General features: G+C 42.4%; 1 protein-coding gene and 1 long non-coding RNA gene across 4 annotated transcripts; one reads left to right on the top strand and one right to left on the bottom strand.

Moving 5' to 3' along the window:
• Positions 1 to 19,157: 19,157 nt before the first annotated feature.
• LOC310711098 (phospholipase A2 inhibitor and Ly6/PLAUR domain-containing protein-like) lies at positions 19,158 to 30,639 on the bottom strand (the record flags this gene model as incomplete). The annotated part of the gene is made up of 4 exons (XM_083512571.1): positions 19,158 to 19,409; positions 19,971 to 20,102; positions 25,890 to 26,036; positions 30,591 to 30,639. 4 exons carry the CDS (start codon positions 30,637 to 30,639, stop codon positions 19,252 to 19,254), a joined length of 486 nt encoding a protein of 161 aa, XP_083368697.1. The 3' UTR covers positions 19,158 to 19,251.
• Positions 30,640 to 63,627: 32,988 nt separating this feature from the next.
• On the top strand, positions 63,628 to 67,223 carry LOC310712547. Of its 3 annotated transcripts, none has more exons than XR_014528923.1 (3): positions 63,628 to 63,673; positions 66,422 to 66,553; positions 66,794 to 67,223. It is a non-coding gene; the product is annotated as an uncharacterized lncRNA (long non-coding RNA). The 3 variants fall into 3 exon arrangements; XR_014528924.1 differs by lacking the exon at positions 63,628 to 63,673 and adding an exon at positions 64,459 to 64,806; XR_014528925.1 differs by lacking the exon at positions 63,628 to 63,673 and adding an exon at positions 65,112 to 65,279.
• The last annotated feature ends 4,866 nt before the right edge of the window (positions 67,224 to 72,089 follow it).

Consider the following 72,089-nt stretch of genomic DNA (forward strand, 5'->3'; position numbering starts at 1 on the left):
TTATTAAACATAAATCAGGACAAAGAAACATGTTGTCTCTCCTTGCCGTCTCTTCCGAGAGAGAAAAGCAAAAGCAATACAACACAGCGGAAGTTCCGCTAACGCCAGCAAACAGTGCTGGAATGTAAACAGGCATGTGACATGTAACAATCCCACGTCTGTAACTAAAGGTGGAAATGGCAAATCCCAACAATTTTAAATAGTGATTGTGATTGATTTATAACCCCAAAGCCTAAAAAACCTAAAAGCAACTGTAGGCCGCAAGACTGCCAAGGGCCCATCACATGGTGCCCAACTAAATCAAATAAATTCCCCAAAGGGAGGTGCTCCAGGCCACTGCCATCAGTATCACCCCCACACCAACCAACTTGAGCTAGTTGTACAAGAATAATTGAGACATAGACTCTTTGAGTTGTAAGAGAAGCAAGGGTCATCCAGTCCAACCCCTTCTTCCATGTGACAGTCCTTAAGATATTTGAAGAAGGCTGTCACTGAGGGTTTTAGTAATAATACTAAGTTGTAGCAAGGACAATATCCCCTCACCTGGGGCCCTGGGTGGGCAGCCATTGCCTTATGGAGTGGCTGGAATGGGATCAGGGAGGCTGCCAACTTCCAGGTGCATCCGGGAGAGGGCATGGCTGGCACTGCCCACCTCCAGCTGCATTGGACCCTCAGGAAAGGGAAGTTAGTGAAAAACAACAAAAACGAAGTTCCAGCTTGTCAACATCCTTCTTAAATTGTGGCACCCAGAATTGGACACAGTATTCCAGGTATGGTCTGACCAAGGCACTATTACTTCCCATGATCTGGACACTATGCTTCTGTTGATGCAGCCTGGAATAGTGTTAGCTTTTTTTCCTACTGCACACAATGTTGACACATTTAAGATTTTGGCCAACCAAGACCCCCAGATCCTTTTCACATGTACTGTTAGTAAACCAGATGTCCCTCATCCTGTAAAAGCACAACGTCAGGGAATACCAATGAGACGGAAACATGGAAGGTGCCTAAAGAAGCCAGGGTGGCTATCTAAAGAACTTTTAACTGAATTAAGATTAAAAAAGGATGTGTACAAAAAATGGAAAAGGGGGGAAACAACCAAAGAGGAATTCAAACAAATAGCCAGTACGTGTAGACACAAAGTCAGAAAAGCTAAAGCACAGAATGAACTGAGGCTTGCTAGAGAGGTTAAAAGCAACAAAAAAGGCTTTTATGGGTATGTTCGTAGCAAAAGGAAGAACAAAGAAACAGTGGGGTCACTCAGAGGAGAAGATGGTGAAATGCAAACAGAGGACACAGAAAGGGCTGAACTCCTCAATGTCTTCTTTGTCTCAGTCTTCTCCGATAAAGAAAACAATGCCCGACCTGAAGAATTTGGAGCAAATGATTCAGCAAAGGAAACACAGCCCAGAATAACTAAGGAGATAGTACAAGAATACTTGGCTAGTTTAGATGTATTCAAGTCTCCAGGGCCAGATGAACTGCATCCAAGAGTATTAAAAGAACTGGCAGATGTGATCTCAGAACCACTGGCAGTCATCTTTGAGAATTCCTGGAGAACAGGCGAAGTCCCGACAGACTGGAGGAGGGCAAATGTTGTCCCTATTTTCAAAAAGGGGAAAAGAGAGGACCCAAATAATTACCGCCCAGTCAGTCTGACATCAATACCAGGGAAGATTCTGGAGCAGATCATTAAGAAAACAGTCTGTGAGCACCTAGAAAGGAATGCTGTGATCACCAATAGTCAGCATGGATTTCTGAAAAATAAGTCATGTCAGACTAACCTGATCTCGTTTTTTTTGACAGAATTACAAGCCTGGTAGATGAAGGGAACTCAGTGGATATAGCCTACCTTGATTTCAGTAAGGCATTTGACAAGGTGCCCCATGATATTCTTGTAAAGAAGCTGGTAAAATGCGGTCTTGACTATGCTACCACTCAGTGGATTTGTAACTGGCTGACTGACCGAACCCAAAGGGTGCTCATCAATGGTTCCTCTTCATCCTGGAGAAGAGTGACTAGTGGGGCGCCACAGGGTTCTGTCTTGGGCCCGGTCTTATTCAACATCTTTATCAACGACTTGGATGATGGACTCAAGGGCATCCTGATCAAATTTGCAGATGACACCAAACTGGGAGGGGTGGCTAACACCCCAGAGGACAGGATCACACTTCAAAATGACCTTGACAGATTAGAGAACTGGGCAAAAACAAACAAGATGAATTTTAACAGGGAGAAATGTAAAGTATTGCACTTGGGCAAAAAAAATGAGAGGCACAAATACAAGATGGGTGACACCTGGCTTGAGAGCAGTACATGTGAAAAGGATCTAGGAGTCTTGGTTGACCACAAACTTGACATGAGCCAACAGTGTGACGCGGCAGCTAAAAAAGCCAATGCAATTCTGGGCTGCATCAATAGGAGTATAGCATCTAGATCAAGGGAAGTAATAGTGCCACTGTATTCTGCTCTGGTCAGACCACACCTGGAGTACTGTGTCCAGTTCTGGGCACCACAATTCAAGAAGGACACTGACAAACTGGAACGTGTCCAGAGGAGGGCAACCAAAATGGTCAAAGGCCTGGAAACGATGCCTTATGAGGAACGGCTAAGGGAGCTGGGCATGTTTAGCCTGGAGAAGAGGAGGTTAAGGGGTGATATGATAGCCATGTTCAAATATATAAAAGGATGTCACATAGAGGAGGGAGAAAGGTTGTTTTCTGCTGCTCCAGAGAAGCGGACATGGAGCAATGGAGCCAAACTACAAGAAAGAAGATTCCACCTAAACATTAGGAAGAACTTCCTGACAGTAAGAGCTGTTTGACGGTGGAATTTGCTGCCAAGGAGTGTGGTGGAGTCTCCTGCTTTGGAGGTCTTTAAGCAGAGGCTTGACAACCATATGTCAGGAGTGCTCTGATGGTGTTTCCTGCTTGGCAGGGGGTTGGACTCGATGGCCCTTGTGGTCTTTTCCAACTCTAGGATTCTATGATTCTATTCTATTCTATTCTATGATTCTATGATTCTGTATTTGTGCATCTGGTTCTTTCTGCCTAAGTGGAGAACCTCACATTTGTCCCTATTGGAATTCATTTTGTTAGCTTGAGCCCACTTCTCCAATCTGTTAAGGTCATTTTGAATTCTGATTCTGTCTTCTGTGGCATTAGCTACCCCTCTCTGCTTGGTGTCATCAGCAAATTCAATGAGTATCCGCTCAGATGGACAGGGTATCAATAATATAATGGAGGAGGAGGAGGAAGAGAATGACATCCCTATTTTTATCGGAGAAATGTTGGAGGGGGTTCACTACAAGCAGTCACATCATGTTGCTTTTCCTTATAAACACAATGAAGAAACCTATTTGCCATAGTTATATTTTGGACGAGGACTGCGTTAGTGGTGCAAAAAGTGGATTGGCCAGAGTGTAGGAGACTGATTGAAATGGATATATAAAATGTGTATGAGACAGGAAAGAATGTGCTGCTTTGAAATTTTGAGAAGCAGTATTGTTTTTCATTGCTTGACATTTTCAGTGGGAGAGCAGTGCCCCAATCGTGAGCTGGACTGCATTGCTCTTTATACTAGTTACTGGAGATCCCAGGTGGGAGAGGGCTATTGTGTACATACCTTTGGTGTGATCCAGCAGGGATTCCCTTATGTTCCTGACTCCTGAATCCCATAGTGGCTCTCCAGAACTCGGTCAAACAGTAATAATCTGTTCTGGCTGCCTAGTGCTGTGTGGCAAATCTCCAGTAAAAACAGCTATAAAAACCCACAGAGGGCTGCATTTTAGAGCTTTTTCAATGTTTTCCTCTTGATAATCTGGGTAGGATGAATGCACTTTTATTTATTTTAATTTTTGTGATGTCCTTATGATATTGTTAGCCACTCAGAGATTACTTCAAAATATGGATTGGCATATACATTTCCTAAATCAATAAAATACTTAATCGCTTTCCATCACCACCACTAAATATTTGTAGTTAGCTAAATACAGCCACAGAACACAGTTTTTTCCGGGTTTTTTTTCTTCATTTTTTTCATTTTTTTTTAAAAATCAATTTCACCCCCGAGACAATTCCATTGTAACTATCCAACCTCCCAAAATTTCAACACCTCTTGCCATGGTTTGACCCCTTTCTGTTTTAACAGTACAAATTCTACAAATAGCTTCCATATCTCCTCATAATCATTTCTCCTGCGTATTCCCCATCTTACCTTGGTATCTCAGTTCGCAGTCAGAGGTAACTGGCCTCCCCGGGGCAAACCGAGTGAGATACTTGTTGACCTTCCCGTCTGTGTCTCCCGGCAGGCAAGGTCGTAAATCAGCGATCCTCCTCACACGTGAGAAGAACACACCCTCCTCCTTCTCTCCCTCCCTGCATTCCCCCAGGGAGGGGAAGAAAGACAGACAGGAGTCCTATTTGCATGTCTTTTATTCCTGTCTTTCAGCAGTACATGGAAACGTGACTGTACCCTCCAGACTCCAGCAGTAGAGTCACAACTCCGCCCCTGTACTTCCAGTACAGGTCAGATGACACTCTGAGCTAACATCCGGTGCTCAGTGCAGAGAAAGGACTGCCCCCTTTCTCCACTAGTACAGTTCCAGACCACAGCATCCTGTTTTGCATTCCAGCCACCTGCAGCTGGCTTTTGCATTGCTGCTTTTTCCTGATAACCTCCCCCAAAAGCATCAATAGGCAAAACACTATCCAGAGAAGAAAACAAACAGTTGTTATACATATAACAATTCCCTGTTGTTTCAGTTCCACCCTTGGAACTCCCCATCACTGGTTTCCCCAGTGTACCTCTCTGGTTGTCTGGCTTCCAAGGAATGAGTGCTTCTGCATTACCTGGGCTAGCAGCTCTCTGTCGTGTCTTTGTCTCTGACTTAGACACTGCTTCAACCTGTTTTGAGTTGTTAACAATAGCAACACATGCAACAGCTAAGTTAGCAAACTCTTTTGAGTACCTCTTTGGTGGTACACCCTTTGTAACTCTCTCAGACCTGTGTATGAGGTTCTGCTCCTCTCTGCTCACTGGTTCAACCTCAGGACTTTGTTGAGAACCAGTACCAATGGCAAACAGTGGTTCTTCCTTCACCTGTGAAGGTCTATCTATTGTGTGAGATTTCCTCTCAATGACTGTTACAACTGAGCTCTCTGAGCTATCACTGTCATCATCAGTACCACTGTAATCTGTGAAATCATCATCATCTGAATTGTCCTCTGTGGGAAATGTGTGTGCTATTACCCGCTCCTGCTCAGGAGCACTCTCTAGAAACTTTGTGAGAATCACCTGACCAGATTCAGACAAAATTACTCTGTAGAGACCCTTTTCATAACCCACAAAAATGCCTCTGGCATTCTTTACTCCACCTGGAGCTTCTGTTCTCACATGAGACCCGAAAACCTTAAAATAGGCAACAGAAGGTTTTCTATGAAACAGCTTCTCAAAAGGAGAACTTCCCAACTCTTTTGAGACATTTTCTCAACCACACGTGAACATAGGACATTAACGACTCCGCCCAATATTCATGTGGCAAACGTGAACTCAGCAATTGCGCATTCATCCCCTTTTGCAATTCTTTGTTCACCCTCACACAGACCCCCCTGTTCCACGCTTCCGCCGAAACAGCAACTTTGTGGTCTATCCCTTTTCCATCCAGGAACTTCTGAAACTTCTGTAACAGAAAAATTGGCTTCTCATCTGTGAAGAGACAGTCAATGTTAGCATCATGCACATTTTTAACCTTGTCACAAAACTCCTGAAACCTTTCTAAGGTTTCTTGTGGTTTCTCCATCATAAAAACCCAAGAATAATTAGTAAAATAATCCACACACACAAGGTAAAATCTTGCACCGCCTCTAGATGGTTCTAGAGGACCAATCACATCAGCATACACCCGCTGAAATGCTCTGTCGACCCTCTTGGTCACCTTTCTGGTGTCCTTGGTCACACCTGCAAGAGAGATTATGTTAGAATCAGAAGAATTACATTTCATGTAATCACTTTGATCAAAAGTCAACAAATACAGTCCATCTTTCTCTCTGGCAGTAAGATACAGTTCTCCATCTTTGAAGATCTTGCAGCTCTTATCATCATAAGACAGTTTCAGTCCTTTCTTTGCAATCTGCGACACACTCAGCAGATTGAACCTCAATTCTGGAACCAGGTACACATTGCTTATAGTCAAGTTCAGACTCTCAAGATACACAGTCCCAATCCCGGTCGCTTCCAGCTCCTGACCGTTGGCCTGTTTCACAGCGAAGCTTTGCTTCTTAAACGTTGAAAACAGTTCTCTGTGTGGGCACATGTGTCTCGTCGCTCTAGTGTCAATTATAAACGCATTCCCAACATCTGGCGTGGTTCCTTTCGACATCAAAGCCTTTGCAGGTTTCACCTGACACTTGGTACGGCTTTTGCCTGACGCCTCAGGCTTTCCAGAGCTGCCCTTAGCTCCTTTTGGCTGGCGTTGCTTCTTACAGTTTCTCTGAAGATGCCCAGCCTGTCCACAATTGTAACATCGGACAGTGCTCAATGCTACAGCATGCTCTCCAGTAACAACATCAGTGGGGGAATTTGAACTCTGTTCTTCCCTCCCCCTGTCCTTCACTTCCAGTGCAGCAAGTCAGTCGTGTTCATTAAGGATGACGGCACACACCCTCTCCACGGTCAGATCTTGAACCGGAAGGGAACCAAGCTGACTGGCAACAACCTTGTATGTCCTACTAAGGCTGTTTATCATCATGAAGCAAAACACTTCCTCCTGTAGACGGAAATTGCGTTCCACCATCTGTTGGCGGAGAAATTTCATCTCTGTCAGGTGCGCTTGAACATCACCATCAGGCGCAAGCCTCAGATTGGTCAACTTCTCAAAATACAGCAATGCTGAAGAACCAGCATCCCTCTGATGTGTTCTACGTAGCGTATCCCAAATCTCTTCCGCATATTCTAAATGCTGAATATGCACCAATTGCTCATCTGAGACACACAGAATTATAGCAGGCCTGGCCTTTACATTCTGTGATTCCCACCTTGGGTTGGTGCTGCAGGGATGGGGTTTTCAATTACCCCAAAGAGCCTCTGATTCTGCAGCAGGGCCTTCATCTTTACAGACCAAGATGAATAATTGTCATTATTCAGGGGTGATGGATAAGGCAGGCCTCCCCCCTTCTTGGCATCCATTTTGAAACCAAGCCTCTTTCTCACTTTCCAGCCTTGTTAAAACTCCAATAGCCTTTGCTGGGTTGTTCACTGCCTTTCCTGGCAGGCAAAACTGCAAGCTGTTTCTCAGACCTTGCACAGCATCGAAGATAGCCTAAACAAACTTCCCAGGCTCTCTCTCAGAGCCATCTGCGCAGCCAGTAACTTTCCATGTCTCTGATGGGCGTCGCTTAGCAATGGTGCATTCCACTCTCTGAACAGGAAAACTTACCAACCACAAGAATTCCTGGAATGCAGGCTGAGCTGCCAAGCTGCAGGCCTCTTCTATCAGAGCTGTTGTTTTTCCCAAACGCTGCTCCCATGAACCAGAGAATAAATCAATCTGCGTTCACACTTTTAGCCCGAAATGCAGCATACCTTGTGGTTCCGTTGCTTGGAAAAACACCTCCTCTTTCCACCAGCCGTCTGTTCAGCTTCTGGCTGCACACAGACGTTTGCTTTCCCTTGGTGCAGAGGATGAACGATCCATCAACCTCTCATGCAGATTTACGATGAATCATAACCACCGGATCTGCTACCAGTTGTCAGTATCTCAGCTCGCAGTCAGAGGTAACTGGCCTCCCCAGGGCAAACCGAGTGAGATACTTGTTGACCTTCCCGTCTGCGTCTCCCGGCAGGCAAGGTCGTAAATCAGCGATCCTCCTCACACGTGAGAAGAACACACCCTCCTCCTTCTCTCCCTCCCTGCATTCCCCCAGGGAGGGGAAGAAAGACAGACAGGAGTCCTATTTACATGTCTTTTATTCCTGTCTTTCAGCAGTACATAGAAACGTGACTGTACCCTCCAGACTCCAGTAGTAGAGTCACAACTCCGCCCCTGTACTTCCAGTACAGGTCAGATGACACTCTGAGCTAACATCCGGTGCTCAGTGCAGAGAAAGGACTGCCCCCTTTCTCCACTAGTACAGTTCCAGACCACAGCATCCTGTTTTGCATTCCAGCCACCTGCAACTGGCTTTTGCATTGCTGCTTTTTCCTGACAAATAGCACACATTCATTTCTCATTAATAACAATATTTTTTATTTTTTTATTATAATATTTATTAAACAATCAAAAACTTCAAAAATTTAAACATAAAATACAAAAACCAAAAAAACTACCAAAATGGGAAAATACAAAACAAAACACGTAGAAGTACACGATAAAAAACAGTTAGCAGAATAGAAAAAAAGCAGAAAAGAGACACCAAAAAAGAAAACAAAAAGAAAAAAAATTAGTGTTTCCATATCTTATATCCATATCTTATATCTCATTCACTAGTTTCTTGACCTCCTCACATCTCCCTTTTTGTATTCCAGTCCAGATATTTAGTTCAGCAAGTCCTTACCCTCTATCATTCATCCTTACTCAACATCTTAACCTATAATAATATATTTTCCACCATTGTCATCCATATTTACATATTCTTATTAATCTTTTTACCAACACCGCTTGTTTTCAATCCAACATCCCTTTAACATTCATTAATTTTACAGTATTTCTGTAGATAGTCTTTAAATTTTTTCCAATCTTCTTCCACCAACTCTTCTCCCTGGTCTCGGATTCTGCCAGTCATTTCCGCCAATTCCATGTACTCTATCACCTTCATCTGCCATTCTTCCAGAGTGGGTAAATCTTGTGTCTTCCAATACTTTGCAATGAGTATTCTTGCTGCTGTTGTAGCGTACATAAAAAAAATTCTATTGAGCTTTTTCAGAGCCTTCGCCTCCATTGGTGACAACCACCTTGGGGTTTTGTTTTCAAGTAAGTCTTTGTATCTTGTCCATACATTAAACAATGCTTTCCTGACAATATGGTTTTTAAACGCTTTATGTGCTTTAACCTTGTCGTACCACAAATATGCATGCCACCCAAAAACATTGTTAAAACCTTCTAAGTTCAGAATGTCTGTGTTCTCAAGAAGCAGCCAGTCTTTCAACCAGCAGCAAGCTGCTGATTCATAATAGAGTTTAAGGTCTGGCAGGGCAAATCCCCCTCTTTCTTTTACATCAGTTAGTATTTTAAATTTTATTCTGGGCTTCTTGCCCTGCCAAATGAATCTGAAATCAAACCTTTATTAGGCATTATACAAATAAAAACCGTAAAAAGGAAATTAACATGTAAAAGCCTTGAAGTATATATAAAAAGGCAGCAGTTGGCTACAAACATATATATATATATATATACATATAGAATCAGTGGTTTTCCTTGTTAACCTGCTCCTTGGAGGACTGCAGCCAAAAACTCGGCTACCCCCGCCATTATCCTTTGGTCAACGTCAGATAGGCAGAATCCCACACATTCACCTTGCTGGGGTTCCAGACCACCCAAAAGGGGGGACAGCATGCGTTGACGGAGCGTACTGTACAATGGGCAATGAAAGAGAATATGCTCTACAGTGTCCGGGACATTCATAGAGCATCTGCAGAATCTCTTGTTTCTAGGGATGTTTTGATATCTTCCCCAGACAAATGCTGAGGGAAAAACATTCAACCGGGCCAGCATAAAAGCCCTGCGTTGGGCTGGGATTATTAATTTAGCAACGTAATTGACTCTGCTATCTAAGATATTTAAATCATAGAATATGGGGGAGCAAATTTTGTTTACAGCTGCCATAATATTTTGTCTCTCGACATCCTTTAGTCTAGCTAGGATATTATGGAAAATGTATTGCTCATTAGAATTGTACAGGGGCTCCAGCTCGATGCCTAAAGATTCAATCTTTTTTTCGAGGTACTGATACCATCTTGATTTATAGGAGTCTTTGAGCAGATCAGCGAGCAGGCTTGATGGAGAGCAGCGAAAGTGGCAGCGTAACCAGTACTTTATTGAGGTGGACCATGCCCAGTATTCCATTGTGTGTATGCCTATTTCTGCACACATTGTTTCATATTTGATCACAGCTGGGAGTCCAAGAATACGTCTCAGAAAGCAGGAGTGAATCTTATTTAAATCACTGTTATATGCTTGGACCCATAGCGGGATTCTATAGAGTATCTGGGCTTGCACTTTTGTTTTTGTTTCAAACAAATGAATCTAGAAATGTCTCTCTGCCACTTCTTGAAACAGTCCATCTTGTCTAAAATTTGTAATGATTGGAACAAAAACAACATTCTTGGCAATACATTCATCTTTATAACAGCAATTCGACCCAACAAGGAAAGCTTCAGATTTGACCATATTTCTAGATCCTTTTTAACCTCCAACCAACATTTTTCATAGTTGTCTTTAAATAAGTTCCCATTTTTAGCTGTCATATTAATCCCCAAATATTTCACCTTCTTAACCACTGTTAAACCTGTCTCATTCTGAAATCTCTCTTTCTCAGTCGTTGTTAAATTTTTCTCAAGGACTTTAGTTTTTAGCTTATTCAACTTAAATCCTGCCATATGACCAACTCTTGAATCAGTTCTAATACTCTTTTAGTACTAGATTCTGGCTCCTGCAATGTCAATACTAAGTCATCTGCAAAGGCTTTCAGTTTATATTGTTTAGGTCCGACCATTATACCTTTAATCAAATGGTCCCTTCTAATCATATTTAGCAGAACCTCCAGGACCGAAATAAAAAGTAATGGGGAAAATGGGCAGCGTTGTCGTGTCCCTTTCTCTATCTTAAATTCCTCTGTCACCACATTGTTAACTATTAGTTTAGCCTTTTGTTCTGAATAAATTGCACTTATACCATTTTCAAACTCCTGACCGACCCCCATCCCCTGAAGATTTTTCTTCATAAAACTCCAAGAAATATTATCAAAGGCTTTCTCTGCGTCCACAAAGATTAAAACTGCTTTAGTGTTGATGTCCTCTTGCAACTTCTCCAAAATGTTGATTAAATTCCTTGTATTATCAGACAAGTGTCTGCCTGGGAGAAAGCCAGCTTGGTCCTTGTGTATCTCTTCCCCTAGTACTTTTTTTACCCTTTTAGCCAAAATGTCAGCAAATATTTTGTAATCCACATTTAGCAGGAATATGGGTCAGTAGTTCTTAAGTTGTGTCTTTTCAGACTCAGTTTTCGGTATAAGTGTAATATATGCTTCTTTCTACGACTCTGGCGCTTTTTTCCCCTCCAAAATTTCATTGCAAACCTCCTTTAGTGGTTGAGTTATCCAGTCCTTCCAAACCCTATAGTATTTTGAGGTTAAGCCATCCAGCCCTGGAGATTTTCCCAATTGCATATTCTGAATGGCACCTTCTACGTCTTGTTCCGTAATTTTATGATTCAACATTATCTTATTTTCTTGAGAGATTTTTTGCAAACCATTTGTTCTCAAAAACTGGTCTATATCAAACTCTTTCTGGGGCCCTTGTGTGTATAATTGTTTAAAGTACCTCTAGAAGCATTTTCTGATTTCCACTGGATTCTGAATGTTTTTCCCTTCCACTTCCAAGTTAGTAATGGTATTAAGTTTTTGTCTATTCTTCATCTGCCAGGCCAACAATTTCCCACATTTATTTGCCGATTCAAAAGTCCTTTGTCTCATTTGTTTAATTTTCCATTCAATTTCCTGGTTTATCATCTTCATATATTGCACTTGATGTAACTTTATTTCTCTCAGAATCTCTTGTGAATTGGGTTTCACTCTCAATTTCTTCTCGCCCTCTTTTATTTTTTCCAAAAAAAATTCCTTCTTCTCATTTTGGGCTCTCTTCTTTAATGAATTCTGTTGAATCAGAAACCCCCTCATAACTGCTTTGCTTGCGTCCCAGATTACTCTTTTTTCCACAGTAGTTTTCAAATTTATCTCAATTTTTGTTGCCTTCTCATCCATGGCACTCTATCTCTAAGTCAAGGTCGCTCCCACAGTCAAACTTGTTTTTCTGTAAAACTTTCACAGGCTGGTTGTAGATGGAAAATTCCCCAGCCAATTGTAACAATTTCAGTAGGGCTCTAGGGGGACACAGTAACAGTCAATGGTAATGCAACAAAATGTCTTGTCAGTTTTCCAAAAGCCCCCCTTCAGGAAAATAAATAGCAGTTTCAACTGTTTCAAAGTATCTCGCTTGCAGAGTTATCTAGCAACAAATTATATAGTCTTTTAAAAAGTGCACATTCTCAATGCCAAAGTTCAATTCAATCTTGACAGTCCGTTCCCAGGAATTGAGTGCTGGTCTTAAATCTCTCCTTCTCCTTTCAGATTTTTAATATAAACAGAAAATACTTTCTCTTCTTCCCTCCCTCTCCTTCAACTCAGGGGGGGGGGAATTCCTCTGGTTTGACGTTTGGAATTTATGTCTTTTTAACACTCCTTTCTCAGTATTTAGCTTAAACGATCTTTGCTTTGATCTTTGTACAAACCAGAAGGTGGACTTCCTCTTTACACCTTCCCGCTTCAGTACCAAATTGTGCCTTATTTTCCTTTTAGTTTTCAGTCTTTAAACTTGACCTACTCACGGGTTGTTGTTTATCAGCCGAATTGTCAGAAGAAAAAAGGTCAGCGCTCTCCGGCAACAGCTGCGCGGCTTCACTCCACGGAAGTAGCGATCGACTCACAGTGCTGCGCCACCCCCGTTCCGCTCCGGAACCCCTTACGGGGTCCCTTTGCAAGTTGGTGGGGCGCTTTTGGCACCCGCCGAGTCCCACGGCCGCATGCTTCACCCGCCTGCGGTTTTTGACAGGGTCCCCGCTTCGCCATAGCGGTAAGACCCAGTTTTCGCGGAGCTTCTCCCTCCGAACTAGAAGGAGACCGCCATTGCCATTGGCGCCGCCTCCGGACGTCCCCTAACTATATCCCACACCTCTTTATACCATTCTTCCATTTTGTATTTGCCTTGCCCCTTCCACTTCCTAGCTATAATAACTCATGCAGCTGTCAATAAATTTGTGAGCAAGTCCTTCACAGCCCGTGAACCATCCACCCCATCGTAAATGGATAACAATGCTACCTCTGGACTTTCGGTCAGCTTTAACCCAGTAATTTCTGTTATCTCTTTAAACACTCTTTTCAAAAAAATAAAAATAAAAATATGAACATATTTACACCCCACCAAATGTGAACATAAGTCCCCATTTCCTAGCATCCCTTCCAACATAACACCAAATGTTCCTTGTTTATTTGATTTAATCTTACTGGTGTTAAAACCATCTCTATACTAACTTATAATAATTTTATTTTATACTTATAAACAATATTTTCCAATATTTCAAATACCCCCCAACTTTGACTAGTTATCTTCCCTGTTGTCTCATTTTCCCTCACCACTTTTAACTGATCTTGTTGATCCTCCATTTGTACTAAAATTTTATACATTTTACAGGTTTCCCCTTTTATAACTATATTTTCTTCTTTATCTCTCCTTTTATAATCATTTGTACTAATATTTTATAAATATCATGAGTTTATTCTTTGTTTATTCTCAAAGACTGATCCGCCAAAGACTGGATGACATCGATTTACAGCGAAATTATACGCTGGGGGGAGGTGTTTGTTCGCCCCAGAACATTGGTATCACTTTAACTTACTGTGTTCCATCATACCTCTCCTCCCTTTCGACTGTTGCCCATAGGCTGGCCTTCACCAAAGCGAGGTTTAACGTTTTTCCCTCCAATGTCCTGAGACATAGATTCTCAAAGGGCCAAGCCTCCGCCATGTGCGAATGTGATAAGGAGACGCCGGAGTCGCTTCAGCACATTATGTTCACTTGCCCCTTATTCAAGGTGCCACGGGCAAATTTGTTGGGATCAATCATACAGAAACTAGAGGGTACCCCACCAAAATTCCACCTTGCCCAAATCTTGCAGGATAAGGATACCCATACGACCCTGAAAGTGGCTAGGTTCCTGGTCGCTGTCCTTACCCAAAAGCGTTGCCAAGGAGCACCACAAGCTAATTAAGGCGTAGTATGCCATTCCATCTTATAGTATTTTATTGTTATAGTAGTGTTTTAGTGGCTGTTTTTTCCCACGTGCACAAGCTGTTATTTATGTCTTGTTTTTATCTGTATGGGCCTACGGCCGTAATAAATTATTATTATTATTATTTGCATTTCTTGTTTTCCTTTAACCACTTCTTTGTCCATTGCTCAAGTTGTATACAGTTAAAGCAAGTTATTTTACTTCCTGTTAGTGCATCTCTTATTTGTTTGCTTCTCATTTTCTGCACCCATTCTTTTATTTTAAGTTTTTTCTTCTCTTTTTCTTCTTTTTCAATTTCCTTTTTAAAATTTACTGGGAAGTCTTCTATCATCACCACTGGAGTTAGTGGGGAATTTACTGGTATCAATTTTCCTTTATATTTCGCTCGTATCTCAATGTTTCTTAATAAGGGATTTTCAATATTCTGCCACCATTGCCTATTGAAAAAAATATTTTCACTAACTTCTCCCTCATTTCCTGTGTACCACTCTCTAAGCATTCTAATGTTCCTTCTTCTGTTATTACATCTACGGTATGTCTTAACAGATTTGCTATATAACATAACCTGATGTTGGGGAGACCCAGTCCACCTATTTTCTGGGGTTTGTACTATCTTCTTTTATTAATTTTAGGTTTCATATCCCCTTACCAAATTTATTAATCATGATTTGCCAACCCTTTATTTCTGTCTCTGATACATTAATTGGTACATTCTAAATAATAAAATTATTCTAGACAAAATTTTCATTTTAATTATTGCTATTCTCCCAAACCATGAGAGCTTTATTTTCCTATATTGAACCAGCTTTTCCTTAATTTCCCTCTTTTATTTGTTAATTTTCACTTATTCTAAATTTATTGTTATATTTATTTCCAAGTACTTTATTGTATTTCTTAATTTTATATCTATTTTTCCCCTTCAAAAATGAACTTCACAGAATCAGAACTGACACCACCCTGTTGAATCAGTCCATCTTCCCAAGTAAACTATGTTCATAGTGACCAGCCAGATGCCTGTGCATAGCCTGAAAGCAGGACCTGGGAGCAACACCACTCTCCCCCCTACTGGATCCCAGCAATAGATATTCAGAGTCAAACTGCCCTCAAGAGCAGAGGTTGAACATTGGACAAATTCATGAAGGAGAAGGCTAATCTGCCATTAAACACATCCAAGTTGTGGACCATCATTACTTCTTGTAAGACCAAATTCCAAAGATTAAACACATGCTGTTTGGAGTAGTTCTTGCTTTCTTCTGTCCTTAATTTTCCACCATTCCATTCCACAGGTTCTAGTATTATGGAAAACAGGTACTAGTCCCTAGTCCTGTATAAGAGACAATAAGCCTCTTAGGAACAGTTTCTGGGGTTCACAGGTGGGAGAGCTACTCTGCTCATTCATTATTTTCTGGGCTTCTCACAGGCATCTGCTTCCTGAGAACACTTATGCAGGACTAAATGAGCCTTTTATGTGATCCAGCAGGGATCCTCTTTTGTCCCTGACTTTTGAATCCCTCAGTGCATCTCCAGAGGTCTGTCAAAGAGAACTTTACCCTGGTGGCCTACTGTTGTATGGCATATTTCCTGGAAAGGGAGCACAATAGCCCCACATCAGCTGCACTTGACTACTTTGTCCAGCACAGTCCTCTTAATAAGTATCTGAAGCCACTTCTCTCTTCTATAGTCCTGCTTTGCATCCCTTTTCACATTAACACCCACTGTCAATGTCCTCATATGAAGGGAAACTCCCCTCAAGAGTAGAAATTGTATATTGGATGGTTTTAAAGCTCTTTAATCTAAGCAGGCTGAAAGCAAAGAGTAAGGTTACTGTAACTTCTGTCATAGAGCTGAAGACAATGTAGTGTGTGCACAGTTCAGAGGATGACCTCCAAACCATCCTAAATATCTTCGCAGAAGCTTACGAAATGGTTGGCCTATCGCTCAGCTTCCCAAAAACCTAAGTGCTGCACCAACAAGCACAAAACAACCTCTCTGTAGTAACACAAATGCAACTCGGTGGTGTAATGTTGGAAGTTATCCTTCCACAAGGGCCGACATTGATTCTGGAATCCGGTATCGCCTGAGCTCTACAAGTGCAGCTTTCTCCCGATTGAAGTGCAGAGTGTTTGAGGGCCGGGACATTTGCAGGGAAACCAAAATGCTTGTTTACAAAGCTATTGTACTACCAACCTTACTGTATGCTTGTGAAACCTGGACCATTTATAAACGCCAAATGAAGTGAAGGACATGAGGCAGGAGTTAATAATGCAGGTGAGCTATGCACAGGTGACCTGCAAGCAAGCTGCTGGCCAGCTCTGTGAAGGCTCCTTTTATTGACACATGGAAACCTAGGCAGATACATTTTAACCTTTACACATCTTCCAGTCCTGAGATTATGGGGTGGTACAAAGTTATTTTGGCACCTGTTTCCACGACATCATTTTCCCCTTGCACAGTGTATGATGAAGGAGACAAAGGTCTCAGACAGGACACCGCAGGCTACTGAGACCACAGAAGAGCGCACAAAGACCATAGATAGAGCGCACAATGTTGAGATAGCTGTGGCTTTGTCTGTGAAGGGGAGTGTGCTTCATACCCCAAGTTCATGTGTGGAGGCGGACTGAGGCTGCCTGCTGGTGGGGAGTGTGCTCCGGACCCAGCAATCATCCCTACAGCCAAAGATCACCAGTGGCAAAGCAATGATTCTTCAACATCAACTTGCCACAACAATTTAATTGATTATGAACAAAGGAAAATTTAACCATATCCCATATTATGATGAGCCATCTCTCTCTCTGAAACTGTTACTGGAATTTCTCTCTCTGAAACTGTTTTTGAGCTATGTACCCAGCCAGGGATCTTCTGGCTGAGGATTTGCAACCACTATGCTTACTAAAATGCCTCAGTAAAGTTCATCTGCTGATGAAATGAGGTATTCATGTGATTCATTGGCTGCCAACCCTGCTGGGTTACTCTACTGAACTCTTTATGTGCCCTGAAGTCTGAGAGTACAGGCATGCATACCAGGAAAGTCCTGGGGGTGTCAGGATGGTAAAACATACAATAATATACAAATGTGTATATTTATTCTTATTATCCTAATGAACTTCTAATTGTCAGTAACCTAATATATTCTGTGTAAACTCAATCCAAATATCATTGAATTCATCCAAAGAAAATCTGTGCCTATACAGTAAGCTTTCCGTTCATATGTTACCAATGTTGTCATGTTGTCCAGCGATTGAGTAAAGGGAATTAAATCTCTATTCTTCCAGTTCATCAGTATCAGTCTCTTGGCCACCATTACGGTGCAGAGAATCCATGTTTGCTTTCTTGTTTTCAGTTTCCATACAATGGGTATATAGTTCAAGAGCATAGTCACTTCTGAAAATCTTAATTTTTTGAGTAGTGTCTTTGGGACACTACTTTGCTTGTGTCCAGCACTTTCTCCCAAAACTTAGTAAGTGTGGGACATTAAAAGCATGTGTTTCAAAGAAGAATTGTCAATCATACATCTCCAACCAAGAGATACATTAGATAATCTTTTCTTATACAAATGCAAGATTAAGATCCATTGGTATGATAACGAAGCTGAGACATTTCCCCACTATCTAGGTAATAGTGAACATTCCAATTATTTATTCCAATCATTTCTTAAAGTCTGCATATCAAACTTATTTGGTGATTTAAAAAATCTATAGAAAGTAACCACTGAGTATCAAATTAACTATCCAATTGCTCCAAATCTCAGGTTTCTCAGATGCTGTGAAGGTAGTCAGATCAAATGAAGTTTCTAAAATATGTTGTACATGCAAGTACTACCATTGGACCACCTCTATACATACATATTGTATGTATAGAAGTCTTCCTCATCTATCAGTTGGTCCAAGGTCAATACACCTGTTATCATAGTTTTTCCACATTCCCCCCCCCCCGATTATTAAAGTAGGATTTAGTATGTGAAAAAGAATTTATTTTTATTAGCTAATAAATTCCATATCTTTCTAATTGACATAATTGTTTCAAGAGTTGTAGGAACTTCAAATATTTTGATCCTAAAACTATTCACCCAATGAAAAGTGTTATATAGTGGTACCTCGGGTTACATACGCTTCAGGTTACATATGTTTCAGGTTACAGACTCCGCTAACCCAGAAATAGTGCCTCGGGTTAAGAACTTTGCTTCAGGATGAGAACAGAAATTGTGATCCGGTGGCGCGGCGGCAGCAGGAGGCCCGAATAGCTAAACTGGTGCTTCACAACAATTTCAGGTTAAGAACGGACCTCTGGAATGAATTAAGTACTTAACCCGAGGTACCACTGAATATGTATATTCTAAGATTGCCCAACTGAGAAGATTACAGCCATCAGCAGGTCTCCAATATTTGATACTTGTCAATAAATAAGCACGAATATATAATTCCAGTCTTGGAATTCCAGATCCACCTTCCTTAATTTGTAATTGCATGCCTTATATTCTGGGCTTCTTGTAGGAATATGGTTAAGTACTCTGGCACCAGGATAGTGAATTAGATATGTCCTTGGCGTGATCCAGCAGGGATCGTCTTCTGTTCCTGACTCCTGAATTCCGTGGTGCCTCTCCAGAGTTCTGCCAAACAACAGCAATCTGCCCTGACTGCCTAGTGCTGTGTGGCAAATCTCTGGAAAAGCCTCTACAATAGCCCACAGTTGACTGTATTTTAGAACTTTCTTCGATGTTTCCCTTTTAGTAGGTTGGATGGGAAGTTTCTGTATTGTATGTCTTTGATTTACGTTATTGTAAGCCAATCAGATTTCTTTGAAATATGGACTGGAATATATATTTCCTAAATCAATAAGATAACTCATAATTACCCATTGTTTTTCATTCTAAAAACAGTGCCCTTCACCACCACTGATACCAAATATTCTTAATTTGATAAATGCAGGCACACGACACACAACAGAGTTTTGATTTGCTTCACCAATTTATATTGAATATTTTACACATATCCCATGTTTTCATGAGCCAAAGCCCCACATTTCTTCTTTAGTTATCTATACCCTGCATCCCATTCACCAAACAGAAGCCTCAGGAGTCCTGTGAATACCAGTTGCTCTGGACTCCCATGTTCAGACAAGCAACCACCACTTCCACTGTTGCAGAAAATAGTGGAATCTAAAAGGAAGAAGACATTGCTCTCTCCTAACTACCCTTAAAAGCTGAGTTGGTTTGGTGAAACTAGAGTTTCACCGCATCGTGCTCCAGTTATCATGCCTGAAAAGTACTTGTTAAGCATTGATGTCTTGGCCAATTCACAAAAAGCTGGTGATGCACAGCCTTTGACGACCTTATCAGGAACTTCACTGTCGTCTAGTAAAGAAAAAGAGACAAGGTCAGATGAGCATCTTGGTAGCAACCTGTGTTTGTGTGTGTTTGTGCAAAAGAAAAAATAGGAGCATCTTAATTTTTAATAACTATGTTGAGCAAGTATAGAAAGCATCTGAAAATCACCACATGAAATGAATATGAGAGAGGTGTTTAAAAGTTAGAATGAAAAATGTCTATTTTCTTCTTCTTCTGGGGCAGGGGCTCATCTTCATTGATATTGCTTTCCAGATAAGGTCTCCATGGGTAATTATACTTCTTTTAAAGACTGGTGAAAACACTCTTTTAATACTTTTACACGCAAGTTAACAAACAGACTATTTCTCTCACCTTCTCAAACCTCCACCCCGTAAATATACATACTCATAAATATACATACAAAGCAAATGGGATTTGAGGTGAGTTATGTTTTCAGGAAAAAAGAAACTTTTCCTCAAATGCACAAATAATCTATTTTCTGGAAGGAAGCCACAAACAGAATGAAATAGTAACACACACACAAACACCATTCCCCACCACCACTCATTGCAAGGCGGTTCTACTTACCATGAACAAGAACAAAGTCAATGCACTGAGTCTCGTCGTCGTAACACTTGATGGCATTTGAACCCTCAGGAACTTCTGATTCAGCTACACCACGGTTTGGGCACTCCAGCCCATTCAAGTGCCTCGGTGGCACTGCCAGAAGTAAATGCATTGTTTATTGTTGTGAATGTGACTTATTGGCCACTGTTATTTTTGGTGCTTGGTTTATTATGTATAGTGTTCAATCACTAATTACATATACTTATGTAGTGCTTATTACTATGAAATAGATTTAGGTATATAATCTTGTTTAAGTATAATATGTTGTATACTTTGTTATTATGTTGGAAACACTCCTCTGATTAATGTTACTATGTAAAGTTTTTAAACAATAAATAAATAAATAAATAAATAAATAAATAAATAAAGCCTTGGTGTGTATTTGTTTATTTATTAATGATTATTATATATCACTTAATACTAAAAATACTCTTCATGACCCCATGGGCCATTGCAAACCAGGCTCAGAAACTACAAATAAAATTTAATTTTATACGTAAATGCATTACAATGCAAAAAAATATAAAATCTCAAAAACAAAAACATCAGCATATATTATAGTGTGTTTAAAGTGAAGGAACCCTTCTGTCTCCAGTGCTCCAATAATATTCTTAATAAATAATAATAATAATAATAATAATAATAATAATAATAATAGTAATAATAATAATAACTTATTTCATTATCTACACCCTGCCCATCTGGCTCAGTTCCCCCAGCCACTCTGGGCAGTTTACAGCATTTATAAAGCATCTCCTAACTTACAAAATGCTACACATCACACTAAGATTCTGCCTCTAATATCCACAAACTATAAAGTTATTACCTCTGCAGTTCTGCCCAATCAAGATGAGTCCCAGGGTGAGCTGGGCTTTCAGAAAGCAAGGGGGGCATGTTTTGTACATTTGTTGAGTGGTGAAAACTAAGTTTCAATCTAAAATTTTATTTTTTCTCTCAAGGGCAGGTAGGGTTTTAGCCTGCATACCAGTTGGAGCTGGTAGACAGTTGCTCTGGACACAGAATTGACCTGCACCTCCATAGACAGCTGTGAGTCCAAAATGACTCCCAGGCTGCGCACCTGGTCCTTCAGAGGCACAGTTACCCCATTCAGGACAAGGGAGATCTCCACATCCACCCGCCTCCTGTCCCCCAAGAACAGTACTTCTGTCTTGTCAGGATTCATCCTCAATCTGTTAGCCGCAGTCCATCCTCTAACCGCCTCCAGACACCCATACAAGACCTTCACCACTTTCACTGGTTCCAATTTGTTTATTTATTTTTAAATGATATTTATTGAAACAAAGGAATTTTTTTAAAATTACACAGAAAAACAGACAAAATTACAAGAAAGAAAAAAAAGAAAAACATAAGAGAAAAAATAAGAAATAAAACCATCCCTTTCAAATTCTCCAATTTCCATTACCTTCTTTTCATGACCTCCTCCTCCTCCCATCTCTTGTATCTTGATTAGTAATTGTCACAGCAAATCCTTTCCGTAATTCATAATATTTTATCATCACGTTGCCTTACTCTGTTCTCATTTTGTCTTATAAAAACGACCTTAAAGCTTAAAACTTCTCATAACCATTACCTTTTTGCCAAATTCTTTAAACATTTTTACAAGAGCCAAATAATTTCATTTCAACATTTTCCCAACATTCATAAAGCATTTCTATTAATAATAATATATATAAAAAATACAATAAAATAAAAGCAATCCAATCTTCTTCCAGCGTCCCCTCCCCCCGGTCCCGGGATTGTCAGTCTTTCCCCCCCCCCCCATTAGTCTAGCACATTAACCTGGTGCCCTTATGTCCGAGGCCTTCAAATCTCTTCCATGTCCCTTTCGCAGCTCTTCTTCATATTTTCCTTTCACTCGTGGGAACTCCAGCTTAGTAGTGTTTTTGACCCTTTTCAGCAAATCAGCCCTTTTCTCATAGTCCAGAATAAACTGCATATTTCAAATTCCCTCCAAAATTGGAAGTCCCAACAGCTCCAAACCTTTGACGGCCCATTACCAGACTCGGAAAGTCCAAACAACCCCCCATTTCCAGTTCGATCCAAACTTTATCTTTCAAAATCTGGTTTTTTCCAAATTCATTTATCAGATCCAAAGGCTCATTTTCCTGCTGGGCCAAAAGTCCCTCCATCTCTGGCGTCCCAGATTCAGCAAGATCCTCTTCTTTCTGTTGTTCTGTCATGGCTCGCTCCTGTTTTAGTTCCTGAGTGGGTTCCATATACTTTTCCACAACCTGATCAAAGGTTCTGGCAGCATTAGTCATAAAAACCATCTTCTGACTTAACTGATCCAATAGGGCATTAATTTTACAGAAAGCACCCAACAGTGCTTCTGAAGGCATTGTCCTGCAAGGTCACAAAACTCTTTCCCACGGTTGTAATCAGCAACAGTTGCAAGTTCCCAGGATTGAGTTACAATTTCATAGCTCCCCTCTAGGGGGGAAAACTTCTGATTGTTCTTTTCCTTGGAAACAATAGCAACAGAGTTTCTTCTTTAAGATATTTTGTCCATATTTGTTCTTTTAAAAAACGAAAGGAAACAATGGAATCACAATATTTCCCTCCTTTTAACTATCTGTCAAAGCATTTGTTTCTGGTCAATGAGCTTCAATCGTCAAATCTGACACCCCGCTCCAGGGTCAGGACAGTGGAAAATTACTTTACTTTAACTTTATTTCCGCAGGTTTAAACAACTCAATAAAAGTCCCCCTTCTTCTCCTGCTTCCGAAGGAGGGTTCCGCAATTTAGAATGATGAAATACGATCCTTTAAAAGTAATTTTTAAGGCTCTAGTTTACGTTGTCTTTGCTTTGTTATAACTACAAGAAAACGGAAGGGTGACTTCCTGTTTAGCCCTTTCCGTTTCAGTACCAAATGAAAGTAAATTTTAGAGTCCAAGTTCCTTTTATTTCGCCAATTCTTGTTTAAAGTCCAGGTGTTTAGCGTTCCAGTACTCATGGTTAGTTCTTTTCAATGCCAAATTGTCCCAGGAAAAAGGCAGCGCTCTCCGGCAACAGCTGTGCGGCTTCACTCCGCAGAAAAAGCAATTGACTCACAGCACCGCACCACTTCCCCCTCTTCACTTCGGAGCCCGTTTCTGGGTTCCTTAGTGGGTTGGGGGGCGCTAAAGGTGCCCTCCAAGTCCCACAGTCACAGGCTTCATCCGCCTGTGATTTTCAGAAGGGTCCCTGCTACACTGGTTCCAATTTAAAAGAGAGGTAGAGCTGGGTATCATCTGCATACTGATGAACACCCAGCCCAAACCCCCTGATGATCTCTCCCAGTGGCTTCATGTAGATGTTACAAAGCATTGGGTAGAGGACGGAACCCTTTGGCACCTCACAAGTGAGAGCCCAGGGGTCTGGTCTGAACACTCATTCCCCCCACATCATTTCTGAACATGGCCTAAGAGGAAGGAGTGGAAGGGCAGGCAACCTAAGGTCCTCAGGCCAGATGCAGCCCAATCGCCTTCTCAAACTGGCCCGCAGACGGTCCGAGAATCAGCGTGTTTTTACATGAGTAGAATGTGTCCTTTTATTTAAAATGCATCTCTGGGTTATTTGTGGGGCATAGGAATTTGTTCATCTTTCCCCAAAAAATATAGTCTGGCCCACCACATGGTCTGAGGGACGGTGGACCAGCCCACAGATGAAAAATGTTGCTTTTAACATCCAGAAGGATGTTATGGTCGATGGTATCAAAAGCTGCTGAGAGATCCAGCAGAACTAGGAAATAGCTTTCACCTTTGTCCCTAGCCCAACAGAGATCACCAGCCAGCATGACCAAGGCAGTTTCAGTCCCAGCTTCTCATTCAGTATCACACATCCCATTCTACTCCACAAATGCACACAAATACATCATCCATCCAGTCACCCCAGTCATCTCTCACTCAATCACCAGCAACCATTGCCAGTCACTGCAGTTTAAACACGTGAAAACCAGGACACTAAATTTGAAGCTTTTATGCATCGCCCCCCCCCCGGCTATTTTGCTGATTTCTGATAATAATAATTCCTGGACACTGGAAAATGTCAGTGTTTATCAGACCTACTGTAGAAACCAATGAGAGAAAGAAACAGTTCACTAACTGAGACATGAAATATAGCAATGGGAGGAACTTAAGGCTACCATATGTCCGTGTTTTCCCAGACTGTATGCCAAGTAGGGTGGTTTTTGTTTTTTAAAATGCTTTTAAAATCTTGCCCCCCCCCCAAAAACCCCCAAAACTTATTTTTGTTCACAAGTATTTTTGTTCCCAAATAGAGCTCAATAACTTTGCCCAAGCAGTGCGACTTTTGTTGTTCTCCAGTTGGATGGCATCCAGCAGCAATAAATGGTTTAACTAACTACCTTTGCAGTTCTGCCCCACCAAGATGAGTCCCAGAGTGAGCAGAGCTATCAGTGAGCAAGGGGGGGCATGTGGCCATTTGAAACTCTTGGGGATAAAGTGCTTCTCCATGACATACAGATGGTGATGCTGATTCCAAGAATTTTTCATACAAACTAGGTTAGGGCATTTACTGAACACCTCCAAGGAATTATTGAGGCCCCATTGGGAGGTCAGTATTTACCTTTTTATTTATTTATTAGGAATTAAATTTGTATACTGCCCTTCATCCAAAAATCACAGGGCAGTTCACTACACATTTTTTTTGACATACCGTATATCAAAATTCTGTCCCTAATTACTGGCAAGGAAACATTGCACTGGCACCCAATCAAGTGATACAACTTTTTTGCCTCATGTCATCTATTTTTCTTAATCTTTTGTACACTTGTTGAGTGATCAAAACTAAGTTTAAATCTAAAATTGTAATTTTTTATCTCATCCCGTTTTTGAGTTATGAGGGTTTGAAATTTCAAAGAGAGAGAGAGAAATTTGACCTTGCCAGACTACACAAAGCCCTTAAAAGCTCAGCCCAGCATTGAGATAAGGTAAAGGTAAAGGTACCCCTGCCCGTACGGGCCAGTCTTGACAGACTCTAGGGTTGTGCACTCATCTCACTCTAGAGGCCAGGAGCCAGCGCTGTCCGCAGACACTTCCGGGTCACGTGGCCAGCGTGACGAAGCTGCTCTGGCAAGCCAGCGCAGCACACGGAAACGCTGTTTACCTTCCCGCTAGTAAGCGGTCCCTATTTATCTACTTGCAATTTAGGGGTGCTTTTGAACTGCTAGGTTGGCAGGCGCTGGGACCGAGCGATGGGAGCGCACCCCGCCGCGGGGATTCGAACTGCCGACATTTCGATCGGCAAGTCCTAGGCACTGAGGCTTTAACCCACAGCGCCACCCGCATCCCTAGATAGAGATACGTCAAAACTAAAAACACAAATCCCTTCAGAACCTGATCTTCATGATATGTCACATGATGGACTCTAAATCTAAAATCTAAGTTTCCAAATTTTCCATTTTATAAAAAGGATTAAAAATATTAATACGATTTAAAAATTCCAAAAATATATTGATTATTTAATATTTCAAAGAGCCACCTGCAGTTTTCACATTTTTCAAAATATATTTTGTACATAAATGTCTGCCTTATTGGATTCTATTTGGGATAAATGGGTCTTCTTGGAGTAAAATATAACAGAATAAACAAGATCTCAACTATAATATTAGTTGCTTCAGGCATTTCTTTAGGAAGTTATTCAATTAAAAGGTGTCTGAAAAGCTAGTTAGGCTTTTCTTTTAAAAATGTGTTAAATGAGGGGAAAGTGTTATCACTTGATATTGAATGACCAGGAATGAATCTTGGACTGGAATGGTATTGCTTGTCTTAGAGTAACAAGGAAAGAAATTTGAAAGCTCAATGCTATTTATCTTTGGCAATAGATAGATAGATAGATAGATAGATAGATATACTTACATTTAGGCGATAAGAGGTTGCACATAAGTTTTTGACAGCAATAGTGGCTATGCTGGACGTATTTTCTTTCTACTGAAGAGAAGGTGGCATTTACTGAGATGCAGTTTTTAGCACAACCCTTGTTCTTGTAGGTCTCTGTAGAGCCATCTGTTAGAGAGAATTGAAGGAATAGCAAGATATGCAAAAATTCAGATTGATGAATGTACAAATATAAATACATTGGGCAAATGGGTGATTTAAGAGAAAATACCTGGCAACAACTGAATTCAGCAAACTAATCCATAAAGTAGTTTCTTTGAGTATAATTTCTTCTGCAATACCATGTGAATATTCTAGGATAGTTCCTTAACAACTTGCACATAAATGGGATTAGATGGACTTGTTTTTCTGCCCATACAAAAGAGCCTAGAATAGCTTGATCCACCACCCATCTCTACCTGATATGGAACTAGCTGATCCAGGGGCCTGTCTCATGAAGCTTCCTTATATTATGTACTATATTTCTGAGAGACGGAAGAAGATGGTTTTTCATCTGGTCATTGCCTACTCTGGCCCAGGCAGTGTCCCAAATCTTGCAGACATGCCTGTGCAAGAAAAAACTCAAAGGTACATGAGAGTGTAAAGCAGGGGTTGTCAACCTGGTTCCTAGTACCCACTAGTGGCCATTTCAGGATTCTAGGTGGGTGGTAGGGGGTACTACAGCACAAGCTGAATCCTCCTTCCATCAAGCACTGGTGAGCGGTAAGGAAATTTTATCATCAACAAAGATGCATTAGTGGGTGGTAGGTATAAAAAGATTGACTACCCTGGTGTAAAGTGAAGTGAGTTCTGGTTTGCCACATGATGGAACACGGCATGAGCTCAAATGACCAGGTGATTGCTTCGTATGTCTAAACTCTGTAGCTCTAAGAGATAGGATCCTCCAAACAAACTACAAAAAAGACTGCATAGAAGAGAAAAATATAATTATTCTGAGAGAAGTTCCAGGGAGGATGCTTAAAAAAAGTAGCATCATAAATTTCTGACTGATCCACTCAAGAAGAATATTCCATATAGGTAGGAGCTAACATAAGGAATAACCTTCACTTACAAAGGAAAGAGATGGAAACTTAAGATGGTGGAAGGAGCAGAAAGATTTCCTAGAAGTTACAGGAAGCATTTTGGAATCAAAAGAGAACAGCTGACAGGGGAGGAGGAAGAGGAGGTAGCAGAAGAAGAGAGGGACAGTAAGAAGAGAAACATCTTAGACTTATGCATTCACACCTTTTATTTATTTTTCTTACAACTTAAATTCTCACTGTAGAAATTAAATTAAAATAAAGGATGGTTCTTAAAATCACAACATGGAATGTAAATGCTCTAAATAACAAGTTTAAAAGGAACAGAGTGGAACATATCTTAACAGAAAACTATTTAGACATAATATGTCTCCAGGAGAAACATATATCCAGAAAACACAGAAGGGTGCTGATTAATAAAAAGTTAGGAGCAGAATTTATCTTGTCAGATAAGAGTAAAAAGAGAGGCGTGGTCATCTATGTGAAACCCAGACTGCTTTTCAAAGATGAGAAGGGAAGGATCGTAATAATTCAAGTAACGGTACAAGGAGAAAAATTAGTGATGATAGGAGTATATGCACCCAATGATAATAAAGCTGATTTCTATAAATAATTAAATAATATTACTTTTATGTGCCAGGCAAAAAATGTTCCTTTCTAACCAGGCCTTTTCTTAACCGATCAACATCCTATATCTTTTTGAAGGGGCTCTTTTTTGGGGGGGGGGTATTGGATTATTTTTATTTTTGATGTTATATACAGTGGTACCTCGCAAGACGGAAAACCCGCTAGATGAAAGGGTTTTCCGTTTTGGAGGCGCTTCGCAAGATGAATTTCCCTATGGACAGCCCATAGGGAAATATCCGGGACAGCGGGGAAGCGCAGCGCGTCTTCCCCACTGTCCTCGGACCTCCTCCGAAGCCGGGCGGTGGGGCGGGAACGCCTCCTCCCGCCGCCTCCGGGCTTCGGAACGCTGCTCCGAAGCCGGGCGGGGGGGCGGGAACACCTGCCCCCGCCAACCGGCTTCGGAACGCTCAGGGATGTTGGAAGAATGCATTCCTTGTCCATACATCCAGCTCAGGGGTTCAGGGGACAGAGCACCCCTTGCCAGTGTCTACTTGAGGTTCACAGGTTGCTCTTCATGCTGTTGATGGACGATAATATTGGTCATCCCCAAGAGTCTATCAGTCAGGAGGTGGACTGGTTACATGCCCAGTGTCTATGTCAAAGCTGTTTATCCCCGTAATCAATAAAGTTGTGGACTAATCTGAACCCAAAACATGTCTCCTTGTGTGCATTCACTTGCTGCGTACCTCATTGCCCCATCAATGTGCCTGCACCAACGAAGAGTAGACTCTGATTTGGTTGCTTTCTAAGCAGTTGGGAATTATCATTCAGTGAGGGATTGTCATTTAGGAGTTAAGGGGGAGCTATGAGACAAATGCCAGAGAAAGATGAGGCCTGAATATTTGTGCACAGTTTGTTCACAGTAAGCAGCTGGTAAAAGTCAGGAGAAGGTTACCAGTGGCTCTGTTGATCTATGAGGCTTCCCTGAGACAAAGTATGAGAGAGTGAGAGAGGTTCCACACTCTGTTAGTTAATGATGTGGAAATGGGCCATCTCAGTGGATCCTTGCTGACTCTGGAATTCCCTTGCTGAGAGAGAGAGAGAGAGAGAGAGAGAGATAGTTTTCAACATAGAGAGGGATGGATGGGTTTCAACACGTGGTTTTCTTCTTTATTTTATTTTTTGCTTTTATTGTACCTCACTCAAGAATCTAGACTAAATCCCACCTTGTCATTTTACAAGTGGGTCTCAACAGGTTTTTGGAGAATGACTGCTTTTACTGAAAGGGTTGGGGTTGTGTTGTTTTTATTGTAATTATTGGTACATTTTAAACAGATTTTTAATATAGTTTTAATTCTAATATTTAATTGTTGAAAAAGTTGAGTTCCTCAAGGATGGTGAGATCAGCATTCTGTTGTCACACTAGATACCCCAGAGACCAAAGGATGCAAACACACAGTTAGAGTTAATATGACAAAAAGGCTTCATACTCACTTAAATAGGTTTCAGTAAGCTGAGAAAAGCAACTTCCTCCTCCCATAGTACAGTAACGAATCGTGCTTGATTTACATTGATTACCTTTCACTGCAGAGAGGAGAGGGAACATAAGTTGTTCAGTCTTTGAGAAGCAGAATATTCCAAGCCAAACATGAGCAATGTTAAAGGTCTCAGAATCCACATGTAGTGGTGGGTTAGAGACTGCATGCACACCAACACACATCTCTCCCCCCCCCCCCATTCCTCACACAGGAACATCTCCAGGCACAGAAATGGAAAGACACAAAGCCTTCTTCCCATTTGCTATTATGCATGCTAAATCAGGGAAATACTCTTCCCCCCTACCCACTGCCTTCTGCCTTTTCAGGGCCTCAAGGAACATTAATATAGTCCCCTAGTCTGGCTCTTCCTCCACAGAAGAAGAGGGGAATGGGATGCCTATGCATGCTCCCTCTGTGTTTTGCAGATGTTTTTCCTTTGCCCTTAGCCGCCCCCCCCCCCCGTAGCCTTGCCTTTACCTGGAGCCATGCTAAATGCACCCCACTCCCCATAATAATCCTGAAGCTCAAAAAGGCTCTGCAATTGTAAAAATTGCCCCTTGCCCCGTTCCATAAGAAAATATAAGCACACTTTCTAAATGGACCCTTAGGACCACTAAACAAGACTCAATATCAGCTTTGTGGTTGAATGGGGAATTTTGAATCTGATTTCTCTCAGCTCCTGGGCTCAGTACACTAACCACTACACCACACTACCTACCAGGAATACTGTTGCCTATCCACCAAAAAAATGGCTGGGGAGTTCATGAAGAAAACCCCTTCACCCCTCTCTATACCACTCCTCCAGCCCAGGGCCCACAACAGCAGGGGCCATATTCCATCCCCAGTCACCACTAACTGGCTACTTACACCTAGGGAGATTTTCCACCAAAAGCAAATCCCCTACCAGGGATGCCCCTTGCACTGGTTCCCCACTCTTGCAACCAGTGCTTTCAACTTGTGGTTAAAGGTAGGTGCCGAGTTCTGCCTGACATTGGGGGTGCTCACTGTATGCACTTGAGACCACAAGTACAACATGTACAAGGAGGTTGCAAGGAGGCACAGTGGGGCCCCTCAAAGTTGGGAAATTTTCAGCCCCATCATCACATACTTGGGGAGGCAGAGATGTTCCCAGCCCCATAGGGTTGGCATCTATGGTTAGAGGTCTCTCAGTGCCTCAAAGTACCATTGATCTGTTGCCTCCAGCAAGAGCCATAGTTATCTGCAGCAAGCAGCCTAGACAGTTGGCTCTGCTGCTTTTATCTTCTCCTGCCAGCTTCCCTGCTCTGCTCTCCCTCATCCAGTCCTCTGATTAGCTAGACCTCCTCTCCTTCCTGCAGAGTCCTTCCTGCAGAGCTCTGTATGGCTGCAAGGGCGTAGGTAGCATCAACTGTGTTGGACTGGTCATGTTGTTCGGATGCCTATCATCTTCCACAACAACTACTTTGCCTCTCTTGCTTCAAAGGTGGCATATAGACACTACTAGCCCCTTGACTGAATGTTCTTGGAGAAAGAATTCAAGATCTCAGGTTCCTACTCACCTGGACAAAGAATGACCAAGAGGAGACAAGTACTCAGGAAAGTCCTCATAGTGCTGAAGAGATCAAATGCTGAGAGCACTCAGAACAAACAAGCCGGTGAAGGATGGAGGATGAGCCTAGTTTGGAGGGTTTTATAGGCCAAGAAGGGAGCCCAAGGGTTCCAGGTGGAAAGAACTAGTCCAGTAAGGGGGTGGGAAATGATGAAATTAGAGATTGCATGCTTTCCCAGACATGGTGCAATTTTATACTGGAACACAAAGCACAATGTGGAAATTGGATTAACTCTTTTTTGGAAACGATGTGAAATTCTGCCACCTGCAGTTTGCACTCCATCCCATTCTCATGGTTAAGAAACAGGTATTTTAATTAATTGAATTCTTTTTGGGAAGCCCATGTAATTTCACCAAACAACGTCCCAGTATATCCCACCTAATTTCATCACAATGCTTCTGGGGAAATGATGCCCATGATCAGATACAAAGTGATCAGCAACTGGTAAATCACATCTATATTTTATTCACAGGTATCTGGTGAGGCTGGAACATGATTGTATTCCTAGACCAGCCAACGGGGCATGTTCAGTTTTGTAGTATTTCACCATTTTTCAAAATATATCCTGTAGAAATATTTGGAAGTGTGGTTCCTTGAAGCTGAATCAAATATTCTGTCCATAGTCCTCACGGAAATGCAACCCCCAGAATCCTCTAGGAAGGAATAATGGGGACTATACGAGATTGAATTCCATTACAGTGGGTGCTCGGATCGCGAACGTGATCCGTGCAGGAGGCACGTTCCCAATCCGCAGCGTTCGCAACCTGCAACGTCGCGATTTGGCTTTTCTGTGCATGCGCAAAGTGTGATTTCGTGCTTCTGCGCATGTGAGAGAACCAAAACCCGGAAGTAACCTGTTCGGGTACTTCCGGGTTCGGTGTGGTGCGCAACCCGAAAACGTGCAACACAAAGTGTCTGTAACCCGAGGTATGACTGTATATAGTTGTCTGCACCAACATTGTCATATCAAACTGTGATTTACAAATAATATAACACAGGTTGTTTTAGCTAAAGCTGAGCCTGCTGAGCTAGAAATGGATATTGATCAGGGAGAGGTAGTATGCTGACTTCCAGAGGTGGCTAGACTACAACTCTCATCGCCTCAAAAGCCAAACATTCCAATTAGGGTTGTTGGAAATTGTCTGGAGAAGACTATGTTGGCTACCCCTGTATCCATAATCTATCTCATTCAAGAAAGCTTAAGGTAAAGGTATAGGTACCCCTGCCCGTACGGGCCAGTCTTGACAGACTCTAGGGTTGTGCACTCATCTCACTCTATAGGCCGGGAGCCAGCGCTGTCCGCTGACACTTCCAGGTCACGTGGCCAGCGTGACGAAGCTGCTCTGGCGAACCGGCACCAGAGCAGCACACGGAAACACCGTTTACCTTCCCACTATAAAGCGGTACCTATTTATCTACTTGCACTTTAGGGGTGCTTTCAAACTGCTAGGTGGGCAGGAGTTGGGACCGAAAGACGGGAGCTCACGCCACTGCGGGGATTCGAACCGCCGACCATGCGATCGGCAAGTCCTAGGCGCTGAGGTTTTACCCACAGCACCACCCGCGTCCCTTGAAATTATCCAAATCCATGAAGGATGAAGGGCCGCCCAGCCATATCTTTCAAAGCAGCTTTCAAAGAATTCCTAGGGCAAGACAGTATGATGAGTGGGGTAATAATAATAAAATTGTTCTTATTATAGAACCACACCTTCCCTTCTTCAATGAGGCATCAAAAACATCCTGGCCACTCTCTACCTAGGGAGAGATACAGTTAACTAAGATGCACAAAGGTCAAGTAGAGAGGCCAGCTGATAAAGCAATGTTTACAAGCTCTGGCTACAACTAAAACTCATACAACTTTAACTTCTGAAAAATAAATCATATACATAGCAATTAAAAAAATATTTTGCTCATAAAATATGGACCCATATGATTAACAAGGAAAGTCCCCATGATATTTAATATATATTTAAATTTATTTGGATCTTAAGAGGAAGCCTGCATGTTGGTTGCTCAGTTAGAGAAAGTTAACCAGTTTACTGAAGTTGCGTGTATGAAAGAGAGTGAGTGTGCTCCCTTGTTATTGAAATATTGATTATAAATTACTACACTGAATTTGGAATTTCATGTTGAAGACAACACATTGTTCCAGGAAGTAAATACATTGTGCAAAGGTCCTATAGAGGTTTTGAGGGCTCCACATCCTTTCTCTCTCTCCTATGAAGCGGCCGAGGAATGGAAGAAAGACCTTTGGGTACAGCAAGAAGAGTGAGACAATTAAAGAAAAAGAAAGGCTTGTTTTAAACAACAGCAGAGGTATAGAAGAGATGGGGAGACACTGATAGTTTTAATAATAATACTAAGTTACAGCAAGGACAATATTCCCTCACCTGGGACCCTGGCTGATCATCACGGGATTATCCATCCCATCACTGAGTCGTTAGTGGCCTGACCAGAGGGGAGAAGTGGGCACATTGTCTATGGACCTTGCTCTGGTTAATTAAGTCTTTAAACCACTGAGCCTAGGGCTTGCTGCTCAGAAAGTTGACAGTTCGAATCCCCATTGCTCGCATTGCTCCCATTGCTTGGTCCCTGCTCCTGCCAACCTAGCAGTTCAAAAGCATGTGAAAGTGCAAGTAGATAAATAGGTACTGCTCCAGCAGGAAGGTAAATGGCATTTCCGCACTGCTCTGGTTTGCCAGAAGCAGCTTAGTCATGCTGGCCACATGACCCGGAAGCTGTATGCCGGCTCCCTTGGCCACTAAAGCAAGATGAGCGCAGCAACCCCAGACTCGTCCGCGACTGGACCTAACAGTCAGGGGTCCCTTTACCTTTACCTATTTCAGGGTCAGGGAGCAATTTTCTCCTGCAAACAAATTAGCCGGTTTGCATGTTTTCCCCCACTTTGTAGCAACTGTCATAATTTTGGTGGATTAGGCATTGGACTTCATCCTTAGTCACAAGGATACCCCATTAGAGGGGTCCAGGAAGAGTGACATTGGCAGCTTGTGTAGGGTTTTGGCATCCAATCCATTTTGCAGTTGACTCTACACTAAGGGGGTTGACCCCACCAGGTAATTTAATCCACTCATGTAGCAAGCAGGCTGCCTGTTGCAGGATACATGCCCAATGCCTTAGTCAAACCTACTCTTTCCTGTCATCAATAAAGTTGTGGTCTAATTCAACCCAATAACAGTCTCCTATGTCATTCTTGTGGCTCTCCTGTCACCTGCCATGTCCATGATATGCCTGTGCCAGCAAATTCCACAGATGAATACAAGATAAATGCCCCTTCCAGTCCATCTCACCCTTACTCTTGTAAAACAGGAATTGTGAGTAGATGAGTTATTTTCTGGAGTTCCATGAAATTTCACCACATGCCCTCCTACTTTATCCCCACCTCAGTTTCATCACAATGTCGTTGGGACCAAGATGTTCTCAGTCAGCCACAAAGTAATCAACAATTAATGCATCACATGCTCATTCTTCCCAGCCTGGGAACCTAATGACATTCCTGGATCCAGCCAAGTTTACGTGTTCAATTTTGTAGTTTCCCTGATTTAACTGTGCATAGATTCCTTTATTGGTAATGGAGCCCTACACTGCTTAATCATGCATGCAGCAGGCATCACATGGGACTTAACTTTTCCCCAGTTCTTTCCTATTCTAGCTGCCCTTCGCATCTGGGGAAACCATTTCAGGAATTCCAGGTTTTGCTTCTAGTCGGACAATGAAGCAATGGTAAGGATTATAGCCAGGCAGTCAGCAAAGTCTGACCAAGCCATCAGGGTGTTACACCTGTTCGTGCTAGAATGCCTTCAGCACAACTTTTTCTTCATGACACGTTTCATACCAGGTCATAACAACGACATTGTGGATGCTTTATCTCATTTCCAGATGGAGCATTTCCGCGAACTGGTACCCGAGGCAGCACAGATACCTGACCCGTTCCCAGACGACCTGTGGCAGATTGGATGCGAGAAGTAATGCAGGGAATATTTTTGGCATTAGCACCCTCCACTAGGCACTCATATGCCAGAGCTTGGTCATCCTTGGAGCATTTGTGCAGCCGCTATGGCTCGGCCTCAGACGTGCCTCTGACGCTGACATGCTAAAATTCTGGTTCCATCTAAAATGTAGAGGCTTGGCCATCAAAACGTTACTGCTCTACAAGGCAGATATTTCATTCTTCCGTAAATGTTTCCGGTGGCCTGACCCTTGTGAAAGCTTTCATGTCAGGAAGCTGCTCGTGGGGTGGCATTGTATTACCCCTCCCCGCCAAGATGGCAGGAAGCCTATAACACCAGATACCCTGAGGTTAATTTGGGACAAGTTGCCAGTGCTGGGATGGTGGAACTTCAAAACACACCTCTTCCATGCAGCATTCTCCCTGGCCTTCTTTGGGGCTCCACGTATTGGTGAATGTATTGTCAGTAGCCCCGCCTCACCACACTCAGGTTTAACAGACACTGATGTATGTTTCTTAGGACTCCACCTAAAAATTAAGATTCGTTCATCCAAACCGACGAGTTGTGGAGGGGTCTTGGGCCCAGTCTTATTCAACATCTTTATCAGCGCATCCTCAGCCCCTGTCAATTATGAGAGAGATATCTTCCAAGGCCTAAGCCAAGGTCCCTACACCTGAAATTCAATAAAGTTGTAGCCTAATTTTAAACCCATCCACTGTTGTCATGTCTCCTTCCTGGGGGGTAAGCTCCAGGGACAGGGTTTAGTGTGTGGGTTCGCAAAAGCTTCCTGAAAAAATATCCTTATTTTCATAGGATAAATGTTACAGGGCATGGCCTGCAGGATCAGGCCATCTCAAAATCTGCTCTGAACATATGTCATCCTAATATCTACTCCAGATTATGCATTCTATTTAGGAGGTATCCATGTTCAAAAGACATAGAATCATGCTCCAAAAGATCCTTTGAATTGTAGTCCAGTGAAACCAAATCAAATTTGCTGTTAGAAGACATCACAGCACTGCAGTTCCTAGAGTCTGCGAGGAAGAAAGTTTGCACTAAGGTTCTGATAGCAAATGATGATATGTGAATGTATTTAAAAATGCAGTTCTATTAACAGATCATATTATTTTAAATAGCAATAGTAATGTATTAGTAATAGTAATAGTAATAGTAATAGTAATAGTAATAGTAATAGTAATAGTAATAGTAATGTATAACAAGAATCATAGAGACTTTTAGTTGGAAGGGACCCAAATGTCATTTATTTGAGGGCCCCAGTGGCGTAGTGTGGGGGGTGCCAGGGGTGCCGGCCGCACCGGGCGCAACATCTGGGGGGGCGCGAGTCCAGAGGGAAGGGACAAGTTCCTTCCTCCGCTGGGCTCCCCGCCGCCACCGCCAGCCTTGCGCCCTAGCGCGCGCCCCCCGCCGCCGCTGCAGCTGCGCTCCACTCACTGCTCGCAGGAGGAGCAGCCACTGCAGCAGCACCGACGCCTGGCCGGGCACGGGCAGCCTCCGCACCCCGCCGCCGCCGCCATCCCCTCGGCCCAGCCACAGGCAGCGGCTGCTTCTGCCGACTGGGAGGGAGGAGAGCTCCGAGGGGCCTCGCCGTGCCCTGCGGTCCCCAAAGCCCTCCGAGAGGAAGCCGGCGGGCGGGCGAGGGTCTCCCGGCAGAAGGGGGCACCGCTGGCTCCGGCTCTCAGCCGCGGGGGCGAGGACGGAGCACGGCTGGAAGCCCCCGGACCCGGCCGGGAGGAGGAGAGGCACTCGCCAAGCCCGGATCTGGAGCTCCACCTACAGCCCAAGGAGAGGAGGGGGCGGGGAGGCACCCGAGGGGAGGGGGCTTCGGCTGCCTCGGCCCGCGGGGGCTCCACAAATAATAAATTTAATAAATTCCTGCTGATCCTTTGGGGGGGGGTCCTTGGCTCCTTCGCTCGCCCCCAGCCCCAGTGGCGTAGCATGGGGGGTGCAGGGGGGCCGGGCGCAACATCTGGGGGGGCGCTCGCACTGGAGTGCTAAAATCCACGGGTTAGGGGGCGCAAATTACTTGCCTTGCCCCGGGTGCTGACAACCCACGCTACACCACTGGAGGGCCCCACATCCTTTCTCTCTCCTGTGAAGCAGCCAAGGAATGGAAGAGAGACATTTGGGTGCAGCTAGAAGAGTGGGACAGTTAATGTGAAAGAAAGGCTTGTTTTAAACAACAGCATAGGTAAAGGAGAGATGGGGAGACACTGAGGGTTTTAATAATACAGTGGTACCTCGGGTTACATATGCTTCAGGTTACATACGCTTCAGGTTACAGACTCCACTAACCCAGAAATATTACCTTGTGTTAAGAACTTTGCTTCAGGATGAGAACAAAAATCATGCAGTGGCGGCACAGCGGCAGCAGGAGGCCCCATTAGCTTCAGGTTAAGAACAGTTTCAGGTTAAGAACAGACCTCCAGAATGAATTGAATTCTTAACCCGAGGTACCACTGTAATACTGGATGGTAGCAAGGACAATATCCCCTCACCTGGGGCGCTGGGTGGGCAGCCATTGCCTTATGGAGTGGGTGGGGTGGGTTCAGGGAGGCTGCCAACATCCGGGAGAGGGCATGGCTGGCACTGCCCACCTCCAGCTGCATTGGACCCTCAGGTAAGGCAAGTTAGTGCCTGCTCAGCCAATCAGTGTGCACCCACCCAGCCTTTTTAAGGGGGTGGCCAGGTGTCAGCTGCCCTCTTGGCTGATTGTCACAGGATTTTCCACCCACTCACCCGGTCTTTAGGGCCCCACCCAGAGGGAGGAAGTGGGCACTTAGCTTATGGACCTTGCTCTGGTTAATTTAGTCTCCGTATTTCAGGGAGAGGGAGGAATTTTCTCCTGCAAGCAATCTGGCCAACTTGTAGGTATTCTTGAATATGGTATCCTTAATTTGTTAAATAGAGACACAGAACACAGTTTTTATTTGCCACACCAATTTATTTTGATTATGAACAAAGGAAATGTTAACCCATATACCATATTATCATGAGCGAGAGTCCCCAAGCCCCACATTTCTACTTTAGCTTCTCTATCCCCTGCATCCCATTAATCCTCCACAAAATGCCAAAGAGAGGACTCAGGAGTCCTGTGAATCCAAGTTGCTCTGCACTCCCACCACCAGGCAACAACCTCCACCTCCACTGCTTCAGCAAATGGTGGAATCCAAAAGGAAGAAGACATTGTTCTCTCCTAACTACCCTTCAAAGCTGGGCTATTCTGAGGAATACAGAGATTCATAGCACCGTACTCGCGTTATTTTGCCTGAGATGTACTTGTTAAGCTTTGATTTCATAGCTAAATCACAAAAAGATTGTGATGCACAGCCTTTGTAAGCTTTATCAGGAACTGCTGCATCATTGAGGAAAGAAAAAGAGACAGGGTCATAGGAGCCTCTGGGTAGTAAGGGATGTGTGTCTGTGCATGTGCAGAAGAGAGAATAGGTGTATTTTAATTTTTATTAACTGTATTTTGCAAGTATAAATCACATCTGAGAATCACATCATGAGATGTTTAATATTAAGGAAAAAGTCCAATTTATAAATTATGGGACAGCAGCCCAACCCACATCCATATTGCTTTTCAGATCAGGCCTCTCTTAAAAGACACTTCTACATGCAATTTAACTACTGGTAACACATTATTTCTCTCTCTTTCTCTTACTTGCACTCCAGAAATATTGTGTCTCATCTTTATACATAAAAAGGAAAGCTGATTTCAACTCAGTTATATTTTCAGGAAAAAGAACTCCCCCCCCCCGCCCCCAGTACAGACACAGTTTATTCTTGGCAGGAAGCCCCAAACAGAACGGGAGAGCAACCCAGCTACCCACCCAATTTCCCCTCTTCCACTCTTTGGCTAGCAGTTCTACTTACCATGAACAAGAAAGAAGTCCATGCATCGAGTCTCATCATCAGAACACTTGATGGTCTTTGGGCCCGCACCACCTTCTGAGCCACAATCACAATAGATTGGGCACTCCAACCCATTTAATTGTTGATCCGGCCCTGACAAATGCAACAACTTACCCACCAGGGAAGAATGGCAGATGAAGCTGATGGACTACATGGAACTGGCAGAAATGACTGGCAGAATCTGAGACCAGGGAGAAGAGTCGGTGGAAGAAGATTGGATTTTTTTTTTGGAAGATTGGAAAAAGTATACTTACAGAAATATTGTAAAATGAATGAATGTTAGAAAGATGCTGGAATGAAGTAATATGGTTTTAGTAGAAATTAAACAAAGAATTAAGTAAAAGTGGACTGATAATGGGTAAAAATAAAAAAAACTCAAGGTTAGATCGTTAAGATAAAGTATAGAATAAAAATTGAGAAAGATGGGAAGAACTTGCTGAAATAGTGAATTGAACTAGAATACAAAAAAAGGGAGGTGCGAGGAGGTCGATGAAACAAGTAAAGGAAAGGTAAAGATATGGAATATTGGATCTCTGTTTTAGTTTTAGTTTTGTTTTGTTTTGCTGTATTGTTGTATCGCTTTTATATGGTTTTTTTGTTTTTTTCTCTCCTTTTTATTGTTTTTTTTTCCTTTTCTGTAATTTTCAAACTTTTAATAAATATCATATTTATTTATTTTTAAAAAAAGAAAAATGCAATAACTAATGTCAACTCATGGTTCCAGCCCATATATCTCTATAATGATTCCTGGGCCTCAGTTCTCTTCCCTTTCAGAGGGTTGCAGCTTCTCCACAATTAAAGTTTATGATGATGCACAAAGTTGCACCTGATATGGGCAGACCAACAGTAGTATTTTTAAGGAGTTTTTTGATGGGTTGGCAATGTGACTAATTTGCCTCTGCTATTTTTTGTGCATTATTTATTATGCGTGATGTTCCATCACTGATTATGTATTCTTTTGCATTGCTTTATGAATTAGATGTATGTATATAATATTGTTTAAGTATATTATGTTGTTTACTTTGTTACTACTTTGTAAACTGTCCTGTGATTAAGGGCAATATGTAAAGTTCCTTATATGAATAAATAAAACCTTGGTGGGTTTTGGTTTATTTATTATTACTATTTTATATCATTTAACACTAAAAAGAATATCCAAGTGGTTTACAAAACTCATAAACTACAGTAAAATAAAGTGTCATCTTATACGGAACAACATTGCAATGCAATAAAACATAAAATTTCAAAACATACATACACACACACACAAATATCAGCACATCTTGAAATATTGTTCGAGTTAGGAGGTCCTTCTGTCTTCAGTGCTCCTATCACCCAATTCTCAAAATACTTCACACCACTCACAAATCTTGCCTCTCATATCCACAAACCTTAAAGTATCAACTTCTCATTCACTATCACATATCCAATTCTACTCCACAAATACACATAATCCATCCAGTCACTCCACTATCTCTCACTCAATCACTAATAACAAACTTAGTTGGTCTCTAAGGTACTACTGGAAGGATTTTTTTAATTTTGTTTCCATCACCACCAATATCATGAGTCACTCCTTCCATTCAACAAAAATGTGCAGCAAACCCAAGGACACAAAGAAACTTTTCATTGACTGAACTACACAAAATAACAATAGAAATTGTTACCCATCAGTCACACAAATGTTCCTCGCATAAATCTGACTCCATCCCACAGTGCTGTTTCCTACTCCAGACTCTGATCTGAGGATGGGAGGAACTGCATACAAACATTCCCCGGTACTCCTTCCTCCCACCAAGCAGTGTCTTTAGACAATTCAATCCACACAAGAAGGAGCAGTTAAACAAACAAAAAACTTGGTTGAGGGCACCCTGATCACAATCCCAACAAGCTTTTCTTCTGTGGTGCTGCTTTTGTTGCTCTCTAGGTACAGGGCATCCAGCAGCAACAACTGGTTTCACTTACTACCTCTGCAGTTCTGTCCCAGCAGGATGACTCCCAGGGTCGGCAAGGCTGTCAGGGTACAAGAACATGTGTTCTGATCTCTCTCTGCCACCCCCCATTTTATCTAGTGTGGTCTCTTCCACATTCCCTGGGGTCATCTGACTCTCTTGGGTAATAAGGGAACCTGCTTTATCCCTGAGACACAGCTGTTGATATTGATTCTGAGCATCTGACATACAAACTAGGGGCATTAATCATGACCAGGAACCCTAAAGCTTGTCTAAGAGCTACCAAGGAAGTTATCTGAAACCTCAGTGCTATTTATCCTTGGGATTATATACAGATATATACACTTACGTTTTGGCCTTTCCATGTTGCAAAGATTATCGAAACAGCAGTCCCTGTACCTCCGCAAGTATACATCTGCTACTGAAGTAAAGCTGTAAATCCTAGAGGTACAATTTTTAGTACATCCGAACTCAGATTGGTCCTTTAAAGTGCCATATGTGAGAGAGAAAAGACATGGCAAACACTGAATTCAACAATCCTTCAAGTTGCTTCTTCAAGAATCACCTCAGAAGTACAGCATACCTTTTCTGCAAAACCATATGCATATAGTTCCTTAAAAACTTGCACATAAATGGGATTTGATGCACTTGTTTTTCTGCACATACAAAATGGCAAGAACCCAGAATACCACTCATGTCTACCGGATATCGGGTCCTCCCTTAAAGAGGGCACGTATTGCGGTGAGACCTGGAAAACCGACAACCTGTGTTGTGGGTAGGTACGATAGGTCAGCCACAACACCCGATTGGTAGGTCCCTCGAAGCTGGCTGCAATCTGGCCAATGGGACACAGTCCAAGTCGTTCAAGGGACCTATTTATGCCCATGCACATGGCCCAGATCATCCTGGTGATATCTTTCCATTATCCCTTCTTTTAATTCCTTTCACCCTCTTCCCTCATTTTAATTTTGAGTTAATCCTTCTCATCCTTGCCCTTCCCTTAGTAAGAGGGGCTTTCACCCCATGGGGTTTGCAGCCCCCTAGAGCTCCGTTTCAGAGCTTTTCACTCTTTTTATATTTCTGCTATAGGGCGTTTGTCCTTGGGGTTCCCCCGAGTGCTCCCTTTTGTGGGGCTTGCCACGGATTCCAATTCGGTATTGGTGACTTTGTGTAGCATTTGCTATTCCCTTAAAGGGCCTTAGCTCACGAGCCAGTTGTACGGTGTTGCTGTGGCCCGAAAAAAACCTCTGCTTAGCGGCCCCTCTTATTATTTTTGGAAGAGATTTTGCCAACAGGACTTTGGCCGTTAGCGCTTCTAACTGTGGAATTTCCTCCATTTCCCTGGGTTCTGGGAGCAGCAAATTTAAGTGGTTTTAGCCATGCCTTTATTTCAAAGAGTCTTGAGTTGAGTTTTTGTGGGGGCAGAATTTTTGTTTTTGAGTTATAGTGATATTTTTGTTTGCTATTTCAGCTTTTTGAGAGTTCCCTCTCTGTAAGCTTGGTGAATTCTAAACCCGCCCATTGGTTTAAGGCTGGTTTGGGAAACTCCTGGGGCCAGCAGCCGATTTCCCCAGCTTGTTTTGGCAGAAGTGCCATTTTGCACTGGTGATAGTGCCATTTCTGGTGGCAGCGCCATCTTGTTTTGGTGGGAGCACCATTTTAACGGGTTAAGAGTTATTTATTTATTTTGTATTGTGGGAGAGTTTATTGAGATGCCTGTTAAAAGGAACCCTAGTCCTGCTCTCCCTTCAAAAAGGGTAATTAGAGGCCCGTCTCAGTCGATGCCTTTCAGGTATTTGCGGGAGTCATTTCTGCAGCGTATCCCAAAAGAAGTCAGCATCTGTGGATTTAGCAATCATTGGTGCGTAAGGCTTTTGCATTGGCTGGTCAAGCAGCAGCTTATTTAGTGGGGGGGGGGGGTTCTGGGTCTGAACACGCAAATTAACCAGTCAAAGACCTGGTTGAAGAGACAAGATTTCACCTGGTGCCTAAAGGTGTATGTTCTACAAATGGGGAGCCACTGCAGAAAAGGCCCATTTTTCTGTTGCCACTCTCCAAACCTGAGAGTTAGGAAGGTATATATAAGAAATGGAAGAAAGGGGAAATCACAAAGGAGGAGCATACATGAGTAGCCAACAGTTGCAGGGGGAAAGTCAGGCTGGCTAAAGCTCAGAATAAGCTCAGGCTTGCAAGAGAGGTTACAAATAATAATAAAGGTTTCTTCTGCTATGTTTAACATAGGAGTAAGGAGAATCAAGTTGCAGGTCCTCTGCATGGAACATGGAGAAATGCTCTTGGGTGACAGAGGAAAGTCTTCACCCAAAAGGAAAGTAATGCCCAACCTGGTGATAACAGAATAAATGATGTAAGGAGGGAGCTGCCGACCAAGATAGGAAAAGAGGTAGTAAGGGAATACCTAGCTACCGTAAATGAATTCAATTGTCCAGGACCTGACAAACTGCAACCAAGGGTACTAAAGGAGATTGAAGATGTAATTTCAGAGCCTTTGTCTATTATCTTTGAAAATTATTGGAGAACTGGAGGTGGGCAAATGTTGTCCCCATCTTCAAAAAGGGGGGAAAGGAAGACCCAGGTAACTACTGACTGGTGAACTTGACATAGATACCAGGGAAGGTCCTAGAACAGATAATTCAACAGTTGGACTGTGAGCATTTAGAAAGGGATGCTGTGATTCCTAAGGCCTAGCATGGGTTTTTCAAAAATAAGTCATGCCAGAGCAATCTGATTTCTTTTTTCCTTTTCTTTTATGATGGAATTACAATCTTGGTGGATCAGGGAAATGCTGTGGACATAGTGTATCTTGATTTCAGCAAGGCTTTTACAAAGTCCCCCTTGATATTCTCACGAGGAGGCTGGTAAAATGTGGCTTAAGCAAGGTTAGGTGGATTTGTAGCTTGTTGTCTGACCGAACCCAAGGAGTACTCATTAATGGTTCCTCATCATCCTGGGGAAAGGTGACAAGTGGGGTGCTGCAGGGTTCTGTCCTGGGCCCATTGATGAAGGAATTGAGGGAATGCTCATCAAACTTGCAGATGACACCAAACTGAGAGGGGTAGCTAATGCCGCACAAGACAGAATCAGAATTCAAAATTATCTTAACAGATTAGATAATTGGATACAAGAAAACAAAATGAGTTTCATGAGGACAAATGTAAGGTTCTGCATTTAGTCAGGAAGAATCAGGTGCACAAATATAGGATGGGGGACACCTGGCTTACTAGCAGTACATGTGAAAAGGATCTAGGGGTCTTGGTGGACCACAAGCTTAACATGAGTCAACAGTGTGATGCAGCAGCAAAAAATGCTAATGCTATTCTAGGATGCATCAACAGAAATAAAGGGTCCAGATCAAGGGAAGTAATAGTACCACTCTATTCTGCCTTAGCCAGACCACACCTGTAATACTGTGTCCAATTCTGGGCACCACAATTTAAGTTGGATGTTGACAAGCTAGAGAATGAAGGCTGCTAGTCACGATGGCTCTATTTCACCCTGAATAACAGCCATTAAGCCTCGTAGTAACAGGTTTCGCAGATCACAGGTGGGAGAGGCTACTCTGTTCATGCCTAGTTTTCTGTGTTTCCCTCAGGCACCTGTTTCCTTTCTCTGAGAACATGAAGCTGGACTAAATGAGGCTTTTGTGTGATGCTGCAGGGATCCTTTTATGTTCCTGAAAAATGAATCCCTACATTAATTTCCAGAGGCTTATCAAATAATTGTAATTTGCCCAGGTTGCCTAATGTTGTGTGGCATATTTCCAGGAAAGGGTGCTGAATAGCCCCAAGACATCTGCATTTAAATCCGTGATTCAGTATTGATCTCTTGATAAGTAGATAGGATGGGTCAATTTTTGGACTTCTTTGTAACATTTTAATTGTGTTACCTGTCTCCCCTCTGCTCCATCTGCTCACCAAAACCAAAACTGGACTTTTATTTTTATGTTGTTGATGACAACACTTGGTTTCAGGAGGCAAATACCGGTACATTGTGCAAAGGTTGTTTGCCCAGGCTGGCACATTGTGTGATCCATGTGAGTAGCAAAATTTTTGCAGAAAGATTTTTAACATCTCTCTGCAAACGGCTTGTGCTCCATTATGCTTGAAGGCAGCCACCATTGTCCTAGTCCCAAAGAAAACAGCAACTAACTGCCAAATGACTACAGACCTATTGTATTAACATATGTAGTGATGAAATTCTTTGAGATTGGTCCTTCAGCACCTTAGGACATGTTTTTCACTGGATTTTTGATAAACAACAGTTCACCTATAGGAGAAATAGGTCAGCAGGTGATGCCATAGCTACAGCCTTTCACCTTGCAGCGAGTCATCTGGAGAGACCGGGGAATTATGTTAGAATGTTGTTTATTGATTATAGCTTGGCTTCTAATACCTTCCTTCCGGACATTCTTATGAAAAAGCTGATGGAACTAGACCTTTCTTCTACCATCTGTGACTGGATTAAAGACTTTCTGAGGGATCAGACACAAACAGTGAGGATTGGGCCTGTTACATCTACCTCCCTGAAGCTCAGCACTGGCACCCCACAGGGATGTGTGTTGAGTCCCTACCTGTACTTGTATACATATGACTGTATTTCATCTGATTCATCCACTGTAATTATTAAGTTTGCAGATGATACTGCCATAATGGAGGTGGAGATGAATCAGTTTACAGGGGAAAGTTCAAAAAGTATCTACATGGTGCTTAGAGAATAACTTGCACCTAAATATAAGCAAGACAAAGGAGATGGTGTTGGACTCTCGGAGGATATCAGGGGGCATTGTGTGGAGAGAGTCTCTTCCTTTAAATTCCTGGGAGTTTACCTTAGTGAAGACGTCACTTGGAAAAACAATATAACTCAGGTGGAAGGCCCAACAGAGACTCCATTTTCTCAGGGTCTTGCAAAAGAATAATGTTAAAAACAATTGATGACCTCCTTCTACTGGTCCACAATAGAAAGTGTCCTCTCATATTGTATCACAGTGTGGTACGTTGACTTGACAACCACAGACAGAAAATCTTTACAGAGGGTGGTGAACAGAGCACATGATATCATGGGCTGTCCCCTGAGCCCACTAAATGACATCGCAAGGGATCGTTGCCTTAGGAGAGCAAGAAAAATTCTCAGGGATGATTCGCACCCCAGCCAGCACCTCTTTCATCTTCTACCCTTGGGCAGGAGATATAGAAGTATAATCAGTTGTACCAACAGGCTAAAAAATAATTTCTATCAATGGGCTGTTAGGCTGCTGAACGGAAAATAATATAGTGCAACTGACTTTCAGGGTTGGTGTGTTGTGCGACAGGCACACAGAGTGCAATGAGATTGAGTGTTTGTGGGGGGGGGGGAGGCTCGGTTAATTTCATAACCATCAGGTTTAGTAGCCGCCTACAGACATATTCATGGAAGAAAAGGGTAAACCACTATTTAACATATGATGGCCACCATTACTTCTTGTGATACCAAATTCACAAGATTAATTAAATGTCTAAGGTTGTTTTTGCTTTAACCTGTCCTGAATTTTCTATTGTTCCATTTCATTGCATGTCCACTGTAAGGAATGAAAATGTTGCTTTTTCACAGAAAGCTACAATGCCATAAGTGCTAGACAGTCTCAGTCATATTATTGCTTTTTCGACACAAGCCAATCTAAGACATAATGTTGGTTTCTTCACACAAAACAATCTCAGATATAATCTTGCTCTCTTCACCTAAGCTTCAAGGCTGCAGATGCTCGGCAAGCTCGTTTGCAGCTTCTTGATAACCTCAGACTATATGAGCTTTTGGTATGGTCCAGCAGGGATCCTCCTATGGCTCCCGATTCCCTCTGTGCTTCTCCAGAGGCTTATCAAATAATTGTAATTTGCCCTGGTTGCCTAATGCTGTGTGGCATATTTCCAGGAAAGGGGGCACAAGAGCCCCAAGACATCTGCATTTAAATACCTTATTCAGTATTGACCTCTTGATAAATACATAGTGTAGGTCAATTTTTGGATTTCTTTTTGACATTTCCACGGTGTTACTTGGTCTCTGCTTGTCTGCTGATGAATACCAAAACTGGAGTTTTATGTTGTTGAAGACAACACATGGTTTCAGAAGGCAAATACATTGTGCAAAGGTCGTTTGCCTACGCAGGCACATTGTGTGAGCCATGTGAGCAGCAAAATAACAAGATTGTACAATGACAATGGGATGAAATCAGGCAAAATCTTTATTGGCAGCAGCAGGCAGGGCAACGGTTGGCATGGCATTGTGTCCCAGGATCAGTTCAGCATTCCACAAGCCCCATGTTGGTAGAGTGGAAGTGCTGGGCTTGGATAGCCCCAAACTTCTGATTCGCAGAAGTCAACCAGTGTTGAACCTTCCTGTGATGCAAGCCAAGCAAGCAAGGTCTCACTGGGCAACCAGGGTGCATATTCCTACCAGGCATCAAATACCCCAAGCTTGGGGGTATTGTAGTTAATCCTCCCCTCAGGCCCCTTATGGGGGTACCCTTATACTATGTTGATCCTGCGGAATGCCATTTCCACCCTCATACAAACAATATTCCTCAAGTAACTAAGGAAGGTCATAATTTCACAGAGGGAAAAAGGGGGGGGGGGGTCCAACCAAGTGACAATTAGGTTCAGAGAAAAAGAAATTTCAAGCAATGGCCCAGAATCACTCTGTGAAACTTCTAACCTGAGGGCTGCTGGGTGGGAAGCTCTCAAGACAAAATGGCCCTGAGCTCCAGGAGAAGCAGCCTTATATAGGCTTTTCCCTCGCCCTTGCAAGGGCACATGGAACAGCTTTTTCCCATGAGCCCATTACACAGAGATAACGCTGGGCAAAACCTGGGCAAAGGTGTCATATGCTTATTGGGCACGGAACCAGGCATAAAATTATGAGGGCTCCACATCCTTTGTCTCTTTCTCATATGAAGCAGTAGGAGAATGGAAGAGGTGCATGTGAGTACAGCAGGAAGAGTGAGACAATTAAAGTGAAGAAGGGCTTGTTTTAAACAGCAGCAGAGATTTTTGTAAAGCAAGGACGAAGGACACTAAAAGAAAATGGAGGTTTTAAACAACAGAAGTAAAGGTGAGATGCAGGTTTAGTAATAATAAGTTGTATCAAGGCAAATAGCAGAGATAGGTACAACACAAAAGGTAACATAATAATAATGATGATTATGATTATGGTGATGATAATAATAATAATAATAATAATAATAATAATAATAATAATAATAATAATTTATTATTTATACCCCACTCTGGGCGGCTTCCAATCAAGTGTTAAAAACAATACAGCATTAAATATTAAAAACTTCCCTAAACAGGGCTGCCTTCAGATGTCTTTTAAAAAGAAGATAGCTGCTTATTTCCTTCACATCTGAAGGGAGGGCGTTCCACAGGGCGGGCACCACTACCGAGAAGGCCCTCTGTCTGGTTCCCTGTAACCTCACAATGAGGGAACCACCAGAAGGTTATGTTCTACCTCTGCTGTTGGGGCAGTATAGTTCTGAATGTCTTTTGCTGGGAAGCAACAGTGGGGAGAGTGGTCTTGCTTGCTGGCTCTGCATAGGCATCTGTTTGTCCACTGTGAAAATGGTTTTCTTGAGCAGATGGCCTGATTTAGAAGGCTTATGCAAGTTCTGGCCAGCTGAAATTTAAGGAAATCTCCTTACAGCAGCCAAACTCCTAATTGCCCCCACGTGGCGCTCATCTAATGTACCTGCTGAAGTAGAGTCATTCCCTAATGTACCTGCTGAATAAGTGTGGTTTCATAACTTTATCTTATTTGAGCCAACTGCTCATGTGGCTGCGTGAGGGAAGCCAAAGAGTGAACAGGTTGAGATACTATAGAAACTTTTTGTAATCTATACGTGGGGTGAGGAACCACTGGCCTGGAAGCTAAATGTGGCCCCTATATAACTCTGTTTCTGGAGTCTCACTATACCGAAAGACTGGGAACTTTAGAAGATTTTGCAGTCCCTTTGTCATCTAAATGGGCCCATTTAGATGACAAAGGGACTGCAATATTTTATTCATCATCTGTTTTGTTTATTAATGTTATTTCCCATCATTCCTGCAAAAGGAAGCATGGCTGAATATTCAAATAGTTTTCCATTGTGTTCATTATGAAACACTCATGAGGAAGCTTAGCAGTTACTGGATAAGAAGCCAGTTCATATAAAAACCTGTGATTGGTTGGAGAGCAGGAAGCTAGATAAGAGGACAGTACCCTCAGTGGAGAGGGGTCGGAAGTGGAGTCTCTGAAGGATCAATATTGGGTTTGGATATTTTAAGCAGATTTACTTACATTTATTTCTGTCCCACATTCCCTTCCAAATGAACATATGGCAGCGAACAACAACAAAAAATTATAGAATTAAAATAAAATAAACACATATTTAAAATATTAAAATACATTCAGAACATTAAAAAAAAACCAAAACATACCCTCCCAGTAAAGAATCTCAAAGCTGATAGGAGCAGTATTTTTCAGCCTTTAAAGACTAGGAATAGGAATAGGATTTTTTAAAACTTGGGATAATTAATAATTGGGATAATTGGCTGCATTGCAGCAGAGAGGGCATTCAGTGTCGTTTTTGCTTATATTTTTTACTTTTGTAACTTAGTAGTTATAAATGTGCCTGCATTTAGCTACTGTGATTGCTGCTTCAGCACCTAGTTTAGGTATGTAAATGCTACATTTATTTTAATGTCATGCAGGTGAATGGAGGCCAAGTGCAAAATTCGGCAGCCACAGTTTGCTCCGCTTCCACCCGTCCACCTGATATCTCACCAGAGGAACCTGGCATGCCTGATGTGTAATGTCAGCTGAACTCAAAAGGCATATTATAGATTTGGAAATGGAAAGGTTACAAAATTGGGTGGATTTTATTTTAGATCAAAAGCAAGAAAGAGAGGTGAGAAAGGTGTTTAAGGTTCTGCATGAAATGGACAAAATGAATAGAGAAGACTTTTTCACATTCTGTGATAATGGTGGAGCTTGTGGACATCTAAGGAAATGGAATACTGGAAGATTCAGGACAGCTAAAAGAAGGTGCTTTATTGAAGTGTGCATAGTTAAATGAGGGCAACTACGAAATTGACTCTATAACCTTGGCTGGACTGTGGAATGAAAAGATTCAGCACAGACAAAGGAAGGTGCTTTTTCAAACCATACATAATTAAGCAATGGAAACTAGACAAATGAACACGTAAACCTGGCTGGATCCAGGAATATAAAAAGGTTCCAGCATCACAAGATCGCTGGGAAGATAAATATATGTGCATGTGATGCACTAATTATTGATGACTTGTTTGTAATTGAGAGCACCTTGGCCCTGTGGACATTGTGGAGAAACAGAGGTGGGGATAGACTAGAAAGGCATGTAGTGAAATTTCACAGTGTTCCAGAAAAGGGCTCATCTATTTACAGTTCCTGTTTTCTGACAGTGAGAGTAGGATGCACTGGATGGGGCATCTGAAAGACTTCTATAAAAACTCCATGACAGTGTTCTGAATAGAACAAGCAGAGATTGACAGGGGCAGTGGTATGTGGCATTTGAACAGAAGAGTCACCAGCAAGAAGGGAGTTTGGAAAGGCTATTTTGTGTTATTTTGTTTATCAGAACCAGTAAATCAGAATCAATGAATGCGGTGAAGGTCCTGTGTGAGTGCCTGGAGGCGGTACTGTTTTTGGGGGACAGGGGGCGGGCGGGTGTGGGGAACTCACTGGTCCAGGCTGAGACCCTACCTACCTGCGGACTGTCTTGCCAGAGTGGTGCAATCTCTAGTTATCTCCTGCTTGGACTACTGCATTGGACTACTGCAATGCGCTCTATGTGGGGCTACCTTTGAAGGTGACCCGGAAACTGCAATTAATCCAGAATGTGGCAGCTAGACTGGTGACTGGGAGTGGCCGCCGGGACCACATAACACCAGTCCTGAGAGATCTACATTGGCTCCCAGTACGTTTCCGAGCACAATTCAAAGTGTTGGTGCTGAGCTTTAAAGCCCTAAACGCTCTCGGCCCAGTATACCTGAAGGAGCATCTCCACCCCTGCCATTCAGCCCAGACACTGAGATCCAGCAACAAGGGCCTTCTAGCAGTTCCATCACTGTAATAAATGAGGTTACATGGAACCAGGCTTAGTCTCCAGACTCTTGATCATCTTGGTTGCCCTCTGCACATGTTCCAACTTGTCAACACCAACCTTAAATTGTACACAGTATTCCAAGTGTGGTCTGACTAAGGCAGAATAGAATGGTACTATTACTTCCCTTGATCTGGACACTATACTTTCGCCTTGGTGCTATATATATGACATTGCTTAATACTGAAAACGTGTATATGTTTATACATCTATCTATCTGTCTATCTATTTATCATCATCTATCATCTATCTATATATCTATCTATATCTACATAAAGATGAAAAAATACAATAAAATAAATACTTAAATCATCGCACCTACATTCTCCCTAACACAGAGATGGTGATGCTGATTCTGAGCATCTCCCATACAAAACAGGGGAATGAATCTTTGCCAGGAACAGAAACATTTGTCTAAAGACTACCAAGGAAGAACTTTCACTGAGTTGAATGAAAGATGCAGCAGCTAAGGGGCTGGGTGATAAAGCACCCTACCATCACCGTTGACCAGAAGGCTTGTACCATAACAAATGGGTGCACCTGTCCAATCTGGGCAAGAGAATTTGGTTAAATAACATTGTAGAGGGTCTCAGGGGTTGGTTGAAGGTATTAAGGGTTTAGCAGCAAGCTGGTTTGTCTCAATTAGTGGCTAGTCATTGGGTAACACTTGGTCTTGAGTGGAGAGGAGGTCGTAGATTTTGCCTGGCCCTCCTGGTTAAGGGTATATTGTTAAAGTGATCAAGTGGGAGTGGCTTCCATCTGACAACCAGATAGGTGCTATGGCCACAGCACTGCTCCAACGGAGACCCCTCAGGGGGCACCCCTATTTGTTATAGGTCATAGGGCTGCCTGTAATGGATGTATACCATATATGCACTTCCAGCACACAGGCTTGAGTGATTTAAACTAGCTTTACCCAATGCCTATTGCCAATCTGCTCACATCTGTAACCAATTAAAGTTGTGATTAGTGCATGATGTTAGGATATTTCCATTCCACCTTAAAAGGGAGCAGGATGTTTGTGTCACAGCCTGCGTATTTCCTGTTCACAGGATGTTTCTGTTGTGTCTTTGCTTTCGTTTCTCTCTCCGTGCCTGGGACATTGAAGCAGGCAGTCATGTTTTTTCTTTGTTCTGACCAACGCTGAATAAAATTGTACATAATGCTCTCCTGCGTGCATCTTTCACTGTGTGAATTTTGCTGATAGGGCGTGCATCAGCTCTGGAATGTGGCAAGCTATTTCTGGAGCTCATGTCGCTAATTGATTGGTACTGCGTTTCTACGGGAGGCCGATGGATGTCCGGAGACAGCGTGGGGGCATGATGGCTTTTGTCTCCCTGGCAGTATCCCAACACATGAAAGGGTTGAATCCAAGACTAAGCTGTCCTGCCAGGCTTAGCCTATGTCACTTCCCTTCAGTATGGCAGGAAATGGGAAACCAAGCTTTTGTTATTCTCTTTTCCATGTCAATTCAATCAGTGAGGAGTTCTGACCCGGTCTTTCTGGCCCATGGGTTTACCTAGCCTCTCTCCCCCCCCCCCAGTCCAGAATGGAATCTGAAACTAGTATTTTAGAAACTTTTACATTATTTAACTAAGCAGTGGTTTTGACTGCTTCCGCATCTGGTTTGACTGCAGTCTGGAAAAGCACACGAATGTGGCTTTTGAAGAAATTTGTATGAAAATTCTTTTATGACTTACTAACTTTGTGGTCAATTCTCTCTATGCCAGGGATGTGTGAATGCTTTGGAAATAACAATTAAAAGGGGAGATTTTGGGACCCACTGGAAAGGCACATTTTAGAGGTTCTACAGCCAATATTTCCATGTTTTCATTTGATGCATGCTTTATGGTGTTAAATTTTGGTTTGGGGTTTTGTCATGTCACAAAAAAATACTTTCCCCATACTTGAGTCTTGGCTTCCAGAATTCCAACAGAGAGAGCTGGTGAGATACTTACTGGAAGGTGGTAGATGTTGGAAGGTGGACACTAGTGCAGTTTTAGTTGATAATGAACTAATTAATTTTGTTCCAGGAAACCAGCTCTTTGCCAGGAACTTTGTGGGGGACATTCCTTGGGTGCCAGCCACAATAGTGGGAGTCACTGGACCTCGCTCGTACCAGGTGGCACTCGAAAATGGACATTTGTGGCGCCGGCACATAGACCAGCTTAGGTGCAGGGTTGGGGACTTGGACACTACCGCGGTGCCCCAACTGCGCTCATGGCTCTGGAACAGACACTTACAGATGGCGAGGCTCCACCTACACCTCTCTCACAAACTGCAGGCATGGAGCCAAACCAAGCTGCATCAGAGGGTCTGCCAGACTTCCCACAGACTCAGACCACTGCCATGCCTGACATTCTGCCAACTCCACTCGCGGAGGTTCCACCCACAGCAGCGGATCCAGGAGACTTGGTTTCAATGCCACCTAGGGTCGCACGAGAGCCTCATCAAGAATCGGGCCCCCCCCAGACCTGGGTACCGGGGTCTGGCGGTCCGGCAGAGTTTCCAAGCGCCCAGTTTATTTAAAGGACTATGTTGTTAGACACGTAACACTGTCGGTCTAATGGAAGTAGGTGAAATGTAACCAATATGCTTTTGTGCCTAATTGAACCATTACATGCAGTGCTGTATATAACAGAACCATTAAAATTGTAACTAACGCCTTATCTTGATGGGGAGGGGTGTTATGTACTGAAGTTCTCACCCTAGGCCATCAGGGGGGTACTGTAGATAGTTTTCATTCAGGTCCACATATGCAAATAAGGGATTGAAAGTGACGTTCAGTGATTGGATAGTTACAGAAAGAGTGTTACTGTGGCGTTGTAGTGGAGCTCTATATAAGAAGGCTAGCTGAACCCTTTAGTTCAGTTCTGTTCTGGCCTATGAATAAACAAGAGTTGTTTGAAGAATCGCTGTGTCGTCTGATATGTTCACCCACAACGTACCGTATTTTTCACCCTATAGGATGCACTTTTTCCCCTCCAAAAATGAAGGGGAAATGTGTGTGCATCCTATGGGGCGAACGCAGGCTTTCGCTGAAGCCTGGAGAGCGAGAGGGGTCGGTGTGCATGACCCCTCTTGCTCTCCAGGCTTCAGGAAGCTATCTGCAAGCCTGGGGAGCCCACGGGAGTTCCCGCAGGGCTCCCTAGGCTTGCGGATAGCAGCCTGCATCCTGAAGTCTGGTGCATGCTGAGAAGCGTGCCCCGGGCTTCAGGCAGATATCCGCAAGCCTGGGGAGCTCCCGCCGGGCTCCCAAGGCTTGCGGATAGCAGCCTGTTCTGGGGGCTGGGGTCGGGGGAAGCTTGGGCTTCCCCCGCCCCAGCCCCACGCCTGGGGGGGGGGAAATTTTTTTTCTTTATTCCCCCCCTCCAAAAAAAAAACTAGGTGCGCCCTATGGGGCAAAAAATATGGTAACAGAACTGACAGAAGACCCTCGGAGGAGGACCTCGGTGTCTGGGCTGAGCAATGGGGGTGGAGATGCTCCTTCAGGCATACAAGGCCAGGGCCATTTAGGGCTTTACAGGTTAGCACCAACGCTTTGAATTGTGCTCAGAAATGTTGTGGGAGCCAGTGAAGATCCTTTCAGACTGGTGTCATGTGAGAGAGGCAAAGGATGTAGAACCCTCAAATCTTCTAAAGGACCTTTTACACGTTGTTTTTACAACCTGGAACTATTTGTTGTCGTCACCATGAATTTCAGGATTGAATTTATAACAAATATTTCAATAACAATGGAACATTCATGTACAGTGGTGCCTCGCAAGACGAAAAGAATTCGTTCTGCGAGTCTTTTCGTCTTGTGATGTTTTTCGTCTTGTGAAGCACGGTCCATCGCAACTGCGCCTTTTCAAGCGGCTTTAAAAAAAAAAGCGCAAGACGCAAGATTTCCCCATAGGGAAATTCGTCTAGCGAAGCAACGCAAAAACGGAAAACCCTTTCGTCTAGCGAGTTTTTCGTCTTGCGAGGCATTCGTCTTGCGGGGCACCACTGTACAGGCAGTTAATCTTCTCTAACTTAACAACCAACTGACAGGCTTCCTCTCAATAAATAAGGAGGAAGTGGCATGAAATTACAATAGGCTGGTTTCTCTCTGAAGCACAGGGGGGATTGTAGGAAAGGAGGGGAGAAAGGAGCTATGGCAGGCACAGGCAAACTCAGGCCTCCAGATGTTTTGGGACTACAACTCCCATCATCCCTAGCTAACAGGACCAGTGGTCAGGGATCATGGGAGTTGTAGTCCCAAAACATCTGGATGGCCGAGTTTGCCTATGCCTGAGCTATGGGAACATGGACATGAGTGTTAATGTGAAAGAGGATTACCCTATAGTTTAGTTAGTTACAGCATGTTACTGATAGTGCCAAGGTTGCAGGTTCGTCCAAGAATGCATTTCAGGGGTTGGACTAGATGATCCTCAGGATCCCTTCCAACTTTACAAGTCTATGATCGATGACCTAATTTTTTGTGAATTTGTCCAGAGGTGGCTATTAAATTTGATGATTATGTTCTACCTCTGCAGTTGGCAGCAGCATGGCTCTGAATGTCTGTTGCTGGGAACCACAAGTGGGGAGAGTGTTGTTGCTCTCACATCCTGCTTTCTGGCTATACACATGTATCTGGTTGACTGTGAAAATAGTTTTCTTTTCTTTCTTTTCTTTTTTTAAAATTGGTTTTCACATATTACATCACAATACAGATGTACCAAAGCCAACACCATTTCCTCCCCATCCCCCCACACATTTACATTTCTATTTCCTCAATCCATCATATTATTCTTTTCTCCTTCCTCCCACTTCCCTCCGCCCCCACTCGATTTCCTCCACATTACAGTGGTACCTCAGGTTACATACGCTTCAGGTTACATATGCTTCAGGTTACAGACTCCGCTAACCCAGAAATAGTGCTTCAGGTTAAGAACTTTGCTTCAGGATAAGAACAGAAATCGTGCTCCGGAGGCACGGCGGCAGCAGGAGGCCCCATTAGCTAAAGTGGTGCTTCAGGTTAAGAACAGTTTCAGGTTAAGTACTTGAACAAATTAAGTACTTAACCTGAGGTACCACTGTATACAATTTACAATAATCTTTGCATTCTACCATCTTCTCAAATCATCTATATTTTCTGATGATCTTTCTTTACTAATTTTTCTTCCTTCCAGTACTTCACATTTTAATCTAGGCATATTAGCGTATCTTTTTTTGAGCAGTATTTTGCCATATATTCATCAAAACATTTCCACTCCTTTTTTAATTTTTGATTCGACTGATTTCTTATTATTGCAGTTAATTTTGCCAAAATTAAATATTCGTTTAGTTTACAAATCCATTCCTCCTTTGTGGTATAGTTTGTGACTTCCACCTAGCAGCAATAACTATTCTAGCAGCTGTACTTGCATATAGAAAAATTCACTCCGCCCCCCCCTGTGGTATCTCTTCATGTATCAGTCTAAGGAGATATGTCTCTGGTTTCTTTGTTATTGATATTATATTTATATAGCAGAATAGTTACTTTAAAAAGCTTAGAGAGAAGCTTAGAAATGCAGCCTGTTGGAGTAATGGTGTTGCTCTGAGTGAAACCCCACCCCCTCCATCTCTAACAATAGATGGCCACAATAGGCTCTAACAGTTTATCCTTTTCAGTGTTATTGAAGGGACATTTGCTACATACAATACCTAAAAGCAGCTAGTTCTGTACTGTCAAATGTGGGGAGGCACCGACCTTGTTGGTTTAGCTAGGCCATAGTCTCAAAAGAAAACGAAATCATTTGAATGATGCCGTTTTCTGAAATTATTATTTTCTCCATCATCATTTTCACTAAGGATCCAGTCCAAGGGAAATTTTGCTACACAAAGTTGTTGTTGTTGTTGTTTAGTCGTGTCCGACTCTTCGTGACCCCATGGACCAGAGCACGCCAGGCACCCCTGTCTTCCACTGCCTCCCGCAGCTTGGTCAGACTCATGTTTGTCGCTTCAAGAACACTGTCCAACCATCTCATCTTCTGTCGTCCCCTTCTCCTTGTGCCCTCAATCTTTCCCAACATCAGGGTCTTTTCCAAGGAGTCTTCTCTTCTCATGAGGTGGCCAAAGTATTGGAGCCTCAGCTTCACAATCTGTCCTTCCAGTGAGCACCCAGGGCTAATTTCCTTAAGAATGGATGCGTTTGATCTTCTTGCAGTCCATGGGACTCTCAAGAGTCTCCTCCAGCACCATAATTCAAAAGCATCAATTCTTCGGCGATCAGCCTTCTTTATGGTCCAGCTCTCACTTCCATACATCACTACTGGGAAAACCATGGCTTTAACTATACGGACCTTTGTTGGCAAGGTGACGTCTCTGCTTTTTAATATGCTGTCTAGGTTTGCCATCGCCTTTCTCCCAAGGAGCAGGCGTCTTTTAATTTCGTGACTGCTGTCACCATCTGCAGTGATCATGGAGCCCAAGAAAGTAAATCTCTCACTGCCTCCAATTCTTCCCCTTCTATTTGCCAGGAGGTGATGGGACCAGTGGCCATGATCTTCATTTTTTTGATGTTGAGCTTCAGACCATATTTTGCGCTCTCCTCTTTCACCCTCATTAAAAGGTTCTTTACTTCCTCCTCACTTTCTGCCATCAAGGTTGTGTCATCTGCATATCTGAGGTTGTTGATATTTCTTCCGGCGATCTTAATTCCAGCTTGGGATTCATCCAGCCCAGCCTTTCGCATGATGAATTCTGCATAAGTTAAGTTGAATAAGCAGGGAGACAATATACAGCCTTGCCGTACTCCTTTCCCAATTTTGAACCAATCAGTTGTTCCATATCCAGTTCTAACTGTAGCTTCTTGTCCCACATAGAGATTTCTCAGGAGATAGATGAGGTGATCAGGCACTCCCCTTTCTTTAAGAACTTGCCATAGTTTGCTGTGGTCGACACAGTCAAAGGCTTTTGCATAGTCAATGAAGCAGAAGTAGATGTCTTTCTGGAACTCTCTAGCTTTCTCCATAATCCAGCGCATGTTTGCAATTTGGTCTCTGGTTCTTCTGCCCCTTTGAAATCCAGCTTGCACTTCTGGGAGTTCTCGGTCCACATACTGCTTAAGCCTGCCTTGTAGAATTTTAAGCGTAACCTTGCTAGCGTGTGAAATGAGTGCAATTGTGCGGTAGTTGGAGCATTCTTTGGCACTGCCCTTCTTTCGGATTGGGATGTAGACTGATCTTCTCCAATCCTCTGGCCACTGCTGAGTTTTCCAAATTTGCTGGCATATTGAGTGTAGCACCTTAACAGCATCATCGTTTAAAAATTTTAATAGCTCAGCTGGGATATCATCACTTCCACTGGCCTTGTTATTAGCAGTGCTTTCTAAGGCCCATTTGACTTCACTCTCCAGGATGTCTGGCTCAAGGTCAGCAACCACACTACCTGGGGTGTACGAGACATCCATATCTTTCTGGTATAATTCCTCTGTGTATTCTTGCCACCTCTTCTTGATGTCTTCTGCTTCTGTTAGGTCCTTTCCACACAAAGTGGTGACCACCAAATCACTGCCAAACCTACAAAAACCTGGAACTTGTCTGGCATGTTATTATGGATGTCTATTACTCACATGTTGCAGCCAGCAGCTGAGAAGTGAACTTCATCTGGCCAGCAAAAAGCCCCTCTTTGTGCATGGTCTCAGGGCATTGAATGTCACAACTGCCTTGGGATTGCAAATCTTGGTGTATCACATGGTTCATCTTCCTCTAGTTCCTGTTAACTCAGACGGGATCAACAGCTCCCCTCTACACATCTCTTTCATTTGCAGTCTTATCCAAACACTGAGCAAGTCTACAAGGCCACTTCCCTGTCATCCCATCATCTTGGAACTGCCTGACACAGCAAACTGATGCTTAAAACCATCAGAAACCAAACCCGTCCACTGTCATGCTGGGCTGCAAACTGCACTCCTGGAAAGGAGGGATGGAATGAAGTTTCTCAGATCAATCAGAAAGAATTTACCTGATCCTGGCCCCATCAAATGAATACTGTTCTCAAAGCCACCCCACCAGTCATTCTCAGAGTAAGCAGGTTCCAAGAGCAAGCAGCAGCTGCTGCTAAATAGGCCTGCAATATATAGTAACAACACAAAGCCTCAAACCCTTTTGGTTACACTGTGACAGCAGCTGAAGGCACAGAAATCTTTTTTTTTTTATGAAAAAGGAAAACTTATTCAGACATTTCCCCACAGAAAGATGCATGGGAAAATATTTATTACCTTGAGATAGCCAGTCAGAAGTAAGATCAAGAGAACCAGAAAATTAGAGGAAAGAGAAAACTATGTTCTCCACTCTCTGAGAAATATATTACATAGTATAAGACAGCTTCTTGTGTTAGCCAGTGGATCAGCTAGCTGGAGATCAGATGAGTGGCAGATCAACCTATTCCAGGCGCTTGCCATTTTGTGTGTGCAGGAAAAACAAGTCAACAATGTCTCATTTAAGGAACTAACCTGGAATATTCACATGGTTTGGCAGAAGAATTTATACTGATTCAGGAATAAACTACTTTAAGGATTAGCTTCGTAAATTCAATACTTGCCAGATCCCCCCCCCCTTTGTTCACCCATTTGCTCAATGTATGTATATAAGGGAGCATCACAAAAAATTCATTCAGGAGAATAATGATATGAATTTTTGCTGATGTAGGCATTCTTTGCTCTCTCACAGATGATTCTCTAGAATTCAAAACTGAAACAGGATGTACTACAGATTGCACCTTAGAGAACTACAGTTTCACCACAAATGAAGATGATTTTATACTGACTTTCAGGGAGTGCTGCCATCCTATACATTGCTTACAACAGTTCGGTTTTCATAAGTATGTGTGTATTTGTATATATCATTGAGAATAAATAGTATTCAGGCTTTAGGGGTTTTCCTTGGTTGACCTTAGACAAATGATATCAAACAGATTGCACTGGAGATCTTAGATGAAGCACAAGTTAGATTACAGCTTCCATGTAGCTGGTTAGAGGACACAAAAGGTGGTACCCATGATACCATTTAGTAAGGAACAACGTGTTACGATATTGAAGCAATGCAGCCGCGAGCTGCTGGTAGCTTGAAAGCAAAACATAATGGGAATGTTGGGACTGTTCCGTGGGAAACAGAGGGACAGTCAATTCACAGTGCAGAGGGCACCGGAATTAGCCCAGAGTGTAATATGAGCTGTACAGGAAGTACAGGAGGAGTTTCTCTCTCGACTGTTGGAGTTTGAAGAGAGCAGTCATGTTTTCTGTAACGCTGCAAAGACAGAAATAAAGGCATGTAAATACATTTCTGTCTATCTCTTTCCCCTGCCTGGGGGGGGGGGGCAGGAAAGAGGGGTGTGTTCTTCTCACGCTGAGAAGGATTGCCTATCGCGACCTCTACCTGGATCCTGCCGGGAAAGCAGACAGGGATTGCTGGGTTTTTAAAAAAGATTATAATTGAAAATGAGGATTAAAAAAAATGTTGGAACCCCCAGAAGGAATGTGATGTTTGCGGAAAGGAAGAAGTGGTTCCAGCTGCTTTGAAGAAGAAAGTTGGTTCGTCACCCATTTATTTATTTATTTAAAAAACCTCTTTCTCTCTTAAATTTTAATTGTGTTATGTTAAACTGTTCATATATATGCTCATGGAATCTGAATTGTCAATCTTTGACCAGGAACAAGGTCTTGAGGTCATAGTGGATAGAAATACATAAAGATGCCTGCTCAGCATACAGCAGTTGTGAAAAAGGCAAATTCCATTGGAATCTAAGATGTGTGGTCCATCATAACATTATAAAAAACTTAGCTAAATAAAAGTACAAATTATCATTAGCACAAATTAAACAGTTTTATATTTTTTGAGGGTGATCAGAATGTTCCTGCAGCCTATAGTGAGAACACAGTTTCACATCTCCATACAGCAGGTGTGAAAAAGGCAAATTCGATACCTGAGCTCACTAGGAAAGGAATTGAAATTAAAATTGCCAATATCATGACACCTGAATAGAAATATATTCTGTGACCATACTTGCATTAATGTGTGCAGTCACCTCACCTGACAAAGGGTATTGTGGATTTGGAAAAGTTTCAGAAAAGAGGAATCAAGATGCTGAAGGGAATGGAATAACTTCCCCTTCCCCCCGGGAAATGTTATGAAATTTGGGGCATTTTAGTCTAGAGGAGAGGCAAGAAAGAGAGATGCGAGAGGTGTATAAGATTCTTCATGGCTGGACAAAATGGATAAAGAAAAGTTTTTGTTCCCTCTCCGATAACAATGGAACTTAATTGAATGTTGGAAGATTCAGGACAGAATGTTCTTTCATAATTAAGTTCTGGAAACTAAATGTAGAATTGGCTACATATCAGAGTGTAAACAGGTTCCAGCATTAGAAGATCACTGGAAAGAAAAATATATGTGAATGTGATGTACCAGCTTTGTACCTGATCAACAGCATCTTGGCCCCATGGGCATTGTGGTGCAACTGAGGTGGGGATAGACTGGAAGGGCAATTTGTGAACGTTCATGGAGCTCATCTGTTGTTTCAAACAACCATGATAAAATTACAGGCTGTCTGGGAAGGCATGCAATCTTTGCCTTCATCATTTCCCACCCCCTCACTGGATCAGTTCTTTCCACGTCAACCTTCTTCTTGGCCTATAAATCCCTCCAAGTCAGCTTCTTCCTCCATTGATTACCTGCTTGTTTCTTCTGAGTGCTTCTCAGCTTTTGATCTCTCCAGCACTATGAAAATTTTCCTGAGTACTTGTCTCCTCTTGGCCATCCTTTCTCTAGGTGAGTTGGAAGCTGAAATATTGAATTTTTTTATTATTTTTTTCAAATCTGGGAGGGTAAGTGCAGTAGGATAGGCAATGCAAACTGATATTAGCTCTATGAGGGATAAAGAAAGCTCAAAATATTGGCACCATGGGAAAATGGACTCTAAATTTTGGAGGGTGGGAGGAGACCAGAAACGCATGGAAGAGGGTCTGACAGAATGTTCTTTTGTTTCATGAGGTTGGCTTTGGGTGTATTTTCACATATAGACACCACCCCCTGCCTCTGGTTCATTCAGACTTCATTCCTTTAAATGGTGCATTGGTGATCAAGAAATCAAAAAAGTAAAAAGTTTCAAGTACTTAGCAAACACCTTCCATTGGATTCTAAGATGTGTGGTCCATCATAACATTATAAAAAACTTAGCTAAATAAAAGTACAAATTATCATTAGCACAAATTAAACAGTTTTATATTTTTGAGGGTGATCAGAATGTGCCTGCAGCGCTTAGGGCCTGTAGTGAGAACACAGTTTCACATCTCCTTTAAAGGATGCCTTTATGGATATCATATTTTAATAGCGAAGTCGGCATCCAGGAATCCTTTGGTGATAGATCTTAGGAGTTCTAAACATTCTGGCAAAATGTGATGAGCTAGGTCAGCAACTCTTAGATTCTAGAGGCTGGCAAATACTGGCAAAAAACAACAACATTTTAGTACAGACTGGGGGATTTAGGTAGTTAGCAGGGGCTGGGGGTTGGAATATCACCCCTGTTGTTCTGAAGCCTGGGCTTGAGGAGTGGTATAGAGTTGGTTGAAACGGGTTCTTCAGGACCTCCTCGCCCATTTTTGCTGTGGCTACAGAACAGTTTTGATATTTATCGGTACGTAGTTTCGTATAGTGGTTTGTGTTCTAAGCCCAGGAGAAGAGAAAGATCAGATTCAAAACTCCCCACTCAACCAGGAAGCTCATGTTAAGTATTGTTTAGTGGTTGGCTCTTAAGAGTTCATTTTGCAAGTGTGCTTCTGTCTCATAGTGACTGAGGCAGAGGGGAATCTTTTATATTTGCAAATTCTTCTCCAACTTGAGGATTCTTATTGGGAGAAGGGTGAATTTTCTGAGCATGGCTCCAGGTAAAAGCAAGGGCAGAGGGGGCCATAAGGCCAACCAAAAGCTCCTGCACCCCAGAAGAAGCAGGCACAGCCAACTCTGACAACCCCCTCTGAGGAGGAGGAAGAGCCAGACTGGAGGGCTATATTGATGTGCCTTAAGGCCTTGGAAAGGCAGAAATCAACATCTGTCACAGCTGCAGCTTCCACATTGGCAACAGCAGTGGGAAGTGCCCCACAGCTTTCAGCAGCAGGAATAGAAAAGCCTAACCAGGGTGTTGTTAATTTAATTTTAGCATGCCTGGATGCCTTGGAGGCAGGTACCGGTTTTGCTTCAGAGGAAGGGCCAGCTGTGGAAGTCACACAGGAGTCGGTCATGGCTGCTGATACTGCTACAGGTGAGGCATTTTCTTCCCTGCTAAGGGATGGGCATGGGGGCACCACCAATTGCCAATGGGGTTGTCAGGGTTGAAGTTTGGCCCAATTGCCTTTGTCCCCTCCAGTGGTGGCTGAGGCTTCCTCAGGATCCCCCCTTATATAGGGCAATCTGGAATCTTGTTGGCTGCCTTGGTGGGCAGACTTTAATCAGGTATGGAGGTTGGGGGTGAATGTGACCAATCACGTGGTCTGCAGAGATGACTGAGATGTCCTCCCTTCATCCATTAGCATCCACCAGTAGCCAGTCAGCCCTGTTCTTTGGAAATATTAGTTTTGATTTATAGAGTTGACCAGGAGCGGGGACGTGGCAAGCCTATGATGAAACTTTTCGTAAGTGTGCGGCTATTGAGCCTACATTGCAATGGGAGAAAAAGTTGTCTGACCGATGGCTCCATTTTATGTGTCATGCACTTACCATATAGATAGAACTGACAACAGGCACATTTTGCAGAGATAGAGGGAAGCTGTGTGTCGGTGTGCATAAAGCTTCCAATGCACCACTATACATAGATCCTGAGACCAATAAGATTTTATCCAACTGAAAATAGAGATTCCATTTCTCCAAGATGGAAGAACTCATGTATGTGGCATTGAACATTTCTTTTTCTTTACTCTCAACAGTGGGAATACTATTTTGTGCTAGAGTGAAAAGAATGGGTGGTGTACTTCAAGGATGTAATATCACAGGAGGCAGTTGCTTTGCACAGGTGAATGCAACCAATTTCAGTGAGTATGAAGCCTTTGTGTCTGATTAAACCTGAGTGTGTGGGTTTTCATTTGATCTCTGGGGTATTTAGGGGTGACCACAGAATATGATCTCACACAATGTCAAGGAACTCAACTTTTTCCCAGAATAAAATACTAGCAGAATAAAAACTGTATAAAAAATCTGTTTAAAATGTACCAATAATTACAGTAAAAACAGCATGGTCTCAGCCCTTTCATTAAAACAGTCATTCCCCCAAATCCTGTCCGGACAAGAATGTCTTAAGCTGTTGGCAAAAGCACAGCAAAGATGGGCTAAATCTCTCTTCTCTAGGGAGGGACTTCAGGAGTCCAGGAGCAGCCACTGAGATGGCACAGCATGCATATTAAAATCACGCAGGACTACCAAACTCAAAACCATCTCCCAACTCTCTCCTTTCAGAACCTGTCTCCAAGGAGCTGCTGCCAACAGCAACTGAAGCCACAGAAATCTTTTTCCTATTGGAAAATTAAACAGAATCATAACTCCATTTCCCCATAGAAGGCTGCATACAAAAATGGTTCTTATTGTGACATAGCCAGAAAGAAGTGAGATCAAGAGAGTGGGGAAACCGTCTTATTCTCCTGTCTCTCAGAAATGTAGTACATAGTAAAAAGCAGCTTCTTGAGTTAGGCCACTGGATAGGCTAGCTGGATATGGGTTCCATTTTGTGTGTGCAGAAGAACAAGTCCATGGACATTGGAATCTTGTCCCACTAAAGCACATTTTTTTAAAGTAACTATTCTGGTATAGTCACATAGTTTTGCAGAAGAACTTATGCCATATTTATAAAGTGATTCTTGAAGAAACTTTGCTTTAAAGATAAGCTTGCTAAATTTAGTGCTTGCCAGGCTCTTCTCTTAAATTACCTAGAAGCATTATATAAATTTGAGTACACAGAGGAACGGATTTATTGCTGATCTAGCCTTTGCTTCCTATGTTCTCTCACAGATGGCTCTGAAAACATCAAAAAAGAATTGGGATGTGTTAAAAATTGCCCCTCAAATTACAGCTTCACTACAGAACAAGGTCAATACATGAGGAGTTTCACAAAGTGCTGTCAAACGCATTTTTGCAACGAGAGAAGCATTACACGTAAGTGCATATATCTGCATATATCTCAGAGCATAAATAGCATGGAGGTTTCCGCTTTCTTCCTTGTTGCCCTTAGACAAACAATACTGTTCCAGTCCAAGATTCGTTTCCCTAGTTTTTATGGGAAATGCTTAGAATCAGCATCACCATCTGTGTCTCAAATATGTAAATAGAGGGATGGGGAGAGAGATATGAGACTGCATGTCTTTGCTCCTGGAAAGCCTTGTTGGACTTAGAAGTCATCTTGCTTGAGCAGAACTGCAGAAGTAGTAAGTAAAAGCAGCTGTTGCTGCTGGAGGCCTTCCAGCTAGAGAACTACAAAAGGCACACTGCAGAGTGAATGAGAGTTGGGACTTTGATGAGAGTGCCCTCTCTTTATTTGCATCTTACACGGGTTGAATTGCTTGAGGATATTCCTTGGTGGGAGGAAGAAGTACCAGGGACCAGATCTGCATAGCTCCACCTATCCTCAGGTGAGAGTCTGGAGTGGGAAACAGCAACATGGGAGGGAGCCAGATTGCTGCCAGAAACATCTGTGGCTATTTGTATTGTTATTTTAGATGCCTCAGTGAGTGAACAGTTTCTTTATCTCCTTGGTTTCTGCAGTACATTCTGCTGAGTGGAAGGAGTGACTGGCAATCATTGTTTGGTGATTGAGTGAGAGATTGTGGAGTGAGTGGATGGATGATGTGTTGTTTGCAATTGTGGAGTAGAATGGGATGAGTAATATGGAATGGGAAGCAGATACTTAATATTTGTGAAGATGAGCAGCAGAATTTGAATGTGGTGCATATTATTTTGTGAGTTGGGAGATGCCTTGGCAAGAGGATCACTGAAAATGGGAGGGGTCCTTGAATTGATATATACTTCAAGATGTGCTGATATGTTTTTGTTTTTTGACATTTTATTGCTTTATTACACTATAGTGTTGTTTTGTTCGAAGGTGAATTTTAGTTAAGTTTAGTTTCTCATTTTCTCATATATACAGTATACACCCACCCACACACCACTGTTTTGGTATTAAGATATTATTTCATATAGAAACAAACACCTAGGCTTGCTTCATTCTGTCATTTATTGATTCAGAACTTTATATTAACCTTAATCACTAAACAATATGCAACCTAACAACGAAGTAAATAACATATGTTAACAATATTATATGCATAAATTATTCTTTCACAGTAAGAATACATAATCCATGATGGAACATGGTACATAATATGCAATGCACACAAAAAATAGCAGTTGCAAATTAGTCTAAGTGACAAGCCAAGAATGAAGTCCATAGCTGCCCCCCTTAAAAATACTCCTACTTGCCTATTCATCTCAGGTCCATCTATGAAACACAATACAAATTTAGTAACAGAGTAGGTGGAGTCTCTCTGGCATTTCTTTGCATAACAGCAACTAAAAGTGCTCCCTTTTGATAGCCCACCTGCCAGCACCTCTCTCTCTTATTAGGGATGATGGCTAGATCTACATCATCACATCACTAATTCTGGAAACAGAATGCAGTAAAGATGCTGCAACACTTTTACAGGACTAGAGCACTGAGGCTTAGGAATCATTCTCAGCTCGAACCATATGTTGACGTTAGTGGTGCTTTTTGCAGATCCACTTCGTCAGTTAAATGGTCTGACATGTCCAATCCTTGGTCCTTCTGGCCCAGTAGTTTCTGAGGGTCCAAAGCCCATCAGGTGTTATGGAGATGAGACTCGGTGCCTTGAGTTTGTTCTTGTTCGTGGTAAGTAGCATTGCCATCCAATGAGTGGGAGAGAAGAGACAGGGTGGGGGGCTAGCTGTTTCTCTCTGTTTTTGACTTCAACATCTGTTTCATATTCACCTCATGATGTAATTCTGTGATGCTTTCTATACTTATGCAATGCAGTTCAGAAAAATTAAAATGCTTCTGTTCTCTCTCTTCTACACACACATCCTTTATTATCCAGACACTCATGTAACTGTTTCTCTTTTTCTTTACTAGATGACAGTGAAGTTCCCAATGAGGTTGTCAGAGCCTGTGCAACTCCATCTTTTTGTGAAATGGCCAAAATGTCAATGCATATTGGTGCCTTTTCAGGCACTATAACCCAAGCAAGATGCTGTGAAAGTGTGCGTTCCAGAGAGCAGCTCAACATTGAGGGGTAGTTAGAGGGGAACTACATCTTCTTTCTTTTTGACCCCACTGTTTCTTGCAGCTGTGGAAGTGGAGGTTGCTTTCCTGGTGGTGGGAATATTGAGCGACTGCCATTCAAAGGACTCCTGAGTCCTCTATTTGGCTTATAGTGGTGGATAAATGGGTTTAGGCGATAGAGAATCTGAAGTAGTAATGTCTAGCTTTGGGACTCTTTTTCATGATAATATGTTATTGGTATTAAATTCCCCTTAAAATAAATTGGTGTTGCAAATGAAAACTGTGTGCTGTGCCTTTATTCATCAAATTAAGAGTATTTGGCAAAATTGGTGGCAAAGGGAATTGCTTTTAGAAGGAGCAAATAGGTAATTATTAGTTATTGCATTGCTTTAAGAAAGGTACTGGTAAATACCAATCCATATTCATAGAAATTTCTGAGTGGCAAGAAGTTCAAACACACACAACAACAGCAACAACAACAACAACTTCCCTTCCAATTTATCAAGAGGGAAACATTAATGAAAGCTCTAAAATGCAGCCAACAGTAGGCATTTGTAGATGCTTTTTGGGAGATTTGTCACACAGCACTAGGCAACTAGGGCAGATTACTAGTGTTTGGCAGAACTCAGGAGAGAGAGAGGGAGTCAGGAGCATAAGAGGATCCCTGCTGGATCACACCCAAGACCCCTCTAGTTCAGCATTCTGGTGTCAGAGTGCCTAACAATTTACTCATGAGAAGCCGAGAAAACAAGGCATGAGCACAACAGTGCTCTCCTACAATAGCTATCCACTGCTTGAGCATTTTCTCCTGCTGAAGTACAAAAGTCATTATAGGAAACACACAAAACTGCTGTATTTTAAGTGCAGAAATCCCTGAATTTTACAAGAAGCCCAGAAAACTAGGATCTTGCAGATACTCTCAGAAGAATTGACAGTAGGTACCGCTGGGAGTACCAAGAAGGTATCTCTTTTACTTATAAAGGGATGCAAAGGAGGCTGAAATTTTTTGGAGGAAATATTATAAAGACTTGGGAGGAACAGGCCCCACTTTGGAGGGTGCAGTAGGAGGACAGGACCCAGAGCAATCTGATGGCAGTGTAGACAGGAGGAGGAGGAAGCTAAAAATAGGAAGAAAAAGAAAGGTAACAAAGACAAGGCAAGACTTCAAAACACAATCAACATGCCTGGTGTTATTGTTGTTTAGTCGTTTAGTCATGTCCGACTCTTCGTGACCCCATGGACCAGAGCACGCCAGATACTTCTGTCTTCCACTGCCTCCCGCAGTTTGGTCAAACTCATGCTGGTAGCTTCGAGAACACTGTCCAACCATCTCGTCCTTTGTCGTCCCCTTCTCCTTGTGCCCTCCATCTTTCCCAACATCAGGGTCTTTTCCAGGTAGTCTTTTCTTCTCATGAGGTAGCCAAAGTATTGGAGTCTCTACTTCACAATCTGTCCTTCCAGTGAGCACTCAGGGCTGATTTCCTTAAGAATGGATAGGTTTGATCTTCTTGCAGTCCATGGGACTCTCAAGAGTATTCTCCAGCACCATAATTCAAAAGCATCAATTCTTCAGCGATCAGCCTTCTTTATGGTCCAGCTCTCAGTATGATAATATTAAGTTGGAATGTAAATCGATTGAATAGTAAAGTTAAAAGAATAAAATTGCACATATTTTGATGAAACAATATTTAGATTTAATTTGTTTACAAAAAACACATATTGCTAAAAGACATAGAAGATTATTATTACTTTATTATTGTTTTTATTCATTTTTACCCATCAAACAGAAAAAGAAAAGAAATATCCATCACCACAAAAGAAAAGACTTGATACATCAACTAGTAGTCTCAAAATCTTGAAATAATAATGGTCTTTTTCTATCAACCAGACTTCCCATCTACTCTTTACATCAATTTCTCATTACTCTATTTGTTCACTGCCATAGCATATCAAGTTTTATTAAAGTTTAATAGTCTTTGATCTATATTTTCTTTTACATCATACTGGAAACTACTGCTGGAATTATTCGAACACTGCAACTGACCTTAAACTATGATTGTTATTTTTCAAATAGTTTTTAAACACTTCCCATTTTGAAACAAATACCTGTTTTGGTTTGTTTTTTGTTTTTTCTGACAAGCTATCTAGTTCCGCATATTCAGCCATTTTTTGAATCCATTCTAATCTCAACGGAACTTTGTCATTCTTCCAATGTACCACAATGAAAATTCTTGCTGCAACCATGGTGTATAAAAAGATCTCTTTTACCTTCTTGGGAATATCCAAATCTATGATTTCCAAACGGTAAGCTTCTGGGTTTTTTAATTAAAGGATATTTTAAACATTTTTTTCCAATTCTATGTGGGTATCCTCCCAGAACACCTTAATTTCTTTACACTGCCACCACATGTGGAATAGAGTAGCTGGCTTTTCTTTGCACCTCCAACAATTACTTGGGACACTTTTATACATCTTAGACAGTTTACATGGATTTAGATACCACCGAATTTGCATTTTAAGACAGTTCTCTCTCAGAGAGTAACAAGCTGTGAATTTCCAGTTTGTTTTCCACAGGTTTTCCCATGGCTTCATAGTTATTGTGTTCCCAAAACTTTGTGACCACTTAACCATAGCCACTGTGACCTCCTCCTCCTTGACTTCCCAGTCAAGGATGAGTCGGTACACTTTAGAAAGTGTTTTAATCTTTGAGTTCACCACATCAAATCTGGAGGTCTCAGTGGAGAAACCCTTCAGTTTCTCAGCTTTAAATGTCTCGAATATTTGGTGGCATTGAAGCCAATCAGATACTCACTCTCTTAATTCCTTGAAACTTTTTCATTTCAGTTGGTTATTTTCTTCCTTTAGGAGTGCTTTATATATTGGCCTGGTTCCCTGAGTTTCCCCCCTCTTAACCACACAAGCCTCTATTGGGGAGATCCACCAGGGTACTTTGGGTTCAAGCAAATTTTTATATTTCTCCCAAACCATAATTAATGATTTCCTAATAATATGGTTCTAAAAGTTTCTATGGACTTTAATTTTCCCAAAAGCCAAGTATGCATGCCATCCTCATTGACTGTCAATGCCACCCAACTCTAAAAGATCCAGGTGTTACAGTGTACACCACTCCTTTAGCCAGGTGAAGCAGACTGCCTTGTAGTATAATTTCAGATCAGGTAGGGGAAAGCCTCCTCAATCTTTTACATCAATTAGAATTAGATTGTTTAATTCAATAATCTTCTATGTCTATGACCCAGACATAGAAGATTATTGATAAATAAAAGAATGAGTTTGGAATCTGTGTCTTCAGATAGCACTAAGAAACAAGGAGTAGTTTTGTATATTAGGTCCAAATTTCAACCACAATTGCTATTTAAAGATGAATTGGGAAGAGTAATAGTGACACAAATTACAATACAGGGGCAAGAAGCTATCATTATACCCCTTCCGGTCGGCGCCAGCGCTTAATGGCGGTCCTACCTCCGAGCTCCGGAGAAGGACTGCTCCGCATGTTCGGGTCTTACCCGCTACGGCGAGCGGGGGACCCCTAAAATCTCAGGCGCTGAAGCCTGAGAACAAGGAGATTCGGTGGGCACCCTTGCGCCCCCCGGTACTGTGAAAGAGCCTTTTTAAAGGCTACGGAGCGGCATCAGGAGTGAGCGCGGTGCTGAGAGTCGCTACCCAGCCTGCGGAGTGAAGCCGCGTCGCCATAAGCGGAGAGCGCCGATTCCTTCCTGAAAAGAAAATTTGGAATGAATTCCCGTGAGTAGGAGCTGAAAAACAATTGGGACCCTTTAAATTGTGAAAATCGGGCTAAAAGCGGGGAGGTTAAAATCAAGGAAGTCTGCCTTCCCCCGACTGCATGAAAGCGAAAGCAACGGAACTTTAAATCTGCATCCGTTGAAACTTGCTCTTTATTTAACTAAACCGGACATTTAGACCTTAGATCTCCCCTCTAGCTAGCAGGGCAGAGGGGAGGTGAAAGAGACTTTAGTAACTGCATGATCTACCTGAGGTAAAAATCCTCCGCTGCCTCAGTCATCAAAAGCATGAAACGGTCTGCCTTTTAGGACAATAGGACACTGAACTGACTTTTTCCTGTAAAAGTGACACTGTGATACAAAGTTTATACAGTGTTTGGCTACAGTATATCATAAGACGAAACAGTATATACTGGGAAACTGTGGCAATTTGTAGCTACAAGCCTTCAGCTATACTTGCTTTAACTGTGTTAACTTTTTTACATCTTTGGATATTCTCCTTTGTCTTTGTACTTGGACATCTTATTTTTGGCCATTTTGATTTGCTCCCTCTAGAGGGTAAAGTAAAGTTTGCCACGGCCTAGGACAGTGGAATTTTCCAACGGGGAATAGCTCCCGTGGGAAACGACCTTGACATGAGTGGCTCACAAGAAGAGATAGTCACAAGAGCCAAGACCAAGCAACAACAACAACAACAGTTGCAGCAGCAACAGACAAAGAAAAGAGGCTCAATCTCAGGCGTAACTGCTGGATCTGCAGGAACAACAGGACAAGAAAAAGGGACAGCTGTCTCTATGGAAGCCGTGACAGAAGCCCTGCTTAAAATAAATCAATCTTTGGAGTCTCTGACAAAACAGACTTCAGAAAATACACAAAAATTAACAGAAATATCAGTAAGACTAAACCAGAACACAGAATCTATAAATAAATTGGTGGAGGAAAATGCTACCACGCGTAAAATTGCTGAAGATGCCAAAGCTACTGCTGGAGAGACACAAGAGAAATTAGAGCCGATCGCTAAGAAGGTTTATGAGCACGACGCAACTTTGGCCTTGTGGGAGTTACAGAGAAAAGAGAGAAATTTGAAATTAAGATTGATTCCAGAGAATGAAAGAGACAACCTTGTGGAATATCTGACACGGGAGTTTGTTGACTGCTGGGATCTTGAGGAAGACGAATTTAAAATTACAACAGCTTTTAGACTGGGCAAAAAGCAGGATAGAAAGACCCCGAGAGACTGCCTGATTACATTTAGATCCAAGGAGGAAAGAGACAAAATACTAGGACTACATTTTGTAAAGGCCTTGCAAATTGGAAACTCAGCTGTACAGATCTTCAAAGACATCCCAAAATACATTTTGGATTTAAGAAACTTCTACAAGGAT

The sequence above is a fragment of the Podarcis liolepis genome (genome assembly GCF_965112155.1).
Source record: "Podarcis liolepis genome assembly, chromosome: 7".
NCBI classification, from domain to species: Eukaryota; Metazoa; Chordata; class Lepidosauria; order Squamata; family Lacertidae; genus Podarcis; species Podarcis liolepis.